The sequence below is a fragment of the Canis aureus genome, chromosome 7 (genome assembly GCF_053574225.1).
Source record: "Canis aureus isolate CA01 chromosome 7, VMU_Caureus_v.1.0, whole genome shotgun sequence".
In the NCBI taxonomy this organism is placed as follows: Eukaryota; Metazoa; Chordata; class Mammalia; order Carnivora; family Canidae; genus Canis; species Canis aureus.
In genome coordinates, this window is record NC_135617.1 from 76,541,906 (window position 1) to 76,613,994 (window position 72,089).

Genomic DNA, 72,089 nt, shown 5'->3' on the forward strand with positions numbered 1-72,089 from the left:
TAAGCTCAACTCTCAGAAGTGTGTATGCATGGGAGGCAGATGTCTGCTACCCGCTCGTACATGGGATTTGGAACCTAGCTACACTCTGGTTGAGGAAAGCCGTTGGAAATCGCTGTATTCAACTCAGATACACGGGCGTTCAGGCCCAGTGCTCACACATGCTTTTCCCGCAACCTCTCCCAGCCACTAACATTAGGATATTAGCAGCTACTCCTACAGTCAGGCAGCATGCGGGAGGGTTCTGCCCTGTCCTCAGCTCTCTCAGTGAAGCATGTCTTGAGCCAGCTAGCTGTCAACTAGCTGCATTCCTATGGCAGTGAGAAGGTAGCAGTATTCTGAGTCAGGAGGTTCCAAGATTACCAGTCGACTTACCTGGGGATACCCTCCAGGTCTGCATTGTTACCCTGCGTCTCAGAAGCCTCTGGCAAACGTCTCTGCTGAAGACCTGCGAAACTCACTCTGCAGGCAGTGTGGAACTGTGAGGGACTGAGGGTGAGCTCAACTCTCAGAAGTAAGATGGTTTTGGACAAGGCGTTCAGCTACCCTCTCACGTATGGAACTTAGTATGTAGCACCAGTCTACCACAGGAATTACTAGGAAATCGCTGAACTGAGCTTGGAGGCACTAGTCTTGTGTGCCGGGTGATTCCAATTACCTCACCCAGCACTTCCGTCAAACAGCGAGCCTAGGCCTTTTAGAAGCCAAGGGTACCAGCAGGCTGGATGTGGAGGTACAGGCCATAAGCTCAACTCTCAGAAGTGTATATGCATGGGAGGCAGATGTCTGCTACACACTCGGACATGGCAGTTGGAACCTAGCTACACTGTGATTGAAGAAGGCCGTTGGAAATCGCTGTATTCAACTCAGATACACGGGAGTTCAGGCCCAGTGCTCACACATGCTTTTCTCGCAATCTCTCCCAGCCACTAACATAAGGATGTTAGCAGCTACTCCTACAGTCAGGCAGGATGCGGGAGGGTTCTGCCCTGTCCTCAGCTCTCACAGGGAAGCATGTCTAGAAGCCAGCTGTCAACTAGCTGCATTCCTATGGCAGTGAGAAGGTAGCAGTACTCTGAGTCAGGAGGTACCAAAATTACCACTCTACTGCACCTGGAGATACCCTCCAGGTCTGCATTGTTAACTTGTACTCAGAAGCCTCTGGCAATCATCTCTGGTGAAGACGTGTGAAACTCACTCTGCAGGCAGTGTGGAACTGTGAGGGACTGAGGGTGGGCTCAACTCTCAGAAGTAAGATGCTTTTGGACAAGGCGTTCAGCTACCATCTCACATATGGAACTTAGTATGTAGCACCTGTCTACCACAAGAATTACTGGGAAATCGTGAATTGAGCTTGGAGGCACTCGTCTTGTGTGCCGGGAGATTCCAATTACCTCTCCCAGCACTTCCGTCAAACAGCGAGCCTAGGCCTTTTAGAAGCCAATGGTACCAGCAGGCTGGATGTGGAGGTACAGGCCATAAGCTCAACTCTCAGAAGTGTGTATGCATGGGAGGCAGATGTCTGCTACCCGGTCGTACATGGGATTTGGAACCTAGCTACACTCTGGTTGAGGAAAGCCGTTGGAAATCGCTGTCTTCAACTCAGATACACGGGAGTTCAGGCCCAGTGCTCACACATGCTTTTCCCGCAACCTCTGCCAGCCAACAACATTAGGATGTTAGCAGCTACTCCTACATTCAGGCAGCATGCGGGAGGGTTCTGCCCTGTCCTCAGCTCTCACAGGGAAGCATGTCTTGAAGCCAGCTGTCAACTAGCTACATTCCTATGGCAGTGAGAAGGTAGCAGTATTCTGAGTCAGGAGGTTCCAAGATTACCAGTCTACTGCACCTGTGGATACCCTCCAGGTCTGCATTGTTACCCTGCGTCTCAGAAACCTCTGGCAAACGTCTCTGCTGAAGACCTGCGAAACTCACTCTGCTGGCAGTGTCGAACTGTGAGGGACTGAGGCTGAGCTCATCTCTCAGAAGTAAGATGGTTTTGGACAAGGCGTTCAGCTACCCTCTCACGTATGGAACTTAGTATGTGGCACCAGTCTACCACAGGAATTACTAGGAAATCGCTGATCTGAGCTTGGAGGCACTAGTCTTGTGTGCCGGGTGATTCCAATTACCTCTCCCAGCACTTCCGTCAAACAGCGAGCCTAGGCCTTTTAGAAGCCAAGGGTACCAGCATGCTGGATGTGGAGGTACAGGCCATAAGCTCAACTCTCAGAAGTGTATATGCATGGGAGGCAGATGTCTGCTACACACTCGGACATGGGAGTTGAAACCTAGCTACACTGTGATTGAAGAAGGCCGTTGGAAATCGCTGTATTCAACTCAGATACACGGGAGTTCAGGCCCAGTGCTCACACATGCTTTTCTCGCAATCTCTCCCAGCCACTAACATAAGGATGTTAGCAGCTACTCCTACAGTCAGGCAGGATGCGGGAGGGTTCTGCCCTGTCCTCAGCTCTCACAGGGAAGCATGTCTTGAAGCCAGCTGTCAACTAGCTGCATTCCTATGGCAGTGAGAAGGTAGCAGTACTCTGAGTCAGGAGGTACCAAAATTACCACTCTACTGCACCTGGAGATACCCTCCATGTCTGCATTGTTAACTTGTACTCAGAAGCCTCTGGCAATCATCTCTGGTGAAGACGTGTGAAACTCACTCTGCAGGCAGTGTGGAACTGTTAGGGACTGAGGGTGGGCTCAACTCTCAGAAGTAAGATGCTTTTGGACAAGGCGTTCACCTACCATCTCACATATGGAACTTAGTATGTAGCACCTGTCTACCACAAGAATTACTGGGAAATCGTGAATTGAGCTTGGAGGCACTCGTCTTGTGTGCCGGGAGATTCCAATTACCTCTCCCAGCACTTCCGTCAAACAGCGAGCCTAGGCCTTTTAGAAGCCAAGGGTACCAGCAGGCTGGATGTGGAGGTACAGGCCATAAGCTCAACTCTCAGAAGTGTGTATGCATGGGAGGCAGATGTCTGCTACCCGCTCGTACATGGGATTTGGAACCTAGCTACACTCTGGTTGAGGAAAGCCGTTGGAAATCGCTGTATTAAACTCAGATACACGGGAGTTCAGGCCCAGTGCTCACACATGCTTTTCCCGCAACCTCTCCCAGCCAACAACATTAGGATGTTAGCAGCTACTCCTACACTCAGGCAGCATGCGGGAGGGTTCTGCCCTGTAATCAGCTCTCACAGGGAAGCATGTCTTGAAGCCAGCTGTCAACTAGCTACATTCCTATGGCAGTGAGAAGGTAGCAGTATTCTGAGTCAGGAGGTTCCAAGATTACCAGTCTACTGCACCTGGGGATACCCTCCAGGTCTGCATTGTTACCCTGCGTCTCAGAAGCCTCTGGCAAACGTCTCTGCTGAAGAATTGCGAAACTCACTCTGCTGGCAGTGTCGAACTGTGAGGGACTGAGGCTGAGCTCAACTCTCAGAAGTAAGATGGTTTTGGACAAGGCGTTCAGCTACCCTGTGACGTATGGAACTTAGTATGTAGCACCAGTCTACCATAGGAATTACTAGGAAATCGCTGAACTGAGCTTGGAGGCACTAGTCTTGTGTGCCGGGTGATTCCAATTACCTCTCCCAGCACTTCCGTCAAACAGCGAGCCTAGGCCTTTTAGAAGCCAAGGGTACCAGCAGGCTGGATGTGGAGGTACAGGCCATAAGCTCAACTCTCAGAAGTGTGTATGCATGGGAGGCAGATGTCTGCTACCCACTCGGACATGGGAGTTGGAACCTAGCTACACTGTGATTGAAGAAGGCCATTGGAAATCGCTGTATTCAACTCAGATACACGGGAGTTCAGGCCCAGTGCTCACACATGCTTTTCCCGCAACCTCTCCCAGCCACTAACATAAGGATGTTAGCAGCTACTCCTACAGTCAGGCAGGATGCGGGAGGGTTCTGCCCTGTCCTCAGCTCTCACAGGGAAGCATGTCTTGAAGCCAGCTGTCAACTAGCTGCATTCCTATGGCAGTGAGAAGGTAGCAGTACTCTGAGTCAGGAGGTTCCAAGATTACCACTCTACTGCACCTGGAGATACCCTCCAGGTCTGCATTGTTAACTTGTACTCAGAAGCCTCTGGCAATCGTCTCTGGTGAAGACGTGTGAAACCCACTCTGCAGGCAGTGTGGAACTGTGAAGGACTGAGGGTGGGCTCAACTCTCAGAAGTAAGATGCTTTTGGACAAGGCGTTCAGCTACCATCTCACATATGGAACTTAGTATGTAGGACCTGTCTACCACAAGAATTACTGGGAAATCGTGAATTGAGCTTGGAGGCACTCGTCTTGTGTGCCGGGATATTCCAATGACCTCTCCCAGCACTTCAGTCAAACAGCGAGCCTAGGCCTTTTAGAAGCCAAGGGTACCAGCAGGCTGGATGTGGAGGTACAGGCCATAAGCTCAACTCTCAGAAGTGTGTATGCATGGGAGGCAGATGTCTGCTACCCGCTCGTACATGGGATTTGGAACCTAGCTACACTCTGGTTGAGGAAAGCCGTTGGAAATCGCTGTATTCAACTCAGATACACGGGAGTTCAGGCCCAGTGCTCACACATGCTTTTCCCGCAACCTCTCCCAGCCACTAACTTTAGGATGTTAGCAGCTATTCCTACAGTCAGGCAGCATGCGGGAGGGTTCTGCACTGTCCTCAGCTCTCTCAGGGAAGCATGTCTTGAAGCCAGCTAGCTGTCAACTAGCTGCATTCCTATGGCAGTGAGAAGGTAGCAGTATTCTGAGTCAGGAGGTTCCAAGATTACCAGTCAACTGCACCTGGGGATACCCTCCAGGTCTGCAATGTTACCCTGCGTCTCAGAAACTTCTGGCAAACGTCTCTGCTGAAGAATTGCGAAACCCACTCGGCAGGCAGTGTGGAACTGTGAGGGACTGAGGCTGAGCTCAACTCTCAGAAGTAAGATGGTTTTGGACAAGGCGTTCAGCTACCCTCTCACGTATGGAACTTAGTATGTAGCACCAGTCTACCACAGGAATTACTAGGAAATCGTTGAACTGAGCTTGGAGGCACTAGTCTTGTGTGCCGTGTGATTCCAATTACCTCTCCCAGCACTTCCGTCAAACAGCGAGCCTAGGCCTTTTAGAAGCCAAGGGTACCAGCAGGCTGGATGTGGAGGTACAGGCCATAAGTTCAACTCTCAGAAGTGTGTATGCATGGGAGGCAGATGTCTGCTACCCACTCGGACATGGGAGTTGGAACCTAGCTACACTGTGATTGAAGAAGACCATTGGAAATCGCTGTATTCAACTCAGATACACGGGAGTTCAGGCCCAGTGCTCACACATGCTTTTCCCGCAACCTCTCCCAGCCACTAACATTAGGATGTTAGCAGCTACTCCTACAGTCAGGCAGGATGCGGGAGGGTTCTGCCCTGTCCTCAGCTCTCACAGGGAAGCATGTCTTGAAGCCAGCTGTCAACTAGCTGCATTCCTAAGGCAGTGAGAAGGTAGCAGTACTCTGAGTCAGGAGGTTCCAAGATCACCACTCTACTGCACCTGGAGATACCCTCCAGGTCTGCATTGTTAACTTGTACTCAGAAGCCTCTGGCAATCGTCTCTGGTGAAGAAGTGTGAAACTCACTATGCAGGCAGTGTGGAACTGTGAGGGACTGAGGGTGGGCTCAACTCTCAGAAGTAAGATGCTTTTGGACAAGGCGTTCAGCTACAATCTCACATATGGAACTTAGTTTGTAGCACCTGTCTACCACAAGAATTACTGGGAAATCGTGAATGGAGCTTGGAGGCACTCGTCTTGTGTGCCGGGAGATTCCAATTACCTCTCCCAGCACTTCCGTCAAACAGCGAGCCTAGGCCTTTTAGAAGCCAAGGGTACCAGCAGGCTGGATGTGGAGGTACAGGCCATAAGCTCAACTCTCAGAAGTGTGTATGCATGGGAGGCAGATGTCTGCTACCCGGTCGTACATGGGATTTGGAACCTAGCTACACTCTGGTTGAGGAGAGTCGTTGGAAATCGCTGTATTCAACTCAGATACACGGGAGTTCAGGCCCAGTGCTCACACATGCTTTTCCCGCAACCTCTCCCAGCCACTAACATTAGGATGTTAGCAGCTACTCCTACAGGCAGGCAGCATGCGGGAGGGTTCTGTCCTGTCCTCAGCTTTCTCAGGGAAGCATGTCTTGAAGCCAGCTAGCTGTCAACTAGCTGCATTCCTATGGCAGTGAGAAGGTAGCAGTACTCTGAGTCAGCAGGTTCCAAGATTACCAGTCTACTGCACCTGGGGATACCCTCCAGGTCTGCATTGTTACCCTGCGTCTCAGAAGCCTCTGGCAAACGTCTCTGCTGAAGACCTGCGAAACTCACTCTGCAGGCAGTGTGGAACTGTGAGGGACTGAGGGTGAGCTCAACTGTCAGAAGTAAGATGGTTTTGGACAAGGCGTTCAGCTACCCTCTCACGTATGGAACTTAGTATGTAGCACCAGTCTACCACAGGAATTACTAGGAAATCGCTGAACTGAGCTTGGAGGCACTAGTCTTGTGTGCCGGGTGATTCCAATTACCTCTCCCAGCACTTCCGTCAAACAGCGAGCCTAGGCCTTTTAGAAGCCAAGGGTACCAGCAGTCTGGATGTGGAGGTACAGGCCATAAGCTCAACTCTCAGAAGTGTATATGCATGGGAGGCAGATGTCTGCTACCCACTCAGACATGGGAGTTGGAACCTAGCTACACTGTGATTGAAGATGGCCATTGGAAATCGCTGTATTCAACTCAGATACACGGGAGTTCAGGCTCAGTGCTCACTCATGCTTTCCCCGCAACCTCTCCCAGCCACTAACATTAGGATGTTAGCAGCTACTCCTACAGTCAGGCAGGATGCGGGAGGGTTCTGCCCTGTCCTCAGCTCTCACAGGGAAGCATGTCTTGAAGCCAGCTGTCAACTAGCTTCATTCCTGTGGCAGTGAGAAGGTAGCAGTACTCTGAGTCAGGAGGTTCCAAGATTACCACTCTACTGCACCTGGAGATACCCTCCAGGTCTGCATTGTTAAGTTGTACTCAGACGCCTCTGGCAATCGTCTCTGTTGAAGAAGTGTGAAACTCACTCTGCAGGCAGTGTGGAAGTGTGAGGGACTGAGGGTGTGCTCTACTCTCAGAAGTAAGATGCTTTTGGACAAGGCGTTCAGCTACCTTCTCACATATGGAACTTAGTATGTAGCACCTGTCTACCACAAGAATTACTGGGAAATCGTGAATTGAGCTTGGAGGCACTCGTCTTGTGTGCCGGGAGATTCCAATTACCTCTCCCAGCACTTCCGTCAAACAGCGAGCCTAGGCCTTTTAGAAGCCAAGTGTACCAGCAGGCTGGATGTGGAGGTACAGGCCATAAGCTCAACTCTCAGAAGTGTGTATGCATGGGAGGCAGATGTCTGCTACCCGCTCGTACATGGGATTTGGAACCTAGCTACACTCTGGTTGAGGAAAGCCGTTGGAAATCGCTGTTTTCAACTCAGATACACGGGAGTTCTGGCCCAGTGCTCACACATGCTTTTCCCGTAACCTCTCCCAGCCACTAACATTGGGATGTTAGCAGCTACTCCTACAGTCAGGCAGCATGCGGGAGGGTTCTGTCCTGTCCTCAGCTCTCACAGGGAAGCAAGTCTTGAAGCCAGCTGTCAACTAGCTGCATTCCTATGGCAGTGAGAACGTAGCAGTATTCTGAGTCAGGAGGTTCCAGATTACCAGTCTACTGCACCTGGGGATACCCCCCAGGTCTGCATTGTTGCCCTGCGTATCAGAAGCCTCTGGCAAACGTCTCTGCTGAAGACCTGCGAAACTCACTCAGCAGGCAGTGTGGAACTGTGAGGGACTGAGGCTGAGCTCAACTATCCGAAGTAAGATGGTTTTGGACATGGCGTTCAGGTACCCTCTCACGTATGAAACTTAGTATGTAGCACCAGTCTACCACAGGAATTACTAGGAAATCGCTGAACTGATCTTGGAGGCACCAGTCTTGTGTGCCGGGTGATTACAATTACCTCTCCCAGCACTTCCGTCAAACAGCGAGCCTAGGCCTTTTAGAAGCCAAGGGTACCAGCAGGCTGGATGTGGAGGTACAGGCCATAAGCTCAACTCTCAGAAGTGTGTATGCATGGGAGGCAGATGTCTGCTACCCGCTCGTACATGGGATTTGGAACCTAGCTACACTCTGGTTGAGGAAAGCCGTTGGAAATCGCTGTATTCAACTCAGATACACGGGAGTTCAGGCCCAGTGCTCACACATGCTTTTCCCGCAACCTCTCCCAGCCACTAACATTAGGATGTTAGCAGCTACTCCTACAGTCAGGCAGCATGTGGGAGGGTTCTGCTCTGTCCTCAGCTCTCTCAGGGAAGCATGTCTTGAAGCCAGCTAGCTGTCAACTAGCTGCATTCCTATGGCAGTGAGAAGGTAGCAGTATTCTGAGTCAGGAGGTTCCAAGATTACCAGTCGACTGCACCTGGGGATACCCTCCAGGTCTGCATTGTTACCCTGCGTCTCAGAAGCCTCTGGCAAACGTCTCTGCTGAAGACCTGCGAAACTCACTCTGCAGGCAGTGTGGAACTGTGAGGGACTGAGGCTGAGCTCAACTCTCAGAAGTAAGATGGTTTTGGACAAGGCGTTCAGCTACCCTCTCACGTATGGAACTTAGTATGTAGCACCAGTCTACCACAGGAATTACTAGGAAATGGCTGAACTGAGCTTGGAGGCACTAGTCTTGTGTGCCGGGTGATTCCAATTACCTCTCCCAGCACTTCCGTCAAACAGCGAGCCTAGGCCTTTTAGAAGCCAAGGGTACCAGCAGGCTGGATGTGGAGGTACAGGCCATAAGCTCAACTCTCAGAACGGTATATGCATGGGAGGCAGATGTCTGCTACCCACTCGGACATGGGAGTTGGAACCTAGCTACACTGTGATTGAAGAAGGCCATTGGAAATCGCTGTATTCAACTCAGATACACGGGAGTTCAGGCCCAGTGCTCACACATGCTTTTCCCACAACCTCTTCCAGCCACTAACATAAGGATGTTAGCAGCTACTCCTACAGTCAGGCAGGATGCGGGAGGGTTCTGCCCTGTCCTCAGCTCTCACAGGGAAGCATGTCTTGAAGCCAGCTGTCAACTAGCTGCATTCCTATGGCAGTGAGAAGGTAGCAGTACTGTGAGTCAGGAGGTTCCAAGATTACCACTCTACTGCACCTGGAGATACCCTCCAGGTCTGCATTGTTAACTTGTACTCAGAAGCCTCTGGCAATCATCTCTGGTGAAGACGTGTGAAACTCACTCTGCAGGCAGTGTGGAAGTGTGAGGGACTGAGGGTGTGCTCAACTCTCAGAAGTAAGATGCTTTTGGACAAGGCGTTCAGCTACCTTCTCACATATGGAACTTAGTATGTAGCACCTGTCTACCACAAGAATTACTGGGAAATCGTGAATTGAGCTTGGAGGCACTCGTCTTGTGTGCCGGGAGATTCCAATTACCTCTCCCAGCACTTCCGTCAAACAGCAAGCCTAGGCCTTTTAGAAGCCAAGGGTACCAGCAGGCTAGATGTGGAGGTACAGGCCATAAGCTCAACTCTCAGAAGTGTGTATGCATGGGAGGCAGATGTCTGCTACCCGCTCGTACATGGGATTTGGAACCTAGCTACACTCTGGTTGAGGAAAGTCGTTGGAAATCGCTGTATTCAACTCAGATACACGGGAGTTCAGGCCCAGTGCTCACACATGCTTTTTCCGCAACCTCTCCCAGCCACTAACATTAGGATGTTAGCAGCTACTCCTACAGTCAGGCAGCATGCGGGAGGGTTCTGCCCTGTCCTCAGCTCTCACAGGGAAGCATGTCTTGAAGCCAGCTGTCAACAAGCTGCATTCCTATGGCAGTGAGAAGGTAGCAGTATTCTGAGTCATGAGGTTCCAAGATTACCAGTCTACTGCACCTGGGGATACCCTCCAGGTCTGCATTGTTACCCTGCGTCTCAGAAGCCTCCAGCAAACGTCTCTGCTGAAGACCTGCGAAACTCACTCTGCAGGCAGTGTGGAACTGTGAGGGACTGAGGCTGAGCTCAATTCTCAGAAGTAAGATGGTTTTGGAGAAGGCGTTCAGCTACCCTCTCACGTATGGAACTTAGTATGTAGCACCAGTCTACCACAGGAATTACTAGGAAATCGCTGATCTGAGCTTGGAGGCACTAGTCTTGTGTGCCGGGTGATTCCAATTACATCTCCCAGCACTTCCGTCAAACAGCGAGCCTAGGCCTTTTAGAAGCCAAGGGTACCAGCAGGCTGGATGTGGAGGTACAGGCCATAAGCTCAACTCTCAGAAGTGTGTATGCATGGGAGGCATATGTCTGCTACCCGCTCGTACATGGGATTTGGAACCTAGCTACACTCTGGTTGAGGAAAGCCGTTGGAAGTCGCTGTATTCAACTCAGATACACGGGAGTTCAAGCCCAGTGCTCACACATGCTTTTCCCGCAACCTCTCCCAGCCACTAACATTAGGATGTTAGCAGCTACTCCTACAATGAGGCAGCATGCGGGAGGGTTCTGCCCTGTCCTCAGCTCTCACAGGGAAGCATGTCTTGAAGCCAGCTGTCAACTAGCTGCATTCCTATGGCAGTGAGAAGGTAGCAGTATTCTGAGTCAGGAGGTTCCAAGATTACCAGTCTACTGCACCTGCGGATACTCTCCAGGTCTGCATTGTTACCCTGCGTCTCAGAAGCCTCTGGCAAACGTTTCTGCTGAAGACCTGCGAAACACACTCTGCAGGCAGTGTGGAACTGTGAGGGACTGAGGCTGAGCTCAACTCTCAGAAGTAAGATGGTTTTGGACAAGGCGTTCAGCTACCCTCTCACGTATGGAACTTAGTATGTAGCACCAGTCTACCACAGGAATTACTAGGAAATCGCTGAACTGAGCTTGGAGGCACTAGTCTTGTGTGCCGGGTGATTCCAATTACCTCTCCCAGCACTTCCGTCAAACAGCGAGCCTAGGCCTTTTAGAAGCCAAGGGTACCAGCAGGCTGGATGTGGAGGTACAGGCCATAAGCTCAACTCTCATAAGTGTATATGCATGGGAGGCAGATGTCTGCTACCCACTCGGACATGGGAGTTGGAACCTAGCTACACTGTGATTGAAGAAGGCCATTGGAAATCGCTGTATTCAACTCAGATACACGGGAGTTCAGGCCCAGTGCTCACACATGCTTTTCCCGCAACCTCTCCCACCCACTAACATAAGGATGTTAGCAGCTACTCCTACAGTCAGGCAGGATGCGGGAGGGTTCTGCCCTGTCCTCAGCTCTCACAGGGAAGCATGTCTTGAAGCCAGCTGTCAACTAGCTGCATTCCTATGGCAGTGAGAAGGTAGCAGTACTCTGAGTCAGGAGGTTCCAAGATTACCACTCTACTGCACCTGGAGATACCCTCCAGGTCTGCATTGTTAACTTGTACTCAGAAGCCTCTGGCAATCATCTCTGGTGAAGACGTGTGAAACTCACTCTGCAGGCAGTGTGGAACTGTGAGGGACTGAGGGTGTGCTCAACTCTCAGAAGTAAGATGCTTTTGGACAAGGCGTTCAGCTACCTTCTCACATATGGAACTTAGTATGTAGCACCTGTCTACCACAAGAATTACTGGGAAATCGTGAATTGAGCTTGGAGGCACTCGTCTTGTGTGCCGGGAGATTTCAATTACCTCTCCCAGCACTTCCGTCAAACAGCGAGCCTAGGCCTTTTAGAAGCCAAGGGTACCAGCAGGCTGGATGTGGAGGTACAGGCCATAAGCTCAACTCTCAGAAGTGTGTATGCATGGGAGGCAGATGTCTGCTACCCGCTCGTACATGGGATTTGGAACCTAGCTACACTCTGGTTGAGGAAAGCTGTAGGAAATCGCTGTATTCAACTCAGATACACGGGAGTTCAGGCCCAGTGCTCACACATGCTTTTCCCGCAACCTCTCCCAGCCACTAATATTAGGATGTTAGCAGCTATTCCTACAGTCAGGCAGCATATGGGAGGGATCTGCCCTGTCCTCAGCTCTCTCAGGGAAGCATGTCTTGAAGCCAGCTAGCTGTCAACTTGCTGCATTCCTATGGCAGTGAGAAGGTAGCAGTATTCTGAGTCAGGAGGTTCCAAGATTACCAGTCGACTGCACCTGGGGATACCCTCCAGGTCTGCATTGTTACCCTGCGTATCAGAAGCCTCTGGCAAACGTCTCTGCTGAAGACCTGCGAAACTCACTCTGCAGGCAGTGTGGAACTGTGAGGGACTGAGGGTGAGCTCAAATCTCAGAAGTAAGATGGTTTTGGACAAGGCGTTCAGCTACACTCTCACGTATGGAACTTAGTATGTAGCACCAGTCTACCACAGGAATTACTAGGAAATCGCTGAACTGAGCTTGGAGGCACTAGTCTTGTGTGCCGGGTGATTCCATTTACCTCTCCCAACACTTCCGTCAAACAGCGAGCCTAGGCCTTTTAGAAGCCAAGGGTACCAGCAGGCTGGATGTGGAGGTACAGGCCATAAGCTCAACTCTCAGAAGTGTGTATGCATGGGAGACAGATGTCTGCTACCCCCTCGGACATGGGAGTTGGAACCTAGCTACACTGGGATTGAAGAAGGCCATTGGAAATCGCTGTATTCAACTCAGATACACGGGAGTTCAGGCCCAGTGCTCACACATGCTTTTCCCGCAACCTCTCCCAGCCACTAACATAAGGATGTTAGCAGCTACTCCTACAGTCAGGCAGGATGCGGGAGGGTTCTGCCCTGTTCGAGCTCTCACAGGGAAGCATGTCTTGAAGTCAGCTGTCAACTAGCTGCATTCCTATGGCAGTGAGAATGTAGCAGTGTTCTGAGTCAGGAGGTTCCAAGATTACCACTCTACTTCACCTGGAGATACCCTCCAGGTCAGCTTTGTTAACTTGTACTCAGAAGCCTCTGGCAATCGTCTCTGCTGAAGACCGGCGAAACTCACTGTGCAGGCAGTGTGGAACTGTGAGGGACTGAGGCTGAGCTCAATTCTCAGAAGTAAGATGCTTTTGGACAAGTCGTTCAGCTACCATCTCACGTATGGAACTTAGTATGTAGCACCTGTCTACCACAAGAATTACTGGGAAATCGTGAATTGAGCTTGGAGGCACTCGTCTTGTGTGCCGGGAGATTCCAATTACCTCTCCCAGCACTTCCGTCAAACAGCGAGCCTAGGCCTTTTAGAAGCCAAGGGTACCAGCAGGCTGGATGTGGAGGTACAGGCCTTAAGCTCAACTCTCAGAAGTGTGTATGCATGGGAGGCAGATGTCTGCTACCCGCTCGTACATGGGATTTGGAACCAAGCTACACTCTGGTTGAGGAAAGCCGTTGGAAATCGCTGTATTGAACTCAGATACACGGGAGTTCAGGCCCAGTGCTCACACATGCTTTTCCCGCAACCTCTCCCAGCCACTAATATTAGGATGTTAGCAGCTACTCCTACAGTCAGGCAGGATGCGGGAGGGTTCTGCCCTGCTCTCAGCTCTCACAGGGAAGCATGTCTTGAAGTCAGCTGTCAACTAGCTGCATTCCTATGGCAGTGAGAAGGTAGCAGTACTCTGAGTCAGGAGGTTCCAAGATTACCACTCTACTGCACCTGGAGATACCCTCCAGGTCTGCATGTTACCCTGCGTCTCAGAAGCCACCGGTAATCGTCTCCTGTGAAGACGTATGAAACTCACTCTGCAGGCAGTGTGGAACTGTGAGGGACTAGGGCTAAGCTCAACTCTCAGAAGTAAGATGCTTTTCGACAAGGCGTTCAGCTACATTCTCACAATGAACTTAGTATGTAGCACCTGTCTACCACAAGAATTACTGGGAAATCGCTGGACTGAGCTTGGAGTCACTAGTCTTGTGTGCCGGGTGATTCCAATGACCTCTCCCAGCACTTCCGTCAAACAGCGAGCCTAGGCCTTTTAGAAGCCAAGGGTACCAGCAGGGTGGCTGTGGAGGTACAGGCCATAAGCTCAACTCTCAGAAGTGTGTATGCATGGGAGGCAGATGTCTCCTACCCACTCGGACATGGGAGTTGGAACCTAGCTACACTGTGATTGAAGAAGGCCATTGGAAATCGCTGTATTCAACTCAGATACACGGGAGTTCAGGCCCAGTGCTCACACATGCTTTTCCCGCAACCTCTCCCACCCACTAACATAAGGATGTTAGCAGCTACTCCTACAGTCAGGCAGCATGCGGGAGGGTTCTGCCCTGTTCTCAGCTCTCACAGGGAAGCATGTCTTGAAGCCAGCTGTCAACTAGCTGCATTCCTATGGCAGTGAGAAGGTAGCAGTACTCTGAGTCAGGAGGTTCCAAGATTACCACTCTACTGCACCTGGAGATACCCTCCAGGTCTGCATTCTTAACTTGTACTCAGAAGCCTCTGGCAATCGTCTCTGGTGAAGACGTGTGAAACTCACTCTGCAGGCAGTGTGGAACTGTGAGGGACTGAGGGTGGGCTCAACTCTCAGAAGTAAGATGCTTTTGGACAAGGCGTTCAGCTACCATCTCACATATGGAACTTAGTATGTAGCACCTGTCTACCACAAGAATTACTGGGAAATCGTGAATTGAGCTTGGAGGCACTCGTCTTGTGTGCCGGGAGATTCCAATTACCTCTCCCAGCACTTCCGTCAAACAGCGAGCCTAGGCCTTTTAGAAGCCAAGGGTACCAGCAGGCTGGATGTGGAGGTACAGGCCATAAGCTCAACTCTCAGAAGTGTGTATGCATGGGAGGCAGATGTCTGCTACCCGCTCGTACATGGGATTTGGAACCTAGCTACACTCTGGTTGAGGAAAGCCGTTGGAAATCGCTGTATTCAACTCAGATACACGGGAGTTCAGGCCCAGTGCTCACACATGCTTTTCCCGCAACCTCTCCCAGCCACTAACATAAGGATGTTAGCAGCTACTCCTACAGTCAGGCAGGATGCGGGAGGTTTCTGCCCTGTCCTCAGCTCTCACAGGGAAGTATGTCTTGAAGCCAGCTGTCAACTAGCTGCATTCCTATGGCAGTGAGAAGGTAGCAGTATTCTGAGTCAGGAGGTTCCAAGATTACCAGTCGACTGTACCTGGGTATACCCTCCAGGTCTGCATTGTTACCCTGCGTCCTAGAAGCCTCTGGCAAACGTCTCTGCTGAAGACCTGCGAAACTCACTCTGCAGGCAGTGTGGAACTGTGAGGGACTGAGGGTGAGCTCAACTCTCAGAAGTAAGATGGTTTTGGACAAGGCGTTCAGCTACGCTCTCACGTATGGAACTTAGTATGTAGCACCAGTCTACCACAGGAATTACTAGGAAATCGTGAACTGAGCTTGGAGGCACTAGTCTTGTGTGCCGGGTGATTCCAATTACCTCTCCCAGCACTTCCGTCAAACAGCGAGCCTAGGCCTTTTAGAAGCCAAGGATACCAGCAGGCTGGATGTGGAGGTATAGGCCATCAGCTCAACTCTCAGAAGTGTGTATGCATGGGAGGCAGATGTCTGCTACCCGCTCGTACATGGGATTTGGAACCTAGCTACACTCTGGTTGAGGAAAGCCGTTGGAAATCGCTGTATTCAACTCAGATACACGGGAGTTCAGGCCCAGTGCTCACACATGCTTTTCCCGCAACCTCTCCCAGCCACTAATATTAGGATGTTAGCAGCTACTCCTACAGTCAGGCAGGATGCGGGAGGGTTCTACCCTGTCCTCAGCTCTCACTGGGAAGCATGTCTTGAAGCCAGCTGTCATCTAGCTGCATTCCTATGGCAGTGAGAAGGTAGCAGTACTCTGAGTCAGGAGGTTCCAAGATTACCACTCTACTGCACCGGGAGATGCCCTCCAGGTCTGCATTGTTAACTTGTACTCAGAAGCCTCTGGCAATCGTCTCTGGTGAAGACGTGTGAAACTCACTCTGCAGGCAGTGTGGAAGTGTGAGGGACTGAGGGTGTGCTCAACTCTCAGAAGTAAGATGCTTTTGGACAAGGCGTTCAGCTACCATCTCACATATGGAACTTAGTATGTAGCACCTAAATACCACAAGAATTACTGGGAAATCGTGAATTGAGCGGAGGCTCTCGTCTTGTGTGCCGGGAGATTCCAATTACCTCTCCCAGCACTTCCGTCAAACAGCGAGCCTAGGCCTTTTAGAAGCCAAGGGTACCAGCAGGCTCGATGTGGAGGTACAGGCCTTAAGCTCAACTCTCAAAGTGTGTATGCATGGGAGGCAGATGTCTGCTACCCGCTCGTACATGGGATTTGGAACCTAGCTACACTCTGGTTGAGGAAAGCCTTTGGAAATCGCTGTATTCAACTCAGATACACGGGAGTTCAGGCCCAGTGCTCAAACATGCTTTTCCCGCAACCTCTCCCAGCCACTAACATTAGGATGTTAGCAGCTACTCCTGCAGTCAGGCAAGATGCGGGAGGGTTCTGCCCTGTCCTCAGCTCTCACAGGGAAGCATGTCTTGAAGCCAGCTGTCAACTAGCTGCATTCCAATGGCAGTGAGAATGTAGCAGTACTCTGAGTCAGGAGGTTCCAAGATTACCACTCTACTGCACCTGGAGATACCCTCCAGGTCTGCATTGTTAACTTGTACTCAGAAGCCTCTGGCAATCGTCTCTGGTGAAGACGTGTGAAACTCACTCTGCAGGCAGTGTGGAAGTGTGAGGGACTGAGGGTGTGCTCAACTCTCAAAGTAAGATGCTTTTGGACAAGGCGTTCAGCTACCTTCTCACATATGGAACTTAGTATGTAGCACCTAACTACCACAAGAATTACTGGGAAATCGTGAATTGAGCTTGGAGGCACTCGTCTTGTGTGCCGGGAGATTCCAATTACCTCTCCCAGCACTTCCGTCAAACAGCGAGCCTAGGCCTTTTAGAAGCCAAGGGTACCAGCAGGCTGGATGTGGAGGTACAGGCCTTAAGCTCAACTCTCAGAAGTGTGTATGCATGGGAGGCAGATGTCTGCTACCCGCTCGTACATGGGATTTGGAACCTAGCTACACTCTGGTTGAGGAAAGCCGTTGGAAATCGCTGTATTCAACTCAGATACACGGGAGTTCAGGCCCAGTGCTCACACATGCTTTTCCCGCAACCTCTCCCAGTCACTAACATTAGGATGTTAGCAGCTACTCCTACAGTCAGGCAGCATGCGGGAGGGTTCTGCCCTGTCCTCAGCTCTCTCAGGGAAGCATGTCTTGAAGCCAGCTAGCTGTCAACTAGCTGCATTCCTATGGCAGTGAGAAGGTAGCAGTATTCTGAGTCAGGAGGTTCCAAGATTACCAGTTGCCTGCAACTGGGGATACCCTCCAGGTCTGCATTGTTACCCTGCGTCTCAGAAGCCTCTGGCAAACGTCTCTGCTGAAGACCTGCGAAACTCACTCTGCAGGCAGTGTGGAACTGTGAGGGACTGAGGCTGAGCTCAACTCTCAGATGTAAGATGGTTTTGGACAAGGCGTTCAGCTACCCTCTCACGTATGAAACTTAGTATGTAGCACCAGTCTACCACAGGAATTACTAGGAAATCGCTGAACTGAGCTTGGAGGCACTAGTCTTGTGTGCCGGGTGATTCCAATTACCTCTCCCAGCACTTCCGTCAAACAGCGAGCCTAGGCCTTTTAGAAGCCAAGGGTACCAGCAGGCTGGATGTGGAGGTACAGGCCATAAGCTCAACTCTCAGAAGTGTGTATGCATGGGAGGCAGATGTCTGCTACCCACTCGGACATGGGAGTTGGAACCTAGCTACACTGTGATTGAAGAAGGCCATTGGAAATCGCTGTATTCAACTCAGATACACGGGAGTTCAGGCCCAGTGCTCACACATGCTTTTCCCGCAACCTCTCCCAGCCACTAACATAAGGATGTTAGCAGCTACTCCTACAGTCAGGCAGGATGCGGGAGGTTTCTGCCCTGTTCTCAGCTCTCACAGGGAAGCACGTCTTGAAGCCAGCTGTCAACTAGCTGCATTCCTATGGCAGTGAGAAGGTAGCAGTACTCTGAGTCAGGAGGTTCCAAGATTACCACTCTACTGCACCTGGAGATACCCTCCAGGTCTACATTGTTAACTTGTACTCAGAATCCTCTGGCAATGGTCTCTGGTGAAGACGTGTGAAACTCACTCTGCAGGCAGTGTGGTAGTGTGAGGGCCTGAGGGTGTGCTCAACTCTCAGAAGTAAGATGATTTTGGACAAGGCGTTCAGCTACCTTCTCACATTTGGAACTTAGTATGTAGCACATGTCTACCACAAGAATTACTGGGAAATCGTGAATTGAGCTTGGAGGCACTCGTCTTGTTTGCCGGGAGATTCCAATTACCTCTCCCAGCACTTCCGTCAAACAGCGAGCCTAGGCCTTTTAGAAGCCAAGGATACCAGCAGGCTGGATGTGGAGGTACAGGCCATAAGCTCAACTCTCAGAAGTGTGTATGCATGGGAGGCAGATGTCTGCTACCCGCTCGTACATGGGATTTGGAAACTAGCTACACTCTGGTTGAGGAAAGCCGTTGGAAATCGCTGTATTGAACTCAGATACACGGGAGTTCAGGCCCAGTGCTCACACTTGCTTTTCCCGCAACCTCTCCCAGCCACTAACATTAGGATGTTAGCAGCTACTCCTACAGTCAGGTAGCATGCGGGAGGGTTCTGCCCTGTCCTCAGCTCTCTCAGAGAAGCATGTCTTGAAGCCAGCTAGCTGTCAACTAGCTGCATTCCTATGGCAGTGAGAAGGTAGCAATATTCTGAGTCAGGAGGTTCCAAGATTACCAGTCGACTGCACCTTTGGATACCCTCCAGGTCTGCATTGCTACCCTGCGTCTCAGAAGCCTCTGGCAAACGTCTCTGCTGAAGACCTGCGAAACTCACTCTGCAGGCAGTGTGGAACTGTGAGGGACTGAGGGTGAGCTCAACTCTCAGAAGTTAGATGGTTTTGGACAAGGCGTTCAGCTACCCTCTCACGTATGGAACTTAGTATGTAGCACCAGTCTACCACAGGAATTACTAGGAAATCGCTGAACTGAGCTTGGACGCACTAGTCTTGTGTGCCGGGTGATTCCAATTACCTCTCCCAGCACTTCCGTCAAACAGCGAGCCTAGGCCTTTTAGAAGCCAAGGGTACCAGCAGGCTGGATGTGGAGGTACAGGCCATAAGCTCAACTCTCAGAAGTGTATATGCATGGGAGGCAGATGTCTGCTACCCACGCGGACATGGGAGTTGGAACCTAGCTACACTGTGATTGAAGAAGGCCATTGGAAATCGCTGTATTCAACTCAGATACACGGGAGTTCAGGCCCAGTGCTCACACATGCTTTTCCCGCAACCTCTCCCAGCCACTAACATAAGGATGTTAGCAGCTACTCCTACAGTCAGGCAGGATGCGGGAGGGTTCTGCCCGGTCCTCAGCTCTCACAGGGAAGCATGTCTTGAAGCCAGCTGTCAACTAGCTGCATTTCTATGGCAGTGAGAAGGTAGCAGTACTCTGAGTCAGGAGGTTCCAAGATTACCACTCTACTGCACCTGGAGATACCCTCCAGGTCTGCATTGTTAACTTGTACTCAGAAGCCTCTGGCAATCGTCTCTGGTGAAGACGTGTGAAACTCACTCTGCAGGCAGTGTGGAACTGTGAGGGACTGAGGGTGGGCTCAACTCTCAGAAGTAAGATGCTTTTGGACAAGGCGTTCAGCTACCATCTCACATATGGAACTTAGTATGTAGCACCTGTCTACCAAAAGAATTACTGGGAAATCGTGAATTGAGCTTGGAGGCACTCGTCTTGTGTGACGGGAGATTCCAATTACCTCTCCCAGCACTTCCGGCAAACAGCGAGCCTAGGCCTTTTAGAAGCCAAGGGTACCAGCAGGCTGGATATGGAGGTACAGGCCATAAGCTCAACTCTCAGAAGTGTGTATGCATGGGAGGCAGATGTCTGCTACGCCCTCGTACATGGGATTTGGAACCTAGCTACACTCTGGTTGAGGAAAGCCGTTGGAAATCGCTGTATTCAACTCAGATACACGGGAGTTCAGGCCCAGTGCTCACACATGCTTTTCCCGCAACCTCTCCCAGCCTCTAACATTAGGATGTTAGCAGCTACTCCTACAGTCAGGCAGCATGCGGGAGGGTTCTGCCCTGTCCTCAGCTCTCTCAGGGAAGCATGTCTTGAAGCCAGCTAGCTGGCAACTAGCTGCATTCCTATGGCAGTGAGAAGGTAGCAGTATTCTGAGTCAGGAGGTTCCAAGATTACCAGTCGACTGCACCTGGGGATACCCTCCAGGTCTGCATTGTTACCCTGCGTCTCAGAAGCCTCTGACAAACGTCTCTGCTGAAGACCTGCGAAACTCACTCTGCAGGCAGTGTGGAACTGTGAGGGACTGGGGCTGAGCTCAACTCTCAGAAGTAAGATGGTTTTGGACAAGGCGTTCAGGTACCCTCTCAAGTATGGAACTTAGTATGTAGCACCAATCTACCACAGGAATTACTAGGAAATAGCTGAATTGAGCTTGGAGGCACTAGTCTTGTGTGCCGGGTGATTCCAATAACCTCTCCCAGCACTTCCGTCAAACAGCGAGCCTAGGCCTTTTAGAAGCCAAGGGTACCAGCAGGCTGGATGTGGAGGTACAGGCCATAAGCTCAACTCTCAGAAGTGTGTATGCATGGGAGGCAGATGTCTGCTACCCACTCGGACATGGGAGTTGGAACCTAGCTACACTGTGATTGAAGAAGGCCATTGGAAATCGCTGTATTCAACTCAGATACACGGGAGTTCAGGCCCAGTGCTCACACATGCTTTTCCCGCAACCTCTCCCAGCCACTAACATAAGGATGTTAGCAGCTACTCCTACACTCAGGCAGGATGCGGGAGGGTTCTGCCCTGTCCTCAGCTCTCACAGGGAAGCATGTCTTGAAGCCAGCTGTCAACTAGTTGCATTCCTATGGCAGTGAGAAGGTAGCAGTACTCTGAGTCAGGAGGTTCCAAGATTACCACTCTACTGCACCTGGAGATACCCTCCAGGTTTGCATTGTTAACTTGTACTCAGAAGCCTCTGGCAATCGGCTCTGGTGAAGACGTGTGAAACTCACTCTGCAGGCAGTGTCGTAGTGTGAGGGACTGAGGGTGTGCTCAACTCTCAGAAGTAAGATGCTTTTGGACAAGGCGTTCAGCTACCTTCTCACATATGGAACTTAGTATGTAGCACCTGTCTACCACAAGAATTACTGGGAAATCGTGAATTGAGCTTGGAGGCACTCGTCTTGTGTGCCGGGAGATTCCAATTACCTCTCCCAGCACTTCCGTCAAACAGCGAGCCTAGGCCTTTTAGAAGCCAAGGGTACCAGCAGGCTGGATGTGGAGGTACAGGCCATAAGCTCAACTCTCAGAAGTGTGTATGCATCGGAGGCAGATGTCTGCTACCCGCTCGTACATGGGATTTGGATCCTAGCTACACTCTGGTTGAGGAAAGCCATTGGAAATCGCTGTATTCAACTCAGATACACGGGAGTTCAGGCCCAGTGCTCACACATGCTTTTCCCCCAACCTCTCCCAGCCACTAACATTAGGATGTTAGCAGCTACTCCTACAGTCAGGCAGGATGCGGAGGGATCTGCCCTGTTCAGCTCTCTCAGGGAAGCATGTCTTGAAGCCAGCTAGCTGTCAACTAGCTGCATTCCTATGGCAGTGAAAAGGTAGCAGTATTCTGAGTCAGGAAGTTCCAAGATTACCAGTCGACTGCACCTGGGGATACCCTCCAGGTCTGCATTGTTACCCTGCGTCTCAGAAGCCTCTGGCAAACGTCTCTGCTGAAGACCTGCGAAACTCACTCTGCAGGCAGTGTGGAACTGTGAGGGACTGAGGGTGAGCTCAACTCTCAGAAGTAACATGGTTTTGGACAAGGCGTTCAGCTACCCTCTCAGGTATGGAACTTAGTATGTAGCACCAGTCTACCACAGGAATTACCAGGAAATCGCTGAACTCAGCTTGGAGGCACTAGTTTTGTGTGCCGGGTGATTCCAATTACCTCTCCCAGCACTTCCGTCAAACAGCGAGCCTAGGCCTTTTAGAAGCCAAGGGTACCAGCAGGCTGGATGTGGAGGTACAGGCCATAAGCTCAACTCTCAGAAGTGTGTATGCATGGGAGGCAGATGTCTGCTACCCACTCGGACATGGGAGTTGGAACCTAGCTCCACTGTGATTGAAGAAGGCCATTGGAAATCGCTGTATTCAACTCAGATACACGGGAGTTCAGGCCCAGTGCTCACACATGCTTTTCCCGCAACCTCTCCCAGCCACTAACATAAGGATGTTAGCAGCTACTCCTACAGTCAGGCAGGATGCGGGAGAGTTCTGCCCTTTCCTCAGCTCTCACAGGGAAGCATGTCTTGAAGCCAGCTGTCAACTAGCTGCATTCCTATGGCAGTGAGAAGGTAGCAGTACTCTCAGTCTGGAGGTTCCAAGATTACCACTCTACTGCACCTGGAGATACCCTCCAGGTCTGCATTGTTAACTTGTACTCAGAAGCCTCTGGCAATCGTCTCTGGTGAAGACGTGTGAAACTCACTCTGCAGGCAGTGTGGAAGTGTGAGGGACTGAGGGTGTGCTCAACTCTCAGAAGTAAGATGCTTTTGGACAAGGCGTTCAGCTACCTTCTCACATATGGAACTTAGTATGTAGCAACTGTCTACCACAAGAATTACTGGGAAATCGTGAATTGAGCTTGGAGGCACTCGTCTTGTGTGCCGGGAGATTCCAATTACCTCTCCCAGCACTTCCGTCAAACAGCGAGCCTAGGCCTTTTAGAAGCCAAGGGTACCAGCAGGCTGGATATGGAGGTACAGGCCATAAGCTCAACTCTCAGAAGTGTGTATGCATGGGAGGCAGATGTCTGCTACCCGCTCGTACATGGGATTTGGAACCTAGCTACACTCTGGTTGTGGAAAGCCGTTGGAAATCGCTATATTCAACTCAGATAAACGGGAGTTCAGGCCCAGTGCTCACACATGCTTTTCCCGCAACCTCTCCCAGCCACTAACATAAGGATGTTAGCAGCTACTCCTACAGTCAGGCAGGATGCGGGAGGGTTCTGCCCTGTCCTCAGCTCTCACAGGGAAGCATGTCTTGAAGCCAGCTGTCAACTAGCTGCATTCCTACGGCAGTGAGAAGGTAGCAGTACTCTGAGTCAGGAGGTTCCAAGATTACCACTCTACTGCACCTGGAGATACCCTCCAGGTCTGCATTGTTAACTTGTACTCAGAAGCCTCTGGCAATCGTCTCTGGTGAAGATGTGTGAAACTCACTCTGCAGGCAGTGTGGAATTGTGAGGGACTGAGGGTGAGCTAAACTCTCAGATGTAAGATGCTTTTGGACAAGGCGTTCAGCTACCATCTCACATATGGAACTTAGTATGTAACAGCTGTCTACCACAAGAATTACTGGGAAATCGTGAATTGAGCTTGGAGGCACTCGTCTTGTGTGCCGGGAGATTCCAATTACCTCTCCCAGCACTTCCGTCAAACAGCGAGCCTAGGCCTTTTAGAAGCCAAGGGTACCAGCAGGCTGGATGTGGAGGTACAGGCCATAAGCTCAACTCTCAGAAGTGTGTATGCATGGGAGGCAGATGTCTGCTACCCACTCGGACATGGGAGTTGGAACCTAGCTACACTGTTATTGAAGAAGGCCATTGGAAATCGCTGTATTCAACTCAGATACACGGGAGTTCAGGCCCAGTGCTCACACATGCTTTTCCCGCAACCTCTCCCAGCCACTAACATAAGGATGTTAGCAGCTACTCCTACAGTCAGGCAGGATGCGGGAGGGTTCTGCCCTGTCCTCAGCTCTCACAGGGAAGCATGTCTTGAAGCCAGCTGTCAACTAGCTGCATTCCTATGGCAGTGAGAAGGTAGCAGTACTCTGAGTCAGGAGGTTCCAAGATTACCACTCTACTGCACTTGGAGATACCCTCCAGGTCTGCATTGTTAACTTGTACTCAGAAGCCTCTGGCAATAGTCTCTGGTGAAGACGTGTGAAACTCACTCTGCAGGCAGTGTGGAACTGTGAGGGACTGAGGGTGGGCTCAACTCTCAGAAGTAAGATGCTTTTGGACAAGGCGTTCATCTACCATCTCACATATGGAACTTAGCATGTAGCACCTGTCTACCACATGAATTACTGGGAAATCGTGAATTGAGCTTGGAGGCACTCGTCTTGTGTGCCGGGAGATTCCAATTACCTCTCCCAGCACTTCCGTCAAACAGCGAACCTAGGCCTTTTAGAAGCCAAGGATACCAGCAGGCTGGATGTGGAGGTACAGGGCATAAGCTCAACTCTCAGAAGTGTGTATGCATGGGAGGCAGATGTCTGCTACTGGCTCGTACATGGGATTTGGAACCTAGCTACACTCTGGTTGAGGAAAGTCGTTGGAAATCGCTGTATTCAACTCAGATACACGGGAGTTCAGGCCCAGTGCTCACACATGCTTTTCCCGCAACCTCTCCCAGCCACTAACATTAGGATGTTAGCAGCTACTCCTACAGTCCGGCAGCATGCGGGAGGGTTCTGCCCTGTCCTCAGCTCTCACAGGGAAGCAAGTCTTGAAGCCAGCTGTCAACTAGCTGCATTCCTATGGCAGTGAGAAGGTAGCAGTATTCTGAGTCAGGAGGTTCCAAGATTACCAGTCGACTGCACCTGGGGATACCGTCCAGGTCTGCATTGTTACCCTGCGTCTCAGAAGCCTCTGGCAAACGTCTCTGCTGAAGACCTGCGAAACTCACTCTGCAGGCAGTGTGGAACTGTGAGGGACTGAGGGTGAGCTCAACTCTCAGAAGTAAGATGGTTTTGGACAAGGCGTTCAGCTACCCTCTCACGTATGGAACTTAGTATGTAGCACCAGTCTACCACAGGAATTACTAGGAAATCGCTGAACTGAGCTTTGAGGCACTAGTCTTGTGTGCCGGGTGATTCCAATTACCTCTCCCAGCACTTCCGTCAAACAGCGAGCCTAGGCCTTCTAGAAGCCAAGGGTACCAGCAGGCTGGATGTGGAGGTACAGGCCATAAGCTCAACTCTCAGAAGTGTGTATGCATGGGAGGCAGATGTCTGCTACCCACTCGGACATGGGAGTTGGAACCTAGCTACACTGTGATTGAAGAAGGCCATTGGAAATCGCTGTATTCAACTCAGATACACGGGAGTTCAGGCCCAGTGCTCACACATGCTTTTCCCGCAACCTCTCCCAGCCACTAACATAAGGATGTTAGCAGCTACTCCTACAGTCAGGCAGGATGCGGGAGGGTTCTGCCCTGTCCTCAGCTCTCACAGGGAAGCATGTCTTGAAGCCAGCTGTCAACTAGCTGCATTCCTATGGCAGTGAGAAGGTAGCAGTACTCTGAGTCAGGAGGTTCCAAGATTACCACTCTACTGCACCTGGAGATACCCTCCTGGTCTGCATTGTTAACTTGTTCTCAGAAGCCTCTGGCAATCGTCTCTGGTGAAGACGTGTGAAACTCACTCTGCAGGCAGTGTGGAACTGTGAGGGACTGACGGTGGGCTCAACTCTCAGAAGTAAGATGCTTTTGGACAAGGCGTTCAGCTACCATCTCACATATGGAACTTAGTATGTAGCACCTGTCTACCACAAGAATTACTGGGAAATCGTGAATTGAGCTTGGAGGCACTGGTCTTGTGTGCCGGGAGATTCCAATTACCTCTCCCAGCACTTCCGTCAAACAGCGAGCCTAGGCCTTTTAGAAGCCAAGGGTACCAGCAGGCTGGATGTGGAGGTACAGGCCATAAGCTCAACTCTCAGAAGTGTGTATGCATGGGAGGCAGATGTCTGCTACCCGCTCGTACATGGGATTTGGAACCTAGCTACACTCTGGTTGAGGAAAGTCGTTGGAAATCGCTGTATTCAACTCAGATACACGGGAGTTCAGGCCCAGTGCTCACACATGCTTTTCCCGCAACCTCTCCCAGCCACTAACATTAGGATGTTAGCACCTACTCCTACAGTCAGGCAGCATGCGGGAGGGTTCTGCCCTGTCCTCAGCTCTCTCAGGGAAGCATGTCTTGAAGCCAGCTAGCTGTCAACTAGCTGCATTCCTATGGCAGTGAGAAGGTAGCAGTATTCTGAGTCAGGAGGTTCCAAGATTACCAGTCGACTGCACCTGGGGATACCCTCCAGGTCTGCATTGTTACCCTGCGTCTCAGAAGCCTCTGGCAAACGTCTCTGCTGAACACCTGCGAAACTCACTCTGCAGGCAGTGTGGAACTGTGAGGGACTGTGGCTGAGCTCAACTCTCAGAAGTAAGATGGTTTTGGACAAGGCGTTCAGCTACCCTCTCACGTATGGAACTTAGTATGTAGCACCAGTCTACCACAGGAATTACCAGGAAATCGCTGAACTCAGCTTGGAGGCACTAGTCTTGTGTGCCGGGTGATTCCAATTACCTCTCCCAGCACTTCCGTCAAACAGCGAGCCTAGGCCTTTTAGAAGCCAAGGGTACCAGCAGGCTGGATGTGGAGGTACAGGCCATAAGTTCAACTCTCAGAAGTGTGTATGCATGGGAGGCAGATGTCTGCTACCCACTCGGACATGGGAGTTGGAACCTAGCTCCACTGTGATTGAAGAAGGCCATTGGAAATCGCTGTATTCAACTCAGATACACGGGAGTTCAGGCCCAGTGCTCACACATGCTTTTCCCGCAACCTCTCCCAGCCACTAACATAAGGATGTTAGCAGCTACTCCTACAGTCAGGCAGGATGCGGGAGGGTTCTGCCCTGTCCTCAGCTCTCACAGGGAAGCATGTCTTGAAGCCAGCTGTCAACTAGCTGCATTCCTATGGCAGTGAGAAGGTAGCAGTACTCTGAGTCAGGAGGTTCCAAGATTACCACTCTACTGCACCTGGAGATACCCTCCAGGTATGCATTGTTAACTTGTACTCAGAAGCCTCTGGCAATCGTCTCTGGTGAAGACGTGTGAAACTCACTCTGCAGGCAGTGTGGAACTGTGAGGGACTGAGGGTGGGTTCAACTCTCAGATGTAAGATGCTTTTGGACAAGGCGTTCAGCTACCATCTCACATATGGAACTTAGTATGTAGCACCTGTCTACCACAAGAATTACTGGGAAATCGTGAATTGAGCTTGGAGGCACTCGTCTTGTGTGCCGGGAGATTCCAATTCCCTCTCCCAGCACTTCCGTCAAACAGCGAGCCCAGGCCTTTTAGAAGCCAAGGGTACCAGCAGGCTGGATGTGGAGGTACAGGCCATAAGCTCAACTCTCAGAAGTGTGTATGCATGGGAGGCAGATGTCTGCTACCCGCTCGTACATGGGAGTTGGAACCTAGCTACACTGTTATTGAAGAAGGCCATTGGACATCGCTGTATTCAACTCAGATACACGGGAGTTCAAGCCCAGTGCTCACACATGCTTTTCCCGCAACCTCTCCCAGCCACTAACATAAGGATGTTAGCAGCTACTCCTACAGTCAGGCAGGATGCGGGAGGGTTCTGCCCTGTCCTCAGCTCTCACAGGGAAGCATGTCTTGAAGCCAGCTGTCAACTAGCTGCATTCCTATGGCAGTGAGAAGGTAGCAGTACTCTGAGTCAGGAGGTTCCAAGATTACCACTCTACTGCACCTGGAGATACCCTCCAGGTCTGCATTGTTAACTTGTACTCAGAAGCCTCTGGCAATAGTCTCTGGTGAAGACGTGTGAAACTCACTCTGCAGGCAGTGTGGAACTGTGAGGGACTGAGGGTGGGCTCAACTCTCAGAAGTAAGATGCTTTTGGACAAGGCGTTCATCTACCATCTCACATATGGAACTTAGCATGTAGCACCTGTCTACCACATGAATTACTGGGAAATCGTGAATTGAGCTTGGAGGCACTGGTCTTGTGTGCCGGGAGATTCCAATTACCTCTCCCAGCACTTCCGTCAAACAGCGAACCTAGGCCTTTTAGAAGCCAAGGATACCAGCAGGCTGGATGTGGAGGTACAGGGCATAAGCTCAACTCTCAGAAGTGTGTATGCATGGGAGGCAGATGTCTGCTACTGGCTCGTACATGGGATTTGGAACCTAGCTACACTCTGGTTGAGGAAAGTCGTTGGAAATCGCTGTATTCAACTCAGATACACGGGAGTTCAGGCCCAGTGCTCACACATGCTTTTCCCGCAACCTCTCCCAGCCACTAACATTAGGATGTTAGCAGCTACTCCTACAGTCCGGCAGCATGCGGGAGGGTTCTGCCCTGTCCTCAGCTCTCACAGGGAAGCAAGTCTTGAAGCCAGCTGTCAACTAGCTGCATTCCTATGGCAGTGAGAAGGTAGCAGTATTCTGAGTCAGGAGGTTCCAAGATTACCAGTCGACTGCACCTGGGGATACCGTCCAGGTCTGCATTGTTACCCTGCGTCTCAGAAGCCTCTGGCAAACGTCTCTGCTGAAGACCTGCGAAACTCACTCTGCAGGCAGTGTGGAACTGTGAGGGACTGAGGGTGAGCTCAACTCTCAGAAGTAAGATGGTTTTGGACAAGGCGTTCAGCTACCCTCTCACGTATGGAACTTAGTATGTAGCACCAGTCTACCACAGGAATTACTAGGAAATCGCTGAACTGAGCTTTGAGGCACTAGTCTTGTGTGCCGGGTGATTCCAATTACCTCTCCCAGCACTTCCGTCAAACAGCGAGCCTAGGCCTTCTAGAAGCCAAGGGTACCAGCAGGCTGGATGTGGAGGTACAGGCCATAAGCTCAACTCTCAGAAGTGTGTATGCATGGGAGGCAGATGTCTGCTACCCACTCGGACATGGGAGTTGGAACCTAGCTACACTGTGATTGAAGAAGGCCATTGGAAATCGCTGTATTCAACTCAGATACACGGGAGTTCAGGCCCAGTGCTCACACATGCTTTTCCCGCAACCTCTCCCAGCCACTAACATAAGGATGTTAGCAGCTACTCCTACAGTCAGGCAGGATGCGGGAGGGTTCTGCCCTGTCCTCAGCTCTCACAGGGAAGCATGTCTTGAAGCCAGCTGTCAACTAGCTGCATTCCTATGGCAGTGAGAAGGTAGCAGTACTCTGAGTCAGGAGGTTCCAAGATTACCACTCTACTGCACCTGGAGATACCCTCCAGGTCTGCATTATTAACTTGTACTCAGAAGCCTCTGGCAATCGTCTCTGGGGAAGACGTGTGAAACTCACTCTGCAGGCAGTGTGGAACTGTGAGGGACTGAGGGTGGGCTCAACTCTCAGAAGTAAGATGCTTTTGGACAAGGCGTTCAGCTACCATCTCACATATGGAACTTAGTATGTAGCACCTGTCTACCACAAGAATTACTGGGAAATCGTGAATTGAGCTTGGAGGCACTCGTCTTGTGTGCCGGGAGATTCCAATTACCGCTCCCAGCACTTCCGTCAAACAGCGAGCCTAGGCCTTTTAGAAGCCAAGGGTACCAGCAGGCTGGATGTGGAGGTACAGGCCATAAGCTCAACTCTCAGAAGTGTGTATGCATGGGAGGCAGATGTCTGCTACCCGCTTGTACATGGGATTTGGAACCTAGCTACACTCTGGTTGAGGAAAGTCGTTGGAAATGGCTGTATTCAACTCAGATACACGGGAGTTCAGGCCCAGTGCTCACACATGCTTTTCCCGCAACCTCTCCCAGCCACTAACATTAGGATGTTAGCACCTACTCCTACAGTCATGTAGCATGCGGGAGGGTTCTGCCCTGTCCTCAGCTCTCACAGGGAAGCAAGTCTTGAAGCCAGCTGTCAACTAGCTGCATTCCTATGGCAGTGAGAAGGTAGCAGTATTCTGAGTCAGGAGGTTCCAAGATTACCAGTCGACTGCAACTGGGGATACCCTCCAGGTCTGCATTGTTACCCTGCGTCTCAGAAGCCTCTGGCAAACGTCTCTGCTGAAGACCTGCGAAACTCACTCTGCAGGCAGTGTGGAACTGTGAGGGACTGAGGGTGAGCTCAACTCTCAGAAGTAAGATGGTTTTGGACAAGGCGTTCAGCTACCCTCTCACGTATGGAACTTAGTATGTAGCACCAGTCTACCACAGGAATTACTAGGAAATCGCTGAACTGAGCTTGGAGGCACTAGTCTTGTGTGCCAGGTGATTCCAATTACCTCTCCCAGCACTTCCGTCAAACAGCGAGCCTAGGCCTTTTAGAAGCCAAGGGTACCAGCAGGCTGGATGTGGAGGTACAGGCCATAAGCTCAACTCTCAGAAGTGTGTATGCATGGGAGGCAGATGTCTGCTACCCACTCGGACATGGGAGTTGGAACCTAGCTACACTGTGATTGAAGAAGTCCATTGGAAATCGCTGTATTCAACTCAGATACACGGGAGTTCAGGCCCAGTGCTCACACATGCTTTTCCCGCAACCTCTCCCAGCCACTAACATAAGGATGTTAGCAGCTACACCTACAGTCAGGTAGGATGCGGGAGGGTTCTGCCCTGTCCTCAGCTCTCACAGGGAAGCATGTCTTGAAGCCAGCTGTCAACTAGCTGCATTCCTATGGCAGTGAGAAGGTAGCAGTACTCTGAGTCAGGAGGTTCCAAGATTACCACTCTACTGCACCTGGAGATACCCTCCAGGTCTGCATTGTTAACTTGTTCTCAGAAGCCTCTGGCAATCGTCTCTGGTGAAGACGTGTGAAACTCACTCTGCAGGCAGTGTGGAACTGTGAGGGACTGACGGTGGGCTCAACTCTCAGAAGTAAGATGCTTTTGGACAAGGCGTTCAGCTACCATCTCACATATGGAACTTAGTATGTAGCACCTGTCTACCACAAGAATTACTGGGAAATCGTGAATTGAGCTTGGAGGCACTGGTCTTGTGTGCCGGGAGATTCCAATTACCTCTCCCAGCACTTCCGTCAAACAGCGAGCCTAGGCCTTTTAGAAGCCAAGGGTACCAGCAGGCTGGATGTGGAGGTACAGGCCATAAGCTCAACTCTCAGAAGTGTGTATGCATGGGAGGCAGATGTCTGCTACCCGCTCGTACATGGGATTTGGAACCTAGCTACACTCTGGTTGAGGAAAGTCGTTGGAAATCGCTGTATTCAACTCAGATACACGGGAGTTCAGGCCCAGTGCTCACACATGCTTTTCCCGCAACCTCTCCCAGCCACTAACATTAGGATGTTAGCACCTACTCCTACAGTCAGGCAGCATGCGGGAGGGTTCTGCCCTGTCCTCAGCTCTCTCAGGGAAGCATGTCTTGAAGCCAGCTAGCTGTCAACTAGCTGCATTCCTATGGCAGTGAGAAGGTAGCAGTATTCTGAGTCAGGAGGTTCCAAGATTACCAGTCGACTGCACCTGGGGATACCCTCCAGGTCTGCATTGTTAGCTGCGTCTCAGAAGCCTCTGGCAAACGTCTCTGCTGAACACCTGCGAAACTCACTCTGCAGGCAGTGTGGAACTGTGAGGGACTGTGGCTGAGCTCAACTCTCAGAAGTAAGATGGTTTTGGACAAGGCGTTCAGCTACCCTCTCACGTATGGAACTTAGTATGTAGCACCAGTCTACCACAGGAATTACCAGGAAATCGCTGAACTCAGCTTGGAGGCACTAGTCTTGTGTGCCGGGTGATTCCAATTACCTCTCCCAGCACTTCCGTCAAACAGCGAGCCTAGGCCTTTTAGAAGCCAAGGGTACCAGCAGGCTGGATGTGGAGGTACAGGCCATAAGTTCAACTCTCAGAAGTGTGTATGCATGGGAGGCAGATGTCTGCTACACACTCGGACATGGGAGTTGGAACCTAGCTCCACTGTGATTGAAGAAGGCCATTGGAAATCGCTGTATTCAACTCAGATACACGGGAGTTCAGGCCCAGTGCTCACACATGCTTTTCCCGCAACCTCTCCCAGCCACTAACATAAGGATGTTAGCAGCTACTCCTACAGTCAGGCAGGATGCGGGAGGGTTCTGCCCTGTCCTCAGCTCTCACAGGGAAGCATGTCTTGAAGCCAGCTGTCAACTAGCTGCATTCCTATGGCAGTGAGAAGGTAGCAGTACTCTGAGTCAGGAGGTTCCAAGATTACCACTCTACTGCACCTGGAGATACCCTCCAGGTCTGCATTGTTAACTTGTACTCAGAAGCCTCTGGCAAACGTCTCTGGTGAAGACGTGTGAAACTCACTCTGCAGGCAGTGTGGAACTGTGAGGGACTGAGGGTGGGTTCAACTCTCAGATGTAAGATGCTTTTGGACAAGGCGTTCAGCTACCATCTCACATATGGAACTTAGTATGTAGCACCTGTCTACCACAAGAATTACTGGGAAATCGTGAATTGAGCTTGGAGGCACTCGTCTTGTGTGCCGGGAGATTCCAATTCCCTCTCCCAGCACTTCCGTCAAACAGCGAGCCCAGGCCTTTTAGAAGCCAAGGGTACCAGCAGGCTGGATGTGGAGGTCCAGGCCATAAGCTCAACTCTCAGAAGTGTGTATGCATGGGAGGCAGATGTCTGCTACCCGCTCGTACATGGGATTTGGAACCTAGCTACACTGTGATTGAAGAAGGCCATTGGAAATCGCTGTATTCAACTCAGATACACGGGAGTTCAGGCCCAGTGCTCACACATGCTTTTCCCGCAACCTCTCCCAGCTACTAACATAAGGATGTTAGCAGCGACTTCTACAGTCAGGCACGATGCGGGAGGGTTCTGCCCTGTCCTCAGCTCTCACAGGGAAGCATGTCTTGAAGCCAGCTGTCAACTAGCTGCATTCCTATGGCAGTGAGAAGGTAGCAGTACTCTGAGTCAGGAGGTTCCAAGATTACCACTCTACTGCACCTGGAGATACCCTCCAGGTCTGCATTGTTAACTTGTACTCAGAAGCCTCTGGCAATCGTCTCTGGTGAAGACGTGTGAAACTCACTCTGCAGGCAGTGTGGAACTGTGAGGGACTGAGGGTGTGCTCAACTCTCAGAAGTAAGATGCTTTTGGACAAGGCGTTCAGCTACCTTCTCACATATGGAACTTAGTATGTAGCACCTGTCTACCACAAGAATTACTGGGAAATCGTGAATTGAGCTTGGAGGCACTCGTCTTGTGTGCCGGGAGATTCCGATTACCTCTCCCAGGACTTCCGTCAAACAGCGAGCCTAGGCCTTTTAGAAGCCAAGGGTACCAGCAGGCTGGATGTGGAGGTACAGGCCATAAGCTCAACTCTCAGAAGTGTGTATGCATGGGAGGCAGATGTCTGCTACCCGCTCGTACATGGGATTTGGAACCTAGCTACACTCTGGTTGAGGAAAGTCGTTGGAAATCGCTGTATTCAACTCAGATACACGGGAGTTCAGGCCCAGTGCTCACACATGCTTTTCCCGCAACCTCTCCCAGCCACTAACATTAGGATGTTAGCAGCTACTCCTACAGTCAGGCAGCATGCGGGAGGGTTCTGCCCTGTCCTCAGCTCTCTCAGGGAAGCATGTCTTGAAGCCAGCTAGCTGTCAACTAGCTGCATTCCTATGGCAGTGAGAAGGTAGCAGTATTCTGAGTCAGGAGGTTCCAAGATTACCAGTCGACTGCACCTGGGGATACCCTCCAGGTCTGCATTGTTACCCTGCGTCTCAGAAGCCTCTGGCAAACGTCTCTGCTGAAGACCTGCGAAACTCTCTCTGCAGGCAGTGTGGAACTGTGAGGGACTGAGGGTGATCTCAACTCTCAGAAGTAAGATGGTTTTGGACAAGGCGTTCAGCTACCCTCTCACGTATGGAACTTAGTATGTAGCACCAGTCTACCACAGGAATTACTAGGAAATCGCTGAACTGAGCTTGGAGGCACTAGTCTTGTGTGCCGGGTGATTCCAATTACCTCTCCCAGCACTTCCGTCAAACAGCGAGCCTAGGCCTTTTAGAAGCCAAGGGTACCAGCAGGCTGGATGTGGAGGTACAGGCCATAAGTTCAACTCTCAGAAGTGTGTATGCATGGGAGGCAGATGTCTGCTACTCACTCGGACATGGGAGTTGGAACCTAGCTCCACTGTGATTGAAGAAGGCCATTGGAAATCGCTGTATTCAACTCAGATACACGGGAGTTCAGGCCCAGTGCTCACACATGCTTTTCCCGCAACCTCTCCCAGCCACTAACATAAGGATGTTAGCAGCTACTCCTACAGTCAGGCAGGATGCGGGAGGGTTCTGCCCTGTCCTCAGCTCTCACAGGGAAGCATGTCTTGAAGCCAGCTGTCAACTAGCTGCATTCCTATGGCAGTGAGAAGGTAGCAGTACTCTGAGTCAGGAGGTTCCAAGATTACCACTCTACTGCACCTGGAGATACCCTCCAGGTCTGCATTGTTAACTTGTACTCAGAAGCCTCTGGCAATCGTCTCTGGTGAAGACGTGTGAAACTCACTCTGCAGGCAGTGTGGAACTGTGAGGGACTGTGGGTGGGTTCAACTCTCAGAAGTAAGATGCTTTTGGACAAGGCGTTCAGCTACCATCTCACATATGGAACTTAGTATGTAGCACCTGTCTACCACAAGAATTACTGGGAAATCGTGAATTGAGCTTGGAGGCACTCGTCTTGTGTGCCGGGAGATTCCAATTCCCTCTCCCAGCACTTCCGTCAAACAGCGAGCCCAGGCCTTTTAGAAGCCAAGGGTACCAGCAGGCTGGATGTGGAGGTCCAGGCCATAAGCTCAACTCTCAGAAGTGTGTATGCATGGGAGGCAGATGTCTGCTACCCGCTCGAACATGGGATTTGGAACCTAGCTACACTGTGATTGAAGAAGGCCATTGGAAATCGCTGTATTCAACTCAGATACACGGGAGTTCAGGCCCAGTGCTCACACATGCTTTTCCCGCAACCTCTCCCAGCTACTAACATAAGGATGTTAGCAGCGACTTCTACAGTCAGGCACGATGCGGGAGGGTTCTGCCCTGTCCTCAGCTCTCACAGGGAAGCATGTCTTGAAGCCAGCTGTCAACTAGCTGCATTCCTATGGCAGTGAGAAGGTAGCAGTACTCTGAGTCAGGAGGTTCCAAGATTACCACTCTACTGCACCTGGAGATACCCTCCAGGTCTGCATTGTTAACTTGTACTCAGAAGCCTCTGGCAATCGTCTCTGGTGAAGACGTGTGAAACTCACTCTGCAGGCAGTGTGGAACTGTGAGGGACTGAGGGTGGGCTCAACTCTCAGAAGTAAGATGCTTTTGGACAAGGCGTTCAGCTACCTTCTCACATATGGAACTTAGTATGTAGCACCTGTCTACCACAAGAATTACTGGGAAATCGTGAATTGAGCTTGGAGGCACTCGTCTTGTGTGCCGGGAGATTCCGATTACCTCTCCCAGGACTTCCGTCAAACAGCGAGCCTAGGCCTTTTAGAAGCCAAGGGTACCAGCAGGCTGGATGTGGAGGTACAGGCCATAAGCTCAACTCTCAAGAGTGTGTATGCATGGGAGGCAGATGTCTGCTACCCGCTCGTACATGGGATTTGGAACCTAGCTACACTCTGGTTGAGGAAAGCCGTTGGAAATCGCTGTATTCAACTCAGATACACGGGAGTTCAGGCCCAGTGCTCACACATGCTTTTCCCGCAACCTCTCCCAGCCACTAACATTAGGATGTTAGCAGCTACTCCTACAGTCAGGCAGCATGCGGGAGGGTTCTGCCCTGTCCTCAGCTCTCTCAGGGAAGCATGTCTTGAAGCCAGCTAGCTGTCAACTAGCTGCATTCCTATGGCAGTGAGAAGGTAGCAGTATTCTGAGTCAGGAGGTTCCAAGATTACCAGTCGACTGCACCTGGGGATACCCTCCAGGTCTGCATTGTTACCCTGCGTCTCAGAAGCCTCTGGCAAACGTCTCTGCTGAAGACCTGCGAAACTCTCTCTGCAGGCAGTGTGGAACTGTGAGGGACTGAGGGTGATCTCAACTCTCAGAAGTAAGATGGTTTTGGACAAGGCGTTCAGCTACCCTCTCACGTATGGAACTTAGTATGTAGCACCAGTCTACCACAGGAATTACTAGGAAATCGCTGAACTGAGCTTGGAGGCACTAGTCTTGTGTGCCGGGTGATTCCAATTACCTCTCCCAGCACTTCCGTCAAACAGCGAGCCTAGGCCTTTTAGAAGCCAAGGGTACCAGCAGGCTGGATGTGGAGGTACAGGCCATAAGTTCAACTCTCAGAAGTGTGTATGCATGGGAGGCAGATGTCTGCTACTCACTCGGACATGGGAGTTGGAACCTAGCTCCACTGTGATTGAAGAAGGCCATTGGAAATCGCTGTATTCAACTCAGATACACGGGAGTTCAGGCCCAGTGCTCACACATGCTTTTCCCGCAACCTCTCCCAGCCACTAACATAAGGATGTTAGCAGCTACTCCTACAGTCAGGCAGGATGCGGGAGGGTTCTGCCCTGTCCTCAGCTCTCACAGGGAAGCATGTCTTGAAGCCAGCTGTCAACTAGCTGCATTCCTATGGCAGTGAGAAGGTAGCAGTACTCTGAGTCAGGAGGTTCCAAGATTACCACTCTACTGCACCTGGAGATACCCTCCAGGTCTGCATTGTTAACTTGTACTCAGAAGCCTCTGGCAATCGTCTCTGGTGAAGACGTGTGAAACTCACTCTGCAGGCAGTGTGGAACTGTGAGGGACTGTGGGTGGGTTCAACTCTCAGAAGTAAGATGCTTTTGGACAAGGCGTTCAGCTACCATCTCACATATGGAACTTAGTATGTAGCACCTGTCTACCACAAGAATTACTGGGAAATCGTGAATTGAGCTTGGAGGCACTCGTCTTGTGTGCCGGGAGATTCCAATTCCCTCTCCCAGCACTTCCGTCAAACAGCGAGCCTAGGCCTTTTAGAAGCCAAGGGTACCAGCAGGCTGGATGTGGAGGTACAGGCCATAAGCTCAACTCTCAGAAGTGTGTATGCATGGGAGGCAGATGTCTGCTACCCGCTCGAACATGGGATTTGGAACCTAGCTACACTGTGATTGAAGAAGGCCATTGGAAATCGCTGTATTCAACTCAGATACACGGGAGTTCAGGCCCAGTGCTCACACATGCTTTTCCCGCAACCTCTCCCAGCCACTAACATAAGGATGTTAGCAGCTACTCCTACAGTCAGGCAGGATGCGGGAGGGTTCTGCCCTGTCCTCAGCTCTCACAGGGAAGCATGTCTTGAAGCCAGCTGTCAACTAGCTGCATTCCTATGGCAGTGAGAAGGTAGCAGTACTCTGAGTCAGGAGGTTCCAAGATTACCACTCTACTGCACCTGGAGATACCCTCCAGGTCTGCATTGTTAACTTGTACTCAGAAGCCTCTGGCAATAGTCTCTGGTGAAGACGTGTGAAACTCACTCTGCAGGCAGTGTGGAACTGTGAGGGACTGAGGGTGGGCTCAACTCTCAGAAGTAAGATGCTTTTGGACAAGGCGTTCATCTACCATCTCACATATGGAACTTAGTATGTAGCACCTGTCTACCACATGAATTACTGGGAAATCGTGAATTGAGCTTGGAGGCACTCGTCTTGTGTGCCGGGAGATTCCAATTACCTCTCCCAGCACTTCCGTCAAACAGCGAACCTAGGCCTTTTAGAAGCCAAGGATACCAGCAGGCTGGATGTGGAGGTACAGGGCATAAGCTCAACTCTCAGAAGTGTGTATGCATGGGAGGCAGATGTCTGCTACTGGCTCGTACATGGGATTTGGAACCTAGCTACACTCTGGTTGAGGAAAGTCGTTGGAAATCGCTGTATTCAACTCAGATACACGGGAGTTCAGGCCCAGTGCTCACACATGCTTTTCCCGCAACCTCTCCCAGCCACTAACATTAGGATGTTAGCAGCTACTCCTACAGTCCGGCAGCATGCGGGAGGGTTCTGCCCTGTCCTCAGCTCTCACAGGGAAGCAAGTCTTGAAGCCAGCTGTCAACTAGCTGCATTCCTATGGCAGTGAGAAGGTAGCAGTATTCTGAGTCAGGAGGTTCCAAGATTACCAGTCGACTGCACCTGGGGATACCGTCCAGGTCTGCATTGTTACCCTGCGTCTCAGAAGCCTCTGGCAAACGTCTCTGCTGAAGACCTGCGAAACTCACTCTGCAGGCAGTGTGGAACTGTGAGGGACTGAGGGTGAGCTCAACTCTCAGAAGTAAGATGGTTTTGGACAAGGCGTTCAGCTACCCTCTCACGTATGGAACTTAGTATGTAGCACCAGTCTACCACAGGAATTACTAGGAAATCGCTGAACTGAGCTTTGAGGCACTAGTCTTGTGTGCCGGGTGATTCCAATTACCTCTCCCAGCACTTCCGTCAAACAGCGAGCCTAGGCCTTCTAGAAGCCAAGGGTACCAGCAGGCTGGATGTGGAGGTACAGGCCATAAGCTCAACTCTCAGAAGTGTGTATGCATGGGAGGCAGATGTCTGCTACCCACTCGGACATGGGAGTTGGAACCTAGCTCCACTGTGATTGAAGAAGGCCATTGGAAATCGCTGTATTCAACTCAGATACACGGGAGTTCAGGCCCAGTGCTCACACATGCTTTTCCCGCAACCTCTCCCAGCCACTAACATAAGGATGTTAGCAGCTACTCCTACAGTCAGGCAGCATGCGGGAGGGTTCTGCCCTGTCCTCAGCTCTCACAGGGAAGCATGTCTTGAAGCCAGCTGTCAACTAGCTGCATTCCTATGGCAGTGAGAAGGTAGCAGTACTCTGAGTCAGGAGGTTCCAAGATTACCACTCTACTGCACCTGGAGATACCCTCCAGGTCTGCATTGTTAACTTGTACTCAGAAGCCTCTGGCAATCGTCTCTGGTGAAGACGTGTGAAACTCACTCTGCAGGCAGTGTGGAACTGTGAGGGACTGAGGGTGGGTTCAAGTCTCAGATGTAAGATGCTTTTGGACAAGGCGTTCAGCTACCATCTCACATATGGAACTTAGTATGTAGCACCTGTCTACCACAAGAATTACTGGGAAATCGTGAATTGAGCTTGGAGGCACTCGTCTTGTGTGCCGGGAGATTCCAATTCCCTCTCCCAGCACTTCCGTCAAACAGCGAGCCCAGGCCTTTTAGAAGCCAAGGGTACCAGCAGGCTGGATGTGGAGGTACAGGCCATAAGCTCAACTCTCAGAAGTGTGTATGCATGGGAGGCAGATGTCTGCTACCCGCTCGTACATGGGATTTGGAACCTAGCTACACTGTGATTGAAGAAGGCCATTGGAAATCGCTGTATTCAACTCAGATACACGGGAGTTCAGGCCCAGTGCTCACACATGCTTTTCCCGCAACCTCTCCCAGCTACTAACATAAGGATGTTAGCAGCGACTTCTACAGTCAGGCACGATGCGGGAGGGTTCTGCCCTGTCCTCAGCTCTCACAGGGAAGCATGTCTTGAAGCCAGCTGTCAACTAGCTGCATTCCTATGGCAGTGAGAAGGTAGCAGTACTCTGAGTCAGGAGGTTCCAAGATTACCACTCTACTGCACCTGGAGATACCCTCCAGGTCTGCATTGTTAACTTGTACTCAGAAGCCTCTGGCAATCGTCTCTGGTGAAGACGTGTGAAACTCACTCTGCAGGCAGTGTGGAACTGTGAGGGACTGAGGGTGGGCTCAACTCTCAGAAGTAAGATGCTTTTGGACAAGGCGTTCATCTACCATCTCACATATGGAACTTAGTATGTAGCACCTGTCTACCACATGAATTACTGGGAAATCGTGAATTGAGCTTGGAGGCACTCGTCTTGTGTGCCGGGAGATTCCAATTACCTCTCCGAGAACTTCCGTCAAACAGCGAAACTAGGCCTTTTAGAAGCCAAGGATACCAGCAGGGTGGATGTGGAGGTACAGGGCATAAGCTCAACTCTCAGAAGTGTGTATGCATTGGAGGCAGATGTCTGCTACTGGCTCGTACATGGGATTTGGAACCTAGCTACACTCTGGTTGAGGAAAGTCGTTGGAAATCGCTGTATTCAACTCAGATACACGGGAGTTCAGGCCCAGTGCTCACACATGCTTTTCCCGCAACCTCTCCCAGCCACTAACATTAGGATGTTAGCAGCTACTCCTACAGTCCGGCAGCATGCGGGAGGGTTCTGCCCTGTCCTCAGCTCTCACAGGGAAGCAAGTCTTGAAGCCAGCTGTCAACTAGCTGCATTCCTATGGCAGTGAGAAGGTAGCAGTATTCTGAGTCAGGAGGTTCCAAGATTACCAGTCGACTGCACCTGGGGATACCGTCCAGGTCTGCATTGTTACCCTGCGTCTCAGAAGCCTCTGGCAAACGTCTCTGCTGAAGACCTGCGAAACTCACTCTGCAGGCAGTGTGGAACTGTGAGGGACTGAGGGTGAGCTCAACTCTCAGAAGTAAGATGGTTTTGGACAAGGCGTTCAGCTACCCTCTCACGTATGGAACTTAGTATGTAGCACCAGTCTACCACAGGAATTACTAGGAAATCGCTGAACTGAGCTTTGAGGCACTAGTCTTGTGTGCCGGGTGATTCCAATTACCTCTCCCAGCACTTCCGTCAAACAGCGAGCCTAGGCCTTCTAGAAGCCAAGGGTACCAGCAGGCTGGATGTGGAGGTACAGGCCATAAGCTCAACTCTCAGAAGTGTGTATGCATGGGAGGCAGATGTCTGCTACCCACTCGGACATGGGAGTTGGAACCTAGCTCCACTGTGATTGAAGAAGGCCATTGGAAATCGCTGTATTCAACTCAGATACACGGGAGTTCAGGCCCAGTGCTCACACATGCTTTTCCCGCAACCTCTCCCAGCCACTAACATAAGGATGTTAGCAGCTACTCCTACAGTCAGGCAGGATGCGGGAGGGTTCTGCCCTGTCCTCAGCTCTCACAGGGAAGCATGTCTTGAAGCCAGCTGTCAACTAGCTGCATTCCTATGGCAGTGAGAAGGTAGCAGTACTCTGAGTCAGGAGGTTCCAAGATTACCACTCTACTGCACCTGGAGATACCCTCCAGGTCTGCATTGTTAACTTGTACTCAGAAGCCTCTGGCAATCGTCTCTGGTGAAGACGTGTGAAACTCACTCTGCAGGCAGTGTGGAACTGTGAGGGACTGAGGGTGGGTTCAAGTCTCAGATGTAAGATGCTTTTGGACAAGGCGTTCAGCTACCATCTCACATATGGAACTTAGTATGTAGCACCTGTCTACCACAAGAATTACTGGGAAATCGTGAATTGAGCTTGGAGGCACTCGTCTTGTGTGCCGGGAGATTCCAATTCCCTCTCCCAGCACTTCCGTCAAACAGCGAGCCCAGGCCTTTTAGAAGCCAAGGGTACCAGCAGGCTGGATGTGGAGGTACAGGCCATAAGCTCAACTCTCAGAAGTGTGTATGCATGGGAGGCAGATGTCTGCTACCCGCTCGTACATGGGATTTGGAACCTAGCTACACTGTGATTGAAGAAGGCCATTGGAAATCGCTGTATTCAACTCAGATACACGGGAGTTCAGGCCGAGTGCTCACACATGCTTTTCCCGCAACCTCTCCCAGCTACTAACATAAGGATGTTAGCAGCGACTTCTACAGTCAGGCACGATGCGGGAGGGTTCTGCCCTGTCCTCAGCTCTCACAGGGAAGCATGTCTTGAAGCCAGCTGTCAACTAGCTGCATTCCTATGGCAGTGAGAAGGTAGCAGTACTCTGAGTCAGGAGGTTCCAAGATTACCACTCTACTGCACCTGGAGATACCCTCCAGGTCTGCATTGTTAACTTGTACTCAGAAGCCTCTGGCAATCGTCTCTGGTGAAGACGTGTGAAACTCACTCTGCAGGCAGTGTGGAACTGTGAGGGACTGAGGGTGGGCTCAACTCTCAGAAGTAAGATGCTTTTGGACAAGGCGTTCAGCTACCTTCTCACATATGGAACTTAGTATGTAGCACCTGTCTACCACAAGAATTACTGGGAAATCGTGAATTGAGCTTGGAGGCACTCGTCTTGTGTGCCGGGAGATTCCAATTACCTCTCCCAGGACTTCCGTCAAACAGCGAGCCTAGGCCTTTTAGAAGCCAAGGGTACCAGCAGGCTGGATGTGGAGGTACAGGCCATAAGCTCAACTCTCAGAAGTGTGTATGCATGGGAGGCAGATGTCTGCTACCCGCTCGTACATGGGATTTGGAACCTAGCTACACTCTGGTTGAGGAAAGTCGTTGGAAATGGCTGTATTCAACTCAGATACACGGGAGTTCAGGCCCAGTGCTCACAAATGCTTTTCCCGCAACCTCTCCCAGCCACTAACATTAGGATGTTAGCACCTACTCCTACAGTCAGGTAGCATGCGGGAGGGTTCTGCCCTGTCCTCAGCTCTCACAGCGAAGCAAGTCTTGAAGCCAGCTGTCAACTAGCTGCATTCCTATGGCAGTGAGAAGGTAGCAGTATTCTGAGTCAGGAGGTTCCAAGATTACCAGTCGACTGCACCTGGGGATACCCTCCAGGTCTGCATTGTTACCCTGCGTCTCAGAAGCCTCTGGCAAACGTCTCTGCTGAAGACCTGCGAAACTCACTCTGCAGGCAGTGTGGAACTGTGAGGGACTGAGGGTGAGCTCAACTCTCAGAAGTAAGATGGTTTTGGACAAGGCGTTCAGCTACCCTCTCACGTATGGAATTTAGTATGTAGCACCAGTCTACCACAGGAATTACTAGGAAATCGCTGAACTGAGCTTGGAGGCACTAGTCTTGTGTGCCGGGTGATTCCAATTACCTCTCCCAGCACTTCCGTCAAACAGCGAGCCTAGGCCTTTTAGAAGCCAAGGGTACCAGCAGGCTGGATGTGGAGGTACAGGCCATAAGCTCAACTCTCAGAAGTGTGTATGCATGGGAGGCAGATGTCTGCTACCCACTCGGACATGGGAGTTGGAACCTAGCTACACTGTGATTGAAGAAGTCCATTGGAAATCGCTGTATTCAACTCAGATACACGGGAGTTCAGGCCCAGTGCTCACACATGCTTTTCCCGCAACCTCTCCCAGCCACTAACATAAGGATGTTAGCAGCTACACCTACAGTCAGGTAGGATGCGGGAGGGTTCTGCCCTGTCCTCAGCTCTCACAGGGAAGCATGTCTTGAAGCCAGCTGTCAACTAGCTGCATTCCTATGGCAGTGAGAAGGTAGCAGTACTCTGAGTCAGGAGGTTCCAAGATTACCACTCTACTGCACCTGGAGATACCCTCCAGGTCTGCATTGTTAACTTGTTCTCAGAAGCCTCTGGCAATCGTCTCTGGTGAAGACGTGTGAAACTCACTCTGCAGGCAGTGTGGAACTGTGAGGGACTGACGGTGGGCTCAACTCTCAGAAGTAAGATGCTTTTGGACAAGGCGTTCAGCTACCATCTCACATATGGAACTTAGTATGTAGCACCTGTCTACCACAAGAATTACTGGGAAATCGTGAATTGAGCTTGGAGGCACTGGTCTTGTGTACCGGGAGATTCCAATTACCTCTCCCAGCACTTCCGTCAAACAGCGAGCCTAGGCCTTTTAGAAGCCAAGGGTACCAGCAGGCTGGATGTGGAGGTACAGGCCATAAGCTCAACTCTCAGAAGTGTGTATGCATGGGAGGCAGATGTCTGCTACCCGCTCGTACATGGGATTTGGAACCTAGCTACACTCTGGTTGAGGAAAGTCGTTGGAAATCGCTGTATTCAACTCAGATACACGGGAGTTCAGGCCCAGTGCTCACACATGCTTTTCCCGCAACCTCTCCCAGCCACTAACATTAGGATGTTAGCACCTACTCCTACAGTCATGCAGCATGCGGGAGGGTTCTGCCCTGTCCTCAGCTCTCTCAGGGAAGCATGTCTTGAAGCCAGCTAGCTGTCAACTAGCTGCATTCCTATGGCAGTGAGAAGGTAGCAGTATTCTGAGTCAGGAGGTTCCAAGATTACCAGTCGACTGCACCTGGGGATACCCTCCAGGTCTGCATTGTTACCCTGCGACTCAGAAGCCTCTGGCAAACGTCTCTGCTGAACACCTGCGAAACTCACTCTGCAGGCAGTGTGGAACTGTGAGGGACTGTGGCTGAGCTCAACTCTCAGAAGTAAGATGGTTTTGGACAAGGCGTTCAGCTACCCTCTCACGTATGGAACTTAGTATGTAGCACCAGTCTACCACAGGAATTACCCGGAAATCGCTGAACTCAGCTTGGAGGCACTAGTCTTGTGTGCCGGGTGATTCCAATTACCTCTCCCAGCACTTCCGTCAAACAGCGAGCCTAGGCCTTTTAGAAGCCAAGGGTACCAGCAGGCTGGATGTGGAGGTACAGGCCATAAGTTCAACTCTCAGAAGTGTGTATGCATGGGAGGCAGATGTCTGCTACCCACTCGGACATGGGAGTTGGAACCTAGCTCCACTGTGATTGAAGAAGGCCATTGGAAATCGCTGTATTCAACTCAGATACACGGGAGTTCAGGCCCAGTGCTCACACATGCTTTTCCCGCAACCTCTCCCAGCCACTAACATAAGGATGTTAGCAGCTACTCCTACAGTCAGGCAGGATGCGGGAGGGTTCTGCCCTGTCCTCAGCTCTCACAGGGAAGCATGTCTTGAAGCCAGCTGTCAACTAGCTGCATTCCTATGGCAGTGAGAAGGTAGCAGTACTCTGAGTCAGGAGGTTCCAAGATTACCACTCTACTGCACCTGGAGATACCCTCCAGGTCTGCATTGTTAACTTGTACTCAGAAGCCTCTGGCAATCGTCTCTGGTGAAGACGTGTGAAACTCACTCTGCAGGCAGTGTGGAACTGTGAGGGACTGAGGGTGGGTTCAACTCTCAGAAGTAAGATGCTTTTGGACAAGGCGTTCAGCTACCATCTCACATATGGAACTTAGTATGTAGCACCTGTCTACCACAAGAATTACTGGGAAATCGTGAATTGAGCTTGGAGGCACTCGTCTTGTGTGCCGGGAGATTCCAATTCCCTCTCCCAGCACTTCCGTCAAACAGCGAGCCCAGGCCTTTTAGAAGCCAAGGGTACCAGCAGGCTGGATGTGGAGGTACAGGCCATAAGCTCAACTCTCAGAAGTGTGTATGCATGGGAGGCAGATGTCTGCTACCCGCTCGTACATGGGATTTGGAACCTAGCTACACTGTGATTGAAGAAGGCCATTGGAAATCGCTGTATTCAACTCAGATACACGGGATTTCAGGCCCAGTGCTCACACATGCTTTTCCCGCAACCTCTCCCAGCTACTAACATAAGGATGTTAGCAGCGACTTCTACAGTCAGGCACGATGCGGGAGGGTTCTGCCCTGTCCTCAGCTCTCACAGGGAAGCATGTCTTGAAGCCAGCTGTCAACTAGCTGCATTCCTATGGCAGTGAGAAGGTAGCAGTACTCTGAGTCAGGAGGTTCCAAGATTACCACTCTACTGCACCTGGAGATACCCTCCAGGTCTGCATTGTTAACTTGTACTCAGAAGCCTCTGGCAATCGTCTCTGGTGAAGACGTGTGAAACTCACTCTGCAGGCAGTGTGGAACTGTGAGGGACTGAGGGTGGGCTCAACTCTCAGAAGTAAGATGCTTTTGGACAAGGCGTTCAGCTACCTTCTCACATATGGAACTTAGTATGTAGCACCTGTCTACCACAAGAATTACTGGGAAATCGTGAATTGAGCTTGGAGGCACTCGTCTTGTGTGCCGGGAGATTCCAATTACCTCTCCCAGGACTTCCGTCAAACAGCGAGCCTAGGCCTTTTAGAAGCCAAGGGTACCAGCAGGCTGGATGTGGAGGTACAGGCCATAAGCTCAACTCTCAGAAGTGTGTATGCATGGGAGGCAGATGTCTGCTACCCGCTCGTACATGGGATTTGGAACCTAGCTACACTCTGGTTGAGGAAAGCCGTTGGAAATCGCTGTATTCAACTCAGATACACGGGAGTTCAGGCCCAGTGCTCACACATGCTTTTCCCGCAACCTCTCCCAGCCACTAACATTAGGATGTTAGCAGCTACTCCTACAGTCAGGCAGCATGCGGGAGGGTTCTGCCCTGTCCTCAGCTCTCTCAGGGAAGCATGTCTTGAAGCCAGCTAGCTGTCAACTAGCTGCATTCCTATGGCAGTGAGAAGGTAGCAGTATTCTGAGTCAGGAGGTTCCAAGATTACCAGTCGACTGCACCTGGGGATACCCTCCAGGTCTGCATTGTTACCCTGCGTCTCAGAAGCCTCTGGCAAACGTCTCTGCTGAAGACCTGCGAAACTCACTCTGCAGGGAGTGTGGAACTGTGAGGGACTGAGGGTGATCTCAACTCTCAGAAGTAAGATGGTTTTGGACAAGGCGTTCAGCTACCCTCTCACGTATGGAACTTAGTATGTAGCACCAGTCTACCACAGGAATTACTAGGAAATCGCTGAACTGAGCTTGGAGGCACTAGTCTTGTGTGCCGGGTGATTCCAATTACCTCTCCCAGCACTTCCGTCAAACAGCGAGCCTAGGCCTTTTAGAAGCCAAGGGTACCAGCAGGCTGGATGTGGAGGGACAGGCCATAAGTTCAACTCTCAGAAGTGTGTATGCATTGGAGGCAGATGTCTGCTACCCACTCGGACATGGGATTTGGAACCTAGCTCCACTGTGATTGAAGAAGGCCATTGGAAATCGCTGTATTCAACTCAGATACACGGGAGTTCAGGCCCAGTGCTCACACATGCTTTTCCCGCAACCTCTCCCAGCCACTAACATAAGGATGTTAGCAGCTACTCCTACAGTCAGGCAGGATGCGGGAGGGTTCTGCCCTGTCCTCAGCTCTCACAGGGAAGCATGTCTTGAAGCCAGCTGTCAACTAGCTGCATTCCTATGGCAGTGAGAAGGTAGCAGTACTCTGAGTCAGGAGGTTCCAAGATTACCACTCTACTGCACCTGGAGATACCCTCCAGTTCTGCATTGTTAACTTGTACTCAGAAGCCTCTGGCAATCGTCTCTGGTGAAGACGTGTGAAACTCACTCTGCAGGCAGTGTGGAACTGTGAGGGACTGTGGGTGGGTTCAACTCTCAGAAGTAAGATGCTTTTGGACAAGGCGTTCAGCTACCATCTCACATATGGAACTTAGTATGTAGCACCTGTCTACCACAAGAATTACTGGGAAATCGTGAATTGAGCTTGGAGGCACTCGTCTTGTGTGCCGGGAGATTCCAATTCCCTCTCCCAGCACTTCCGTCAAACAGCGAGCCTAGGCCTTTTAGAAGCCAAGGGTACCAGCAGGCTGGATGCGGAGGTACAGGCCATAAGCTCAACTCTCAGAAGTGTGTATGCATGGGAGGCAGATGTCTGCTACCCGCTCGAACATGGGATTTGGAACCTAGCTACACTGTGATTGAAGAAGGCCATTGGAAATCGCTGTATTCAACTCAGATACACGGGAGTTCAGGCCCAGTGCTCATACATGCTTTTCCCGCAACCTCTCCCAGCTACTAACATAAGGATGTTAGCAGCGACTTCTACAGTCAGGCAGCATGCGGGAGGGTTCTGCCCTGTCCTCAGCTCTCACAGGGAAGCATGTCTTGAAGCCAGCTGACAACTAGCTGCATTCCTATGGCAGTGAGAAGGTAGCAGTACTCTGAGTCAGGAGGTTCCAAGATTACCACTCTACTGCACCTGGAGATACCCTCCAGGTCTGCATTGTTAACTTGTACTCAGAAGCCTCTGGCAATCGTCTCTGGTGAAGACGTGTGAAACTCACTCTGCAGGCAGTGTGGAACTGTGAGGGACTGAGGGTGGGCTCAACTCTCAGAAGTAAGATGCTTTTGGACAAGGCGTTCAGCTACCTTCTCACATATGGAACTTAGTATGTAGCACCTGTCTACCACAAGAATTACTGGGAAATCGTGAATTGAGCTTGGAGGCACTCGTCTTGTGTGCCGGGAGATTCCAATTACCTCTCCCAGGACTTCCGTCAAACAGCGAGCCTAGGCCTTTTAGAAGCCAAGGGTACCAGCAGGCTGGATGTGGAGGTACAGGCCATAAGCTCAACTCTCAGAAGTGTGTATGCATGGGAGGCAGATGTCTGCTACCCGCTCGTACATGGGATTTGGAACCTAGCTACACTCTGGTTGAGGAAAGCCGTTGGAAATCGCTGTATTCAACTCAGATACACGGGAGTTCAGGCCCAGTGCTCACACATGCTTTTCCCGCAACCTCTCCCAGCCACTAACATTAGGATGTTAGCAGCTACTCCTACAGTCAGGCAGCATGCGGGAGGGTTCTGCCCTGTCCTCAGCTCTCTCAGGGAAGCATGTCTTGAAGCCAGCTAGCTGTCAACTAGCTGCATTCCTATGGCAGTGAGAAGGTAGCAGTATTCTGAGTCAGGAGGTTCCAAGATTACCAGTCGACTGCACCTGGGGATACCCTCCAGGTCTGCATTGTTACCCTGCGTCTCAGAAGCCTCTGGCAAACGTCTCTGCTGAAGACCTGCGAAACTCTCTCTGCAGGCAGTGTGGAACTGTGAGGGACTGAGGGTGATCTCAACTCTCAGAAGTAAGATGGTTTTGGACAAGGCGTTCAGCTACCCTCTCACGTATGGAACTTAGTATGTAGCACCAGTCTACCACAGGAATTACTAGGAAATCGCTGAACTGAGCTTGGAGGCACTAGTCTTGTGTGCCGGGTGATTCCAATTACCTCTCCCAGCACTTCCGTCAAACAGCGAGCCTAGGCCTTTTAGAAGCCAAGGGTACCAGCAGGCTGGATGTGGAGGTACAGGCCATAAGCTCAACTCTCAGAAATGTGTATGCATGGGAGGCAGATGTCTGCTACCCACTCGGACATGGGAGTTGGAACCTAGCTACACTGTGATTGAAGAAGGCCATTGGAAATCGCTCTTTTCACCTCAGATACACGGGAGTTCAGGCCCAGTGCTCACACATGCTTTTCCCGCAACCTCTCCCAGCCACTAGCATTAGGATGTTAGCAGCTACTCCTACAGTCAGGCAGGATGCGGGAGGGTTCTGCCCTGTCCTCAGCTCTCACAGGGAAGCATGTCTTGAAGCCAGCTGTCAACTAGCTGCATTCCTATGGCAGTGAGAAGGTAGCAGTACTCTGAGTCAGGAGGTTCCAAGATTACCACTCTACTGCACCTGGAGATACCCTCCAGGTCTGCATTGTTAACTTGTACTCAGAAGCCTCTGGCAATCGTCTCTGGTGAAGACGTGTGAAACTCACTCTGCAGGCAGTGTGGAAGTGTGAGGGACTGAGGGTGTGCTCAACTCTCAGAAGTAAGATGCTTTTGGACAAGGCGTTCAGCTACCTTCTCTCATATGGAACTTTGTATGTAACACCTGTCTACCACAAGAATTACTGGGAAATCGTGAATTGAGCTTGGAGGCACTGGTCTTGTGTACCGGGAGATTCCAATTACCTCTCCCAGCACTTCAGTCAAACAGCGAGCCTAGGCCTTTTAGAAGCCAAGGGTACCAGCAAGCTGGATGTGGAGGTACAGGCCATAAGCTCAACTCTCAGAAGTGTGTATGCATGGTAGGCAGATGTCTGCTACCCGCTCGTACATGGGATTTGGAACCTAGCTACACTCTGGTTGAGGAAAGTCGTTGGAAATCGCTGTATTCAACTCAGATACACGGGAGTTCAGGCCCAGTGCTCACACATGCTTTTCCCACAACCTCTCCCAGCCACTAACATTAGGATGTTAGCAGCTACTCCTACAGTCAGGCAGCATGCGGGAGGGTTCTGCCCTATCCTCAGCTCTCTCTTGGAAGCATGTCTTGAAGCCAGCTAGCTGTCAACTAGCTGCATTCCTATGGCAGTGAGAAGGTAGCAGTATTCTGAGTCAGGACGTTCCAAGATTACCAGTCGACTGCACCTGGGGATACCGTCCAGGACTGCATTGTTACCCTGCGTCTCAGAAGCCTCTGGCAAACGTCTCTGCTGAAGACCTGCGAAACTCACTCTGCAGGCAGTGTGGAACTGTGAGGGACTGAGGCTGAGCTCAACTCTCAGAAGTAAGATGGTTTGGACAAGGCGTTCAGCTACCCTCTCACGTATGGAACTTAGTATGTAGCACCAGTCTACCACAGGAATTACTAGGAAATCGCTGAACTGAGCTTGGAGGCACTAGTCTTGTGTGCCGGGTGATTCCAATGACCTCTCCCAGCACTTCCGTCAAACAGCGAGCGTAGGCCTTTTAGAAGCCAAGGGTACCAGCAGGCTGGATGTGGAGGTACAGGCCATAAGCTCAACTCTCAGAAGTGTGTATGCATGGGAGGCAGATGTCTGCTACCCACTCGGACATGGGAGTTGGAACCTAGCTACACTGTGATTGAAGAAGGCCATTGGAAATCGCTGTATTCAACTCAGATACACGGGAGTTCAGGCCCAGTGCTCACACATGCTTTTCCCGCAACCTCTCCCAGCCACTAACATAAGGATGTTAGCAGCTACTCCTACAGTCAGGCAGGATGTGGGAGGGTTCTGCCCTCTCCTCAGCTCTCACAGGGAAGCATATCTTGAAGCCAGCTGTCAACTAGCTGCATTCCAATGGCAGTGAGAAGGTAGCAGTACTCTGAGTCAGGAGGTTCCAAGATTACCCCTCTACTGCACCTGGAGATACCCTCCAAGTCTGCATTGTTATCTTGTACTCAGAAGCCTCTGGCAATCGTCTCTGGTGAAGACGTGTGAAACTCACTCTGCAGGCAGTGTGGAACTGTGAGGGACTGAGGGTGGGCTCAACTCTCAGAAGTAAGATGCTTTTGGACAAGGCGTTCAGCTACCATCTCACATATGGAAATTAGTATGTAGCACCTGTCTACCACAAGAATTACTGGGAAATCGTGAATTGAGCTTGGAGCTACTCGTCTTGTGTGCGGGAGATTCCAATTACCTCTCCCAGCACTTCCGTCAAACAGCGAGCCTAGGCCTTTTAGAAGCCAAGGATACCAGCAGGCTGGATGTGGAGGTACAGGCCATAAGCTCAACTCTCAGAAGTGTGTATGCATGGGAGGCAGATGTCTGCTACCCGCTCGTACATGGGATTTGGAACCTAGCTACACTCTGGTTGAGGAAAGTCGTTGGAAATCGCTGTATTCAACTCAGATACACGGGAGTTCGGGCCCAGTGCTCACACATGCTTTTCCCGCAACCTCTCCCAGCCACTAACATTAGGATGTTAGCAGCTACTCCTACAGTCAGGTAGCATGCGGGAGGGTTCTGCCCTGTCCTCAGCTCTCACAGGGAAGCAAGTCTTGAAGCCAGCTGTCAACTAGCTGCATTCCTATGGCAGTGAGAAGGTAGCAGTATTCTGAGTCAGGAGGTTCCAAGATTACCAGTCGACTGCACCTGGGGATACCGTCCAGGTCTGCATTGTTACCCTGCGTCTCAGAAGCCTCTGGCAAACGTCTCTGCTGAAGACCTGCGAAACTCACTCTGCAGGCAGTGTGGAACTGTGAGGGACTGAGGGTGAGCTCAACTCTCAGAAGTAAGATGGTTTTGGACAAGGCGTTCAGCTACCCTCTCACGTATGGAACTTAGTATGTAGCACCAGTCTACCACAGGAATTACTAGGAAATCGCTGAACTGAGCTTGGAGGCACTAGTCTTGTGTGCCGTGTGATTCCAATTACCTCTCCCAGCACTTCCGTCAAACAGCGAGCCTAGGCCTTTTAGAAGCCAAGGGTACCAGCAGGCTGGATGTGGAGGTACAGGCCATAAGCTCAACTCTCAGAAGTGTGTATGCATGGGAGGCAGATGTCTGCTACCCACTCGGACATGGGAGTTGGAACCTAGCTACACTGTGATTGAAGAAGGCCATTGGAAATCGCTGTATTCAACTCAGATACACGGGAGTTCAGGCCCCGTGCTCACACATGCTTTTCCCGCAACCTCTCCAAGCCACTAACATAGGGATGTTAGCAGCTACACCTACAGTCCGGCAGGATGCGGGAGGGTTCTGCCCTGTCCTCAGCTCTCACAGGGAAGCATGTCTTGAAGCCAGCTGTCAACTAGCTGCATTCCTATGGCAGTGAGAAGGTAGCAGTACTCTGAGTCAGGAGGTTCCAAAATTACCACTCTACTGCACCTGGAGATACCCTCCAGGTCTGCATTGTTAACTTGTACTCAGAAGCCTCTGGCAATCGTCTCTGGTGAAGACGTGTGAAACTCACTCTGCAGGCAGTGTGGAACTGTGAGGGACTGAGGGTGGGCTCAACTCTCAGAAGTAAGATGCTTTTGGACAAGGCGTTCAGCTACCATCTCACATATGGAACTTGGTATGTAGCACCTGTCTACCACAAGAATTACTGGGAAATCGTGAATTGAGCTTGGAGGCACTAGTCTTGTGTGCCGGGTGATTCCAATTACCTCTCCCAGCACTTCCGTCAAACAGCGAGCCTAGGCCTTTTAGAAGCCAAGGGTACCAGCAGGGTGGATGTGGAGGTACAGGCCATAAGCTCAACTCTCAGAAGTGAATATGTATGGGAGGCAGATGTCTGCTACCCACTCGGACATGGGAGTTGGAACCTAGCTACACTGTGATTCAAGAAGGCCATTGGAAATCGCTGTATTCAACTCAGATACACGGGAGTTCAGGCCCAGTGCTCACACATGCTTTTCCCGCAATCTCTCCCAGCCACTAACATAAGGATGTTAGCAGCTACTCCTACAGTCAGGCAGGATGCGGGAGGGTTCTGCCCTGTCCTCAGCTCTCACAGGGAAGCATGTCTTGAAGCCAGCTGTCAACTAGCTGCATTCCTATGGCAGTGAGAAGGTAGCAGTACTCTGAGTCAGGAGGTTCCAAGTTTACCACACTACTGCACCTGGAGATACCCTCCAGGTCTGCATTGTTAACTTGTACTCAGAAGCCTCTGGCAATCGTCTCTGGTGAAGACGTGTGAAACTCACTCTGCAGGCAGTGTGGAAGTGTGAGGGACCGAGGGTGTGCTCAACTCTCAGAAGTAAGATGCTTTTGGACAAGGCGTTCAGCTACCTTCTCACATATGGAACTTAGTATGTAGCACCTGTCTACCCGAAGAATTACTGGGAAATCGTGAATTGAGCTTGGAGGCACTCGTCTTGTGTGCCGGGAGATTCCAATTACCTCTCCCAGCACTTCCATCAAACAGCGAGCCTAGGCCTTTTAGAAGCCAAGGGTACCAGCAGGCTGGATGTGGAGGTACAGGCCATAAGCTCAACTCTCAGAAGTGTGTATGCATGGGAGGCAGATGTCTGCTACCCGCTCGTACATGGGATTTGGAACCTAGCTACACTCTGGTTGAGGAAAGTCGTTGGAAATCGCTGTATTCAACTCAGATACACGGGAGTTCAGGCCCAGTGCTCACACATGCTTTTCCCGCAACCTCTCCCAGCCACTAACATTAGGATGTTAGCAGCTACTCCTACACTCAGGCAGCATGCGGGAGGGTTCTGCCCTGTCCTCAGCTCTCACAGGGAAGCATGTCTTGAAGCCAGCTGTCAACTAGCGCATTCCTATGGCAGTGAGAAGGTAGCAGTATTCTGAGTCAGGAGGTTCCAAGATTACCAGTCTACTGCACCTGGGGATACCCTCCAGGTCTGCATTGTTAACTTGTACTCAGAAGCCTCTGGCAATCGTCTCTGGTGAAGACGTGTGAAACTCACTCTGCAGGCAGTGTGGAACTGTAAGGACTGAGGGTGGGCTCAACTCTCAGAAGTAAGATGCTTTTGGACAAGGCGTTCAGCTACCATCTCACATATGGAACTTAGTATGTAGCACCTGTCTACCACAAGAATTACTGGGAAATCGTGAATTGAGCTTGGAGGCACTCGTCTTGTGTGCCGGGAGATTCCAATTACCTCTCCCAGCACTTCCGTCAAACAGCGAGCCTAGGCCTTTTAGAAGCCAAGGGTACCAGCAGGCTGGATGTGGAGGTACAGGCCATAAGCTCAACTCTCAGAAGTGTGTATGCATGGGAGGCAGATGTCTGCTACCCACTCGGACATGGGAGTTGGAACCTAGCTACACTGTGATTCAAGAAGGCCATTGGAAATCGCTGTATTCAACTCAGATACACGGGAGTTCAGGCCCAGTGCTCACACATGCTTTTCCCGCAATCTCTCCCAGCCACTACATAAGGATGTTAGCAGCTACTCCTACAGTCAGGCAGCATGCGGGAGGGTTCTGCCCTGTCCTCAGCTCTCACAGGGAAGCATGTCTTGAAGCCAGCTAGGTGTCAACTAGCTGCATTCCTATGGCAGTGAGAAGGTAGCAGTACTCTGAGTCAGGAGGTTCCAAAATTACCACTCTACTGCACCTGGAGATACCCTCCAGGTCTGCATTGTTAACTTGTACTCAGAAGCCTCTGGCAATCGTCTCTGGTGAAGTCGTGTGAAACTCACTCTGCAGGCAGTGTGGAACTGTGAGGGACTGAGGGTGGGCTCAACTCTCAGAAGTAAGATGCTTTTGGATAAGGCGTTCAGCTACCATCTCACATATGGAACTTAGTATGTAGCACCTGTCTACCACAAGAATTACTGGGAAATCGTGAATTGAGCTTGGATGCACTCGTCTTGTGTGCCGGGAGATTCAAATTACCTCTCCCAGCCCTTCCGTCAAACAGCGGGCCTAGGCCTTTTAGAAGCCAAGGTTACCAGCAGGCTGGATATGGAGGACAGGCCATAAGCTCAACTCTCAGAAGTGTGTATGCATGGGAGGCAGATGTCTGCTACCCGCTCGTACATGGGATTTGGAACCTAGCTACACTCTGGTTGAGGAAAGCCGTTGGAAATCGCTGTATTCAACTAAGATACATGGGAATTCAGGCCCAGTGCTCACACATGCTTTTCCCGCATCCTCTCCCAGCCACTAACATTAGGATGTTAGCAGCTACTCCTACAGTCAGGCAGCATGCGGGAGGGTTCTGCCCTGTCCTCAACTCTCTCAGGGAAGCATGTCTTGAAGCCACCTAGCTGTCAACTAGCTGCATTCCTAAGGCAGTGAGAAGGTAGCTGTAATCTGAGTCAGGAGGTTCCAAGATTACCAGTCGACTGCACCTGGGGATACCCTCCAGGTCTGCATTGTTACCCTGCGTCTCAGAAGCCTCTGGCAAACGTCTCTGCTGAAGACCTGCGAAACTCACTCGGCAGGCAGTGTGGAACTGTGAGGGACTGAGGGTGAGCTCAACTCTCAGAAGTAAGATGGTTTTGGACAAGGCGTTCAGCTACCCTCTCACGTATGGAACTTAGTATGTAGCACCAGTCTACCACAGGAATTACTAGGAAATCGCTGAACTGAGCTTGGAGGCACTAGTCTTGTGTGCCGGGTGATTCCAATTACCTCTCCCAGCACTTCCGTCAAACAGCGAGCCTAGGCCTTTTAGAAGCCAAGGGTACCAGCAGGCTGGATGTGGAGGTACAGGCCATAAGCTCAACTCTCAGAAGTGTATATGCATGGGAGGCAGATGTCTGCTACCCACTCGGACATGGGAGTTGGAACCTAGCTACACTGTGATTGAAGAAGGCCATTGGAAATCGCTGTATTCAACTCAGATACACGGGAGTTCAGGCCCAGTGCTCACACATGCTTTTCCCGCAATCTCTCCCAGCCACTAACATAAGGATGTTAGCAGCTACTCCTACAGTCAGGCAGTATGCGGGTGGGTTCTGCCCTGTCCTCAGCTCTCACAGGGAAGCATGTCTTGAAGCCAGCTGTCAACTAGCTGCATTCCTATGGCAGTGAGAAGGTAGCAGTACTCTGAGTCAGGAGGTTCCAAGATTACCACTCTACTGCACCTGGAGATACCCTCCAGGTCTGCATTGTTAACTTGTACTCAGAAGCTTCTGGCAATCGTCTCTGGTGAAGACGTGTGAAACTCATTCTGCAGGCAGTGTGGAACTGTGAGGGACTGAGAGTGGGCTCAACTCTCTGAAGTAAGATGCTTTTGGACAAGGCGTTCAGCTACCATCTCACATATGGAACTTAGTATGTAGCACCTGTCTACCACAAAAATTACTGGGAAATCGTGAATTGAGCTTGGAGGCACTCGTCTTGTGTGCCGGGAAATTCCAATTACCTCTCCCAGCACTTCCGTCAAACAGCGAGCCTAGGCCTTTTAGAAGCCAAGGGTACCAGCAGGCTGGATGTGGAGGTACAGGCCATAAGCTCAACTCTCAGAAGTGTGTATGCATGGGAGGCAGATGTCTGCTACCCGCTCGTACATGGGATTTGGAACATAGCTACACTCTGGTTGAGGAAAGCCGTTGGAAATCGCAGTATTCAACTCAGATACACGGGAGTTCAGGCCCAGTGCTCACACATGCTTTTCCCGCAACCTCTCCCAGCCACTAACATTAGGATGTTAGCAGCTACTCCTACAGTCAGGCAGCATGCGGGAGGGTTCTGCCCTGTCCTCAGCTCTCTCAGGGAAGCATATCTTGATGCCAGCTAGCTGTCAACTAGCTGCATTCCTTTGGCAGTGAGAAGGTAGCAGTATTCTGAGTCAGGAGGTTCCAAGATTACCAGTCGACTGCACCTGGGGATACCGTCCAGGTCTGCATAGTTACCCTGCGTCTCAGAAGCCTCTGGCAAACGTCTCTGCTGAAGACCTGCGAAACTCACTCTGCAGGCAGTGTGGAACTGTGAGGGACTGAGGGTGAGCTCAACTCTCAGAAGTAAGATGGTTTTGGACAAGGCGTTCAGCTACCCTCTCACGTATGGAACTTAGTATGTAGCACCAGTCTACCACAGGAATTACTAGGAAATCGCTGAACTGAGCTTGGAGGCACTAGTCTTGTGTGCCGGGTGATTCCAATTACCTCTCCCAGCACTTCCGTCAAACAGCGAGCCTAGGCCTTTTAGAAGCCAAGGGTACCAGCAGGCTGGATGTGGAGGTACAGGCCATAAGCTCAACTCTCAGAAGTGTATATGCATGGGAGGCAGATGTCTGCTACCCATCGGACATGGGAGTTGGAACCTAGCTACACTGTGATTGAAGAAGGCCATTGGAAATCGCTGTATTCAACTCAGATACACGGGAGTTCAGGCCCAGTGCTCACACATGCTTTTCCCGCAACCTCTCCCAGCCACTAACATAAGGATGTTAGCAGCTACTCCTACAGTCAGACAGGATGCGGGAGGGTTCTGCCCTGTCCTCAGCTCTCACAGGGAAACATGTCTTGAAGCCAGCTGTCAACTGGCTGCATTCCTATGGCAGTGAGAAGGTAGCAGTACTCTGAGTCAGGAGGTTCCAAGATTACCACTCTACTGCACCTGGAGATACCCTCCAGGTCTGCATTGTTAACTTGTACTCAGAAGCCTCTGGCAATCGTCTCTGGTGAAGACGTGTGAAACTCACTCTGCAGGGAGTGTGGAAGTGTGAGGGACTGAGGGGGTGCTCAACTCTCAGAAGTAAGATGCTTTTGGACAAGGCGTTCAGCTACCTTCTCACAAATGGAACTTAGTATGTAGCACCTGTCTACCACAAGAATTACTGGGAAATCGTGAATTGAGCTTGGAGGCACTCCTCTTGTGTGCCGGGAGATTCCAATTACCTCTCCCAGCACTTCCGTCAAACAGCGAGCCTAGGCCTTTTAGAAGCCAAGGGTACCAGCAGGCTGGATGTGGAGGTACAGGCCATAAGCTCAACTCTCAGAAGTGTGTATGCATGGGAGGCAGATGTTGCTACCCGCTCGTACATGGGATTTGGAACCTAGCTACACTCTGGTTGAGGAAAGTCGTTGGAAATCGCAGTGTTCAACTCAGATACACGGGAGTTCAGGCCCAGTGCTCACACATGCTTTTCCCGCAACCTCTCCCAGCCACTAACATTAGGATGTTAGCAGCTACTCCTACAGTCAGGCAGCATGCGGGAGGGTTCTGCCCTGTCCTCAGCTCTCACAGGGAAGCATGTCTTGAAGCCAGCTGTCAACTAGCTGCATTCCTATGGCAGTGAGAAGGTAGCAGTATTCTGAGTCAGGAGGTTCCAAGATTACCAGTCGACTGCACCTGGGGATACCCTCCAGGTCTGCATTGTTACCCTGCGTCTCAGAAGCCTCTGGCAAACGTCTCTGCTGAAGACCTGCGAAACTCACTCGGCAGGCAGTGTGGAACTGTGAGGGACTGAGGCTGAGCTCAACTCTCAGAAGTAAGATGGTTTTGGACAAGGCGTTCAGCTTCCCTCTCACGTATGTAACTTAGTATGTAGCACAAGTCTACCACAGGAATTACTAGGAAATCGCTGAACTGAGCTTGGAGGCACTAGTCTTGTGTGCCGGGTGATTCCAATTACCTCTCCCAGCACTTCCGTCAAACAGCGAGCCTAGGCCTTTTAGAAGCCAAGGGTACCAGCAGGCTGGATGTGGAGGTATAGGGCATAAGCTCAACTCTCAGAAGTGTGTATGCATGGGAGGCAGATGTCTGCTACTCACTCGGACATTGGACTTGGAACCTAGCTACACTGTGATTGAAGAAGGCCATTGGAAATCGCTGTATTCAACTCAGATACACGGGAGTTCAGGCCCAGTGCTCACACATGCTTTTCCCGCAACCTCTCCCAGCCACTAACATAAGGATGTGAGCAGCTACTCCTACAGTCAGGCAGGATGCGGGAGGGTTCTGCCCTGTCCTCAGCTCTCACAGGGAAGCATGTCTTGAAGCCAGCTGTCAACTAGCTGCATTCCTATGGCAGTGAGAAGGTAGCAGTACTCTGAGTCAGGAGGTTCCAAGATTACCACTCTACTGCACCTGGAGATACCCTCCAGGTCTGCATTGTTAACTTGTACTCAGAAGCTTCTGGCAATCGTCTCTGGTGAAGACGTGTGAAACTCATTCTGCAGGCAGTGTGGAACTGTGAGGGACTGAGGGTGGGCTCAACTCTCAGAAGTAAGATGCTTTTGTACAAGGCGTTCAGCTACCATCTTACATATGGAACTTAGTATGTAGCAACTGTCTACCTCAAGAATTACTGGGAAATCGTGAATTGAGCTTGGAGGCACTCGTCTTGTGTGCCGGGAGATTCCAATTACCTCTCCCAGCACTTCCGTCAAACAGCGAGCCTAGGCCTTTTAGAAGCCAAGGGTACCAGCAGGCTGGATGTGGAGGTACAGGCCATAAGCTCAACTCTCAGAAGTGTGTATGCATGGGAGGCAGATGTCTGCTACCCGCTCGTACATGGGATTTGGAACCTAGCTACACTCTGGTTGAGGAAAGCCGTTGGAAATCGCTGTATTCAACTCAGATACACGGGAGTTCAGGCCCAGTGCTCACACATGCTTTTCCCGCAACCTCTCCCAGCCACTAACAATAGGATGTTAGCAGCTACTCCTACAGTCAGGCAGCATGCAGGAGGGTTCTGCCGTGTCCTCAGCTCTCTCAGGGAAGCATGTCTTGAAGCCAGCTAGCTGTCAACTAGCTGCATTCCTATGGCAGTGAGAAGGTAGCAGTATTCTGAGTCAGGAGGTTCCAAGATTACCAGTCGACTGCACCTGGGGATACCCTCCAGGTCTGCATTGTTACCCTGCGTCTCAGAAGCCTAAGGCAAACGTCTCTGCTGAAGACCTGCGAAACTCACTCTGCAGGCAGTGCGGAACTGTGAGGGACTGAGGGTGAGCTCAACTCTCAGAAGTAAGATGGTTTTGGACAAGGCGTTCAGCTACCCTCTCACGTATGGAACTTAATATGTAGCACCAGTCTACCACAGGAATTACTAGGAAATCGCTGAACTGAGCTTGGAGGCACTAGTCTTGTGTGCCGGGTAATTCCAATTACCTCTCCCAGCACTTCCGTCAAACAGCGAGCCTAGGCCTTTTAGAAGCCAAGGGTACCAGCAGGCTGGATGTGGAGGTACAGGCCATAAGCTCAACTCTCAGAAGTGTATATGCATGGGAGGCAGATGTCTGCTACCCACTCGGACATGGGAGTTGGAACCTAGCTACACTGTGATTGAAGAAGGCCATTGGAAATCGCTGTATTTAACTCAGATACACGGGAGTTTAGGCCCAGTGCTCACACATGCTTTTCCCGCAATCTCTCCCAGCCACTAACATAAGGATGTTAGCAGCTACTCCTACAGTCAGGCAGGATGCGGGAGGGTTCTGCCCTGTCCTCAGCTCTCACAGGGAAGCATGTCTTGAAGCCAGCTGTCAACTAGCTGCATTCCTATGGCAGTGAGAAGGTAGCAGTACTCTGAGTCAGGAGGTTCCAAGATTACCACTCTACTGCACCTGGAGATACCCTCCAGGTCTGCATTGTTAACTTGTACTCAGAAGCCTCTGGCAATCGTCTCTGGTGAAGACGTGTGAAACTCACTCTGCAGGCAGTGTGGAAGTGTGAGGGACTGAGGGGGTGCTCAACTCTCAGAAGTAGGATGCTTTTGGACAAGGCGTTCAGCTACCTTCTCACAAATGGAACTTAGTATGTAGCACCTGTCTACCACAAGAATTACTGGGAAATCGTGAATTGAGCTTGGAGGCACTCGTCTTGTGTGCCGGGAGATTCCAATTACCTCTCCGAGAACTTCCGTCAAACAGCGAGCCTAGGCCTTTTAGAAGCCAAGGGTACGAGCAGGCTGGATGTGGAGGTACAGGCCATAAGCTCAACTCTCAGAAGTGTGTATGCATGGGAGGCAGATGTCTGCTACCGGCTCGTACATGGGATTTGGAACCTAGCTACACTCTGGTTGAGGAAAGTCGTTGGAAATTGCTGTATTCAACTCAGATACACGGGGGTTAAGGCCAGTGCTCACACATGCTTTTCCCGCAACCTCTCCCAGCCACTAACATTAGGATGTTAGCAGCTACTCCTACAGTCAGGCAGGATGCGGGAGGGTTCTGCCCTGTCCTCAGCTCTCACAGGGAAGCATGTCTTGAAGCCAGCTGTCAACTAGCTGCATTCCTATGGCAGTGAGAAGGTAGCAGTATTCTGAATCAGGAGGTTCCAAGATTACCAGTCTACTGCACCTGGGGATACCCTCCATGTCTGCATTGTTACCCTGCGTCTCAGAAGCCTCAGGCAAACGTCTCTGCTGAAGAACTGCGAAACTCACTCTGCAGGCAGTGTGGAACTGTGAGGGACTGAGGGTGAGCTCAACTCTCAGAAGTAAGATGGTTTTGGACAAGGCGTTCAGCTACCCTCTCACGTATGGAACTTAGTATGTAGCACCAGTCTACCACAGGAATTACTAGGAAATCGCTGAACTGACTTGGAGGCACTAGTCTTGTGTGTCGGGTGATTCCAATTACCTCTCCCAGCACTTCCGTCAAACAGCGAGCCTAGGCCTTTTAGAAGCCAAGGGTACCAGCAGGCTGGATGTGGAGGTACAGGCCATAAGCTCAAGTCTCAGAAGTGTGTATGCATGGGAGGCAGATGTCTGCTACCCACTCGGACATGGGAGTTGGAACCTAGCTACACTGTGATTGAAGAAGGCCATTGGAAATCGCTGTATTCAACTCAGATACACGGGAGTTCAGGCCCAGTGCTCACACATGCTTTTCCCGCAATCTCTCCCACCCACTAACATAAGGATGTTTGCAGCTACTCCTACAGTCAGGCAGGATGCGGGAGGGTTCTGCCCTGTCCTCAGCTCTCACAGGGAAGCATGTCTTGAAGCCAGCTGTCAACTAGCTGCATTCCTATGGCAGTGAGAAGGTAGCAGTACTCTGAGTCAGGAGGTTCCAAGATTACCACTCTACTGCACCTGGAGATACCCTCCTGGTCTGCATTGTTAACTTGTACTCAGAAGCCTCTGGCAATCGTCTCTGGTGAAGACGTGTGAAACTCACTCTGCAGGCAGTGTGGAACTGTGAGGGACTGAGGGTGGGCTCAACTCTCAGAAGTAAGATCCTTTTGGACAAGGCGTTCAGCTACCATCTCACATATGGAACTTAGTATGTAGTACATGTCTACCACAAGAATTACTGGGAAATCGTGAATTGAGCTTGGAGGCACTCGTCTTGTGTGACGGGAGATTCCAATTACCTCTCCCAGCACTTCCGTCAAACAGCGAGCCTAGGCCTTTTAGAAGCCAAGGGTACCAGCAGGCTGGATGTGGAGGTACAGGCCATAAGCTCAACTCTCAGAAGTGTGTATGCATGGGAGGCAGATGTCTGCTACCCGCTCGTACATGGGATTTGGAACCTAGCTACACTCTGGTTGAGGAAAGCCGTTGGAAATCGCTGTATTCAACTCAGATACACGGGAGTTCAGGCCCAGTGCTCACACATGCTTTTCCCGCAACCTCTCCCAGCCACTAACATTAGGATGTTAGCAGCTACTCCTACAGTCAGGCAGCATGCGGGAGGGTTCTGCCCTGTCCTCAGTTCTGTCAGGGAAGCATGTCTTGAAGCCAGCTAGCTGTCAACTAGCTGCATTCCTATGGCAGTGAGAAGGTAGCAGTATTCTGAGTAAGGAGGTCCCAAGATTACCAGTTGACTGCACCTGGGGATACCCTCCAGGTCTGCATTGTTACCCTGCGTCTCAGAAGCCTCTGGCAAACGTCTCTGCTGAAGACCTGCGAAACTCACTCTGCAGGCAGTGTGGAACTGTGAGGGACTGAGGGTGAGCTCAACTCTCAGACGTAAGATGGTTTGGACAAGGCGTTCAGCTACCGTCTCACGTATGGAACTTAGTATGTAGCACCAGTCTACCACAGGAATTACTAGGAAATCGCTGAACTGAGCTTGGAGGCACTAGTCTTGTGTGCCGGGTGATTCCAATTACCTCTCCCAGCACTTCCGTCAAACAGCGAGCCTAGGCCTTTTAGAAGCCAAGGGTACCAGCAGGCTGGATGTGGAGGTACAGGCCATAAGCTCAACTCTCAGAAGTGTATATGCATGGGAGGCAGATGTCTGCTACCCACTCGGACATGGGATTTGGAACATAGCTACACTGTGATTGAAGAAGGCCATTGGAAATCGCTGTATTTAACTCAGATACACGGGAGTTTAGGCCCAGTGCTCACACATGCTTTTCCCGCAATCTCTCCCAGCCACTAACATAAGGATGTTAGCAGCTACTCCTACAGTCAGGCAGGATGCGGGAGGGTTCTGCCCTGTCCTCAGCTCTCACAGGGAAGCATGTCTTGAAGCCAGCTGTCAACTAGCTGCATTCCTATGGCAGTGAGAAGGTAGCAGTACTCTGAGTCAGGAGGTTCCTAGATTACCACTCTACTGCACCTGGAGATACCCTCCAGGTCTGCATTGTTAACTTGTACTCAGAAGCCTCTGGCTATCGTCTCTGGTGAAGACGTGTGAAACTCACTCTGCAGGCAGTGTGGAAGTGTGAGGGACTGAGGGGGTGCTCAACTCTCAGAAGTAAGATGCTTTTGGACAAGGCGTTCAGCTACCTTCTCACAAATGGAACTTAGTATGTAGCACCTGTCTACCACAAGAATTACTGGGAAATCGTGAATTGAGCTTGGAGGCACTCGTCTTGTGTGCCGGGAGATTCCAATTACCTCTCCGAGAACTTCCGTCAAACAGCGAGCCTAGGCCTTTTAGAAGCCAAGGGTACGAGCAGGCTGGATGTGGAGGTACAGGCCATAAGCTCAACTCTCAGAAGTGTGTATGCATGGGAGGCAGATGTCTGCTACCGGCTCGTACATGGGATTTGGAACCTAGCTACACTCTGGTTGAGGAAAGTCGTTGGAAATTGCTGTATTCAACTCAGATACACGGGGGTTCAGGCCAGTGCTCACACATGCTTTTCCCGCAACCTCTCCCAGCCACTAACATTAGGATGTTAGCAGCTACTCCTACAGTCAGGCAGGATGCGGGAGGGTTCTGCCCTGTCCTCAGCTCTCACAGGGAAGCATGTCTTGAAGCCAGCTGTCAACTAGCTGCATTCCTATGGCAGTGAGAAGGTAGCAGTATTCTGAATCAGGAGGTTCCAAGATTACCAGTCTACTGCACCTGGGGATACCCTCCAGGTCTGCATTGTTACCCTGCGTCTCAGAAGCCTCAGGCAAACGTCTCTGCTGAAGAACTGCGAAACTCACTCTGCAGGCAGTGTGGAACTGTGAGGGACTGAGGGTGAGCTCAACTCTCAGAAGTAAGATGGTTTTGGACAAGGCGTTCAGCTACCCTCTCACGTATGGAACTTAGTATGTAGCACCAGTCTACCACAGGAATTACTAGAAAATCGCTGAACTGAGCTTGGAGGCACTAGTCTTGTGTGCCGGGTGATTCCAATTACCTCTCCCAGCACTTCCGTCAAACAGCGAGCCTAGGCCTTTTAGAAGCCAAGGGTACCAGCAGGCTGGATGTGGAGGTACAGGCCATAAGCTCAACTCTCAGAAGTGTATATGCATGGGAGGCAGATGTCTGCTACCCACTCGTACATGGGAGTTGGAACCTAGCCAGACTGTGATTGAAGAAGGCCATTGGAAATCGCTGTATTCAACTCAGATACACGGGAGTTCAGGCCCAGTGCTCACACATGCTTTTCCCGCAATCTCTCCCAGCCCCTAACATAAGGATGTTAGCAGCTACTCCTACAGTCAGGCAGGATGCGGGAGGGTTCTGTCCTGTCCTCAGTTCTCACAGGGAAGTATGTCTTGAAGCCAGCTGTCAACTAGCTGCATTCCTATGGCAGTGAGAAGGTAGCAGTACTCTGAGTCAGGAGGTTCCAAGATTACCACTCTACTGCACCTGGAGATACCCTCCAGGTCTGCATTGTTAACTTGTACTCAGAAGCCTCTGGCAATCGTCTCTGGTGAAGACGTGTGAAACTCACTCTGCAGGCAGTGTGGAAGTGTGAGGGACTGAGGGGGTGCTCAACTCTCAGAAGTAAGATGCTTTTGGACAAGGCGTTCAGCTACCTTCTCACATATGGAACTTAGTATGTAGCACCTGTCTACCACAAGAATTACTGGAAATCGTGAATTCATCTTGGAGGCACTCGTCTTGTGTGCCGGGAGATTACAATTACCTCTCCCAGCACTTCTGTCAAACAGCGAGCCTAGGCCTTTTAGAAGCCAAGGGTACCAGAAGGCTGGATGTGGAGGTACAGGCCATAAGCTCTACTCTCAGAAGTGTGTATGCATGGGAGGCAGATGTCTGCTACCCGCTCGTACATGGGATTTGGAACCTAACTACACTCTGGTTGAGGAAAGTCATTGGAAATCGCTGTATTCAACTCAGATACACGGGAGTTCAGGCCCAGTGCTCACACATGCTTTTCCCGCAACCTCTCCCAGCCACTAACATTAGGATGTTAGCAGCTACTCCTACAGTCAGGCAGCATGCGGGAGGGTTCTGCCCTGTCCTCAGCTCTCACAGGGAAGCATGTCTTGAAGCCAGCTGTCAACTAGCTGCATTCCTATGGCAGTGAGAAGGTAGCAGTATTCTGAGTCAGGAGGTTCCAAGATTACCAATCTACTGCACCTGGGGATACCCTCCAGGTCTGCATTGTTGCCCTGCGTCTCAGAAGCCTCTGGCAAACGTCTCTGCTGAAGACCTACGAAACTTACTCGGCAGGCAGTGTGGAACTGTGAGGGACTGAGGCTGAGCTCAACTCTCAGAAGTAAGATGGTTTTGGACAAGGCGTTCAGCTACCCTCTCACGTATGGAACTTAGTATGTAGCACCAGTCTACCACAGGAATTACTAGGAAATCGCTGAACTGAGCTTGGAGGCACTAGTCTTGTGTGTCGGGTGATTCCAATTACCTCTCCCAGCACTTCCGTCAAACAGCGAGCCTAGGCCTTTTAGAAGCCAAGGGTACCAGCAGGCTGGATGTGGAGGTACAGGCCATAAGCTCAACTCTCAGAAGTGTGTATGCATGGGAGGCAGATGTCTGCTACCCACTCGGACATGGGAGTTGGAACCTAGCTACACTGTGATTGAAGAAGGCCATTGGAAATCGCTGTATTCAACTCAGATACACGGGAGTTCAGGCCCAGTGCTCACACATGCTTTTCCCGCAATCTCTCCCACCCACTAACATAAGGATGTTTGCAGCTACTCCTACAGTCAGGCAGGATGCGGGAGGGTTCTGCCCTGTCCTCAGCTCTCACAGGGAAGCATGTCTTGAAGCCAGCTGTCAACTAGCTGCATTCCTATGGCAGTGAGAAGGTAGCAGTACTCTGAGTCAGGAGGTTCCAAGATTACCACTCTACTGCACCTGGAGATACCCTCCTGGTCTGCATTGTTAACTTGTACTCAGAAGCCTCTGGCAATCGTCTCTGGTGAAGACGTGTGAAACTCACTCTGCAGGCAGTGTGGAAGTGTGAGGGACTGAGGGTGGGCTCAACTCTCAGAAGTAAGATCCTTTTGGACAAGGCGTTCAGCTACCATCTCACATATGGAACTTAGTATGTAGTACATGTCTACCACAAGAATTACTGGGAAATCGTGAATTGAGCTTGGAGGCACTCGTCTTGTGTGCCGGGAGATTCCAATTACCTCTCCCAGCACTTCCGTCAAACAGCGAGCCTAGGCCTTTTAGAAGCCAAGGGTACCAGCAGGCTGGATGTGGAGGTACAGGCCATAAGCTCAACTCTCAGAAGTGTGTATGCATGGGAGGCAGATGTCTGCTACCCGCTCGTACATGGGATTTGGAACCTAGCTACACTCTGGTTGAGGAAAGCCGTTGAAAATCGCTGTATTCAACTCAGATACACGGGAGTTCAGGCCCAGTGCTCACACATGCTTTTCCCGCAACCTCTCCCAGCCACTAACATTAGGATGTTAGCAGCTACTCCTACAGTCAGGCAGCATGCGGGAGGGTTCTGCCCTGTCCTCAGTTCTGTCAGGGAAGCATGTCTTGAAGCCAGCTAGCTATCAACTAGCTGCATTCCTATGGCAGTGAGAAGGTAGCAGTATTCTGAGTAAGGAGGTCCCAAGATTACCAGTTGACTGCACCTGGGGATACCCTCCAGGTCTGCATTGTTACCCTGCGTCTCAGAAGCCTCTGGCAAACGTCTCTGCTGAAGACCTGCGAAACTCACTCTGCAGGCAGTGTGGAACTGTGAGGGACTGAGGGTGAGCTCAACTCTCAGACGTAAGATGGTTTGGACAAGGCGTTCAGCTACCGTCTCACGTATGGAACTTAGTATGTAGCACCAGTCTACCACAGGAATTACTAGGAAATCGCTGAACTGAGCTTGGAGGCACTAGTCTTGTGTGCCGGGTGATTCCAATTACCTCTCCCAGCACTTCCGTCAAACAGCGAGCCTAGGCCTTTTAGAAGCCAAGGGTACCAGCAGGCTGGATGTGGAGGTACAGGCCATAAGCTCAACTCTCAGAAGTGTATATGCATGGGAGGCAGATGTCTGCTACCCACTCGGACATGGGAGTTGGAACCTAGCTACACTGTGATTGAAGAAGGCCATTGGAAATCGCTGTATTCAACTCAGATACACGGGAGTTCAGGCCCAGTGCTCACACATGCTTTTCCCGCAACCTCTCCCAGCCACTAACATAAGGATGTTAGCAGCTACTCCTACAGTCAGGCAGGATGCCGGAGGGTTCTGCCCTCTCCTCAGCTCTCACAGGGAAGCATGTCTTGAAGCAAGCTGTCAACTAGCTACATTCCTATGGCAGTGAGAAGGTAGCAGTACTCTGAGTCAGGAGGTTCCAAGATTACCACTCTACTGCACCTGGAGATACCCTCCAGGTCTGCATTGTTAACTTGTACTCAGAAGCCTCTGGCAATCGTCTCTGGTGAAGACCTATGAAACTCACTCTGCAGGCAGTGTGGAAGTGTGAGGGACTGAGGGTGTGCTCAACTCTCAAAAGTAAGATGCTTTTGGACAAGGCGTTCAGCTACCTTCTCACATATGGAACTTAGTATGTAGCACCTGTCTACCACAAGAATTACTGGGAAATCGTGAATTGAGCTTGGAGGCACTCGTCTTGTGTGCCGGGAGATTCCAATTACCTCTCCCAGCACTTCCGTCAAACAGCGAGCCTAGGCCTTTTAGAAGCCAAGGGTACCAGCAGGCTGGATGTGGAGGTACAGGCCATAAGCTCAACACTTAGAAGTGTGTATACATGGGAGGCAGATGTCTGCTACCTGCTCGTACATGGGATTTGGAACCTAGCTACACTCTGGTTGAGGAAAGCCGTTGGAAATCGCTGTATTCAACTCAGATACACGGGAGTTCAGGCCCAGTGCTCACACATGCTTTTCCCGCAACCTCTCCCAGCCACTAACATTAGGATGTTAGCAGCTACTCCTACAGTCAGGCAGCATGCGGGAGGGTTCTGCCCTGTCCTCAGCTCTCACAGGGAAGCATGTCTTGAAGCCAGCTGTCAACTAGCTGCATTCCTATGGCAGTGAGAAGGTAGCAGTATTCTGAGACAGGAGGTTCCAAGATTACCACTCTACTGCACCTGGAGATACCCTCCAGGATTGCATTGTTAACTTGTACTCAGAAGCCTCTGGCAATCGTCTCTGGTGAAGACGTGTGAAACTCACTCTGCAGGCAGTGTGGAACTGTGAGGGACTGAGGGTGGGCTCAACTCTCAGAAGTAAGATGCTTTTGGACAAGGCGTTCATCTAACATCTCACATATGGAACTTAGTATGTAGCACCTGTCTACCACAAGAATTAATGGGAAATCGTGAATTGAGCTTGGAGGCACTCGTCTTGTGTGCCGGGAGATTCCAATTACCTCTCCCAGCACTTCCGTCAAACAGCGAGCCTAGGCCTTTTAGAAGCCAAGTGTACCAGCAGGCTGGATGTGGAGGTACAGGCCATAAGCTCAACTCTCAGAAGTGTGTATGCATGGGAGGCATATGTCTGCTACCCGCTCGTACATGGGATTTGGAACCTAGCTACACTCTGGTTGAGGAATGTCGTTGGAAATCGCTGTATTCAACTCAGATACACGGGAGTTCAGGCTCAGTGCTCACACATGCTTTTCCCGCAACCTCTCCCAGCCACTAACATTAGGATGTTAGCAGCTACTCCTACAGTCAGGCCGCATGCGGGAGGGTTCTGCCCTCTCCTCAGCTCTCACAGGGAAGCATGTCTTGAAGCCAGCTGTCAACTAGCTGCATTCCTATGGCAGTGAGAAGGTAGCAGTATTCTGAGTCAGGAGGTTCCAAGATTACCAGTCTACTGCACCTGGGGATACCCTCCAGGTCTGCATTGTTACCCTGCGTCTCAGAAGCCTCTGGCAAACATCTCTCTTGAAGAACTGCGAAACTCACTCGGCAGGCAGTGTGGAACTGTGAGGTACTGAGGCTGAGCTCAACTCTCAAAGTAAGATGGTTTTGGACAAGGCGTTCAGCTACCCTCTCACGTATGGAACTTAGTATGTAGCACCAGTCTACCACAGGAATTACTAGGAAATCGCTGAACTGAGCTTGGAGGCACTAGTCTTGTGTGCCGGGTGATTCCAATTACCTCTCCCAGCACTTCCGTCAAACAGCGAGCCTAGGCCTTTTAGAAGCCAAGGGTACCAGCAGGCTGGATGTGGAGGTACAGTCCATAAGCTCAACTCTCAGAAGTGTGTATGCATGGGAGGCAGATGTCTGCTACCCGCTCGTACATGGGATTTGGAACCTAGCTACACTCTGGTTGAGGAAAGTCGTTGGAAATCGCTGTATTCAACTCAGATACACGGGAGTTCAGGGCCAGTGCTCACACATGCTTTTCCCGCAACCTCTCCCAGCCACTAACATTAGGATGTTAGCAGCTACTCCTACAGTCAGGCAGCATGCGGGAGGGTTCTGCCCTCTCCTCAGCTCTGACAGGGAAGCATGTCTTGAAGCCAGCTGTCAACTAGCTGCATTCCTATGGCAGTGAGAAGGTAGCAGTATTCTGAGTCAGGAGGTTCCAAGATTACCACTCTACTGCACCTGGGGATACCCTCCAGTTTTGCATGGTTACCCTGCGTCTCAGAAGCCTCTGGCAAACGTCTCTGCTGAAGAATTGCAAAACTCACTCGACAGGCAGTGTGGAACTGTGAGGGACTGAGGCTGAGCTCAACTCTCAGAAGTAAGATGGTTTTGGACAAGGCGTTCAGCTACCCTCTCACGTATGGAACTTAGTATGTAGCACCAGTCTACCACAGGAATTACTAGGAAATCGCTGAACTGAGCTTGGAGGCACTAGTCTTGTGTGCCGGGTGATTCCAATTACCTCTCCCAGCACTTCCGTCAAACAGCGAGCCTAGGCCTTTTAGAAGCCAAGGGTACCAGCAGGCTGGATGTGGAGGTACAGGCCATAAGCTCAACTCTCAGAAGTGTGTATGCATGGGAGGCAGATGTCTGCTACCCACTCGACATGGGAGTTGGAACCTAGCTACACTGTGATTGAAGAAGGCCATTGGAAATCGCTGTATTCAACTCAGATACACGGGAGTTCAGGCCCAGTGCTCACACATGCTTTTCCCGCAACCTCTCCCAGCCACTAACATAAGGATGTTAGCAGCTACTCCTACAGTCAGGCAGCATGCGGGAGGGTTCTGCCCTGTCCTCAGCTCTCACAGGGAAGCATGTCTTGAAGCCAGCTGTCAACTAGCTGCATTCCTATGGCAGTGAGAAGGTAGCAGTACTCTGAGTCAGGAGGTTCCAAGATTACCACTCTACTGCACCTGGAGATACCCTCCAGGTCTGCATTGTTAACTTGTACTCAGAAGCCTCTGGCAATCGTCTCTGGTGAAGACGTGTGAAACTCACTCTGCAGGCAGTGTGGAACTGTGAGGGACTGAGGGTGGGCTCAACTCTCAGAAGTAAGATGCTTTTGGACAAGGCGTTCAGCTACCATCTCACATATGGAACTTAGTATGTAGCACCAGTCTACCACAGGAATTACTAGGAAATCGCTGAACTGAGCTTGGAGGCACTAGTCTTGTGTGCCGGGTGATTCCAAATACCTATCCCAGCAATTCCGTCAAACAGCGAGCCTAGGCCTTTTAGAAGCCAAGGGTACCAGCAGGCTGGATGTGGAGGTACAGGCCATAAGCTCAACTCTCAGAAGTGTGTATGCATGGGAGGCAGATGTCTGCTACCCGCTCGTACATGGGATTTGGAACCTAGCTACACTCTGGTTGAGGAAAGTCGTTGGAAATCGCTGTATTCAACTCAGATACACGGGAGTTCATGCCCAGTGCTCACACATGCTTTTCCCGCAACCTCTCCCAGCCATTAACATTAGGATGTTAGCAGCTACTCCTACAGTCAGGCAGCATGCGGGAGGGTTCTGCCCTGTCCTCAGCTCTCACAGGGAAGCATGTCTTGAAGCCAGCTGTCAACTAGCTGCATTCCTATGGCAGTGAGAAAGTAGCAGTACTCTGAGTCAGGAGGTTCCAAGATTACCACTCTACTGCACCTGGAGATACCCTCCAGGTCTGCATTGTTAACTTGTACTCAGAAGCCTCTGGCAATCGTCTCTGGTGAAGACGTGTGAAACTCACTCTGCAGGCAGTGTGGAACTGTGAGGGACTGAGGGTGGGCTCAACTCTCAGAAGTAAGATGCTTTTGGACAAGGCGTTCAGCTACCATCTCACATATGGAACTTAGTATGTAGCACCTGTCTACCACAAGAATTACTGGGAAATCGTGAATTGAGCTTGGAGGCACTCGTCTTGTCTGCCGGGAGATTCCAATTACCTCTCCCAGCACTTCCGTCAAACAGCGAGCCTAGGCCTTTTAGAAGCCAAGGGTACCAGCAGGCTGGATGTGGAGGTACAGGCCAGAAGCTCAACTCTCAGAAGTGTGTATGCATGGGAGGCAGATGTCTGCTACCCGCTCGTACATGGGATTTGGAACCTAGCTACACTCTGGTTGAGGAAAGCCGTTGGAAATAGCTGTATTCAACTCAGATACACGGGAATTCAGGCCCAGTGCTCACACATGCTTTTCCCGCAACCTCTCCCAGCCACAAACATTAGGATGTTAGCAGCTACTCCTACAGTCAGGCAGCATGCGGGACGGTTCTGCACTTTCCTCAGCTCTCACAGGGAAGCATGTCTTGAAGCCAGCTAGCTGTCAACTAGCTGCATTCCTATGACAGTGAGAAGGTAGCAGTATTCTGAGTCAGGAGGTTCCAAGATTACCAGTCGACTGCACCTGGGGATACCCTCCAGGTCTGCATTGTTACCCTGCGTCTCAGAAGCCTCTGGCAAACGTCTCTGCTGAAGACCTGCGAAACTCACTCTGCAGGCAGTGTGGAACTGTGAGGGACTGAGGGTGAGCTCAACTCTCAGAAGTAAGATGGTTTTGGACAAGGCGTTCAGCTACCCTCTCA